This window comes from Bufo bufo, chromosome 5 (assembly GCF_905171765.1).
Source record: "Bufo bufo chromosome 5, aBufBuf1.1, whole genome shotgun sequence".
NCBI lineage: Eukaryota > Metazoa > Chordata > Amphibia > Anura > Bufonidae > Bufo > Bufo bufo.
Window position 1 is genome coordinate 506,073,454 of NC_053393.1, and position 72,089 is coordinate 506,145,542.

The 72,089-nt window shown below is 42.5% G+C and overlaps 1 protein-coding gene across 1 annotated transcript; it reads left to right on the plus strand.

Moving 5' to 3' along the window:
- Positions 1–3,350: 3,350 nt before the first annotated feature.
- On the plus strand, positions 3,351–37,704 carry LOC121002600 (patched domain-containing protein 3-like). The gene is made up of 6 exons (XM_040434045.1): positions 3,351–3,395; positions 7,210–7,965; positions 9,510–9,631; positions 17,706–17,851; positions 36,331–36,502; positions 36,946–37,704. The coding sequence occupies exons 1-6, from the start codon at positions 3,351–3,353 to the stop codon at positions 36,956–36,958; spliced, it is 1,254 nt and encodes a 417-aa protein (XP_040289979.1). The 3' UTR covers positions 36,959–37,704.
- The last annotated feature ends 34,385 nt before the right edge of the window (positions 37,705–72,089 follow it).

The following is a 72,089-nucleotide window of genomic DNA, read 5'->3' on the forward strand; positions in this document are numbered from 1 at the left end:
AACTTCTGGGTCTCCAAATTGTCCACGTGGCCAGAGCTAGCCTTTTATGCTTTGGAGGTGCTGGCCTGCCCGGCGGCCAGCGTTTTGTCTGAACGTGTATTCAGCACGGCAGGGGGCGTCATTACAGACAAACGCAGCCGCCTGTCTACAGCCAATGTGGACAAGCTGACGTTCATAAAAATGAACCAGGCATGGATCCCACAGGACCTGTCCATCCCTTGTGCAGATTAGATATTAACTGCCTCCCCTTAACAATATATTATTCTACTCCAGGGCACTTCCTCATTCAATACTATTTTTAATTTCATTTTACCATTATATTGCGGGGCAACCCAAAGTTGAATGAACCTCTCCTCTGTCTGGGTGCCGGGGCCTAAATGTGTGACAGTGGCCTGTTCCAGTGGTGGGTGACGTGAAGCCTGATTCTCTGCTATGACATGAATACAGATTCTGCGCTGACATAAGGCCAGATTCTCTGTTACGGGACCGCTCTCCTCTGCCTGGGTGCCTGGGCCTAAATGTGTGACAGTGGCCTGTTCCAGTGGTGGGTGACGTGAAGCCTGATTCTCTGCTATGACATGAATACAGATTCTGCGCTGACATAAGGCCAGATTCTCTGTTACGGGACCGCTCTCCTCTGCCTGGGTGCCTGGGCCTAAATGTGTGACAGTGGCCTGTTCCAGTGGTGGGTGACGTGATGCCTGATTCTCTGCTATGACATGAATACAGATTCTGCGCTGACATAAGGCCAGATTCTCTGTTACGGGACCACTCTCCTCTGTCTGGGTGCCGGGGCCTAAATGTGTGACAGTGGCCTGTTCCAGTGGTGGGTGACGTGAAGCCTGATTCTCTGCTATGACATGAATACAGATTCTGCGCTGACATAAGGCCAGATTCTCTGTTACGGGACCGCTCTCCTCTGTCTGGGTGCCGGGGCCTAAATGTGTGACAGTGGCCTGTTCCAGTGGTGGGTGACGTGAAGCCTGATTCTCTGCTATGACATTAATACAGATTCTGCGCTGACATAAGGCCAGATTCTCTGTTAAGGGACCGCTCTCCTCTGTCTGGGTGCCAGGGCCTAAATGTGTGACAGTGACCTGTTCCAGTGGTGGGTGACGTGAAGCCTGATTCTCTGCTCTGACATGAATACAGATTCTGCGCTGACATAAGCCCAGATTCTCTGTTACGGACCCTCTCTCCTCTGCCTGGGCCTAAATGTGTGACAGTGGCCTGTTCCAGTGGTGGGTGACGTGAAGCCTGATTCTCTGCTATGACATGAAGACAGATTCTGCGCTGACATAAGGCCAGATTCTCTGTTACGGGACCTCTCTCCTCTGCCTGGGCCTAAATGTGTGACAGTGGCCTGTTCCAGTGGTGGGTGACGTGAAGCCTGATTCTCTGCTATGACATGAAGACAGATTCTGCGCTGACATAAGGCCAGATTCTCTGTTACGGGACCTCTCTCCTCTGCCTGGGCCTAAATGTGTGACAGTGGCCTGTTCCAGTGGTGGGTGACGTGATGCCTGATTCTCTGCTATGACATGAAGACAGATTCTGCGCTGACATAAGGCCAGATTCTCTGTTACGGGACCTCTCTCCTCTGCCTGGGCCTAAATGTGTGACAGTGGCCTGTTCCAGTGGTGGGTGACGTGAAGCCTGATTCTCTGCTATGACATGAATACAGATTCTGCGCTGACATAAGGCCAGATTCTCTGTTACGGGACCGCTCTCCTCTGTCTGGGTGCCGGGGCCTAAATGTGTGACAGTGGCCTGTTCCAGTGGTGGGTGACGTGAAGCCTGATTCTCTGCTATGACATGAAGACAGATTCTGCGCTGACATAAGGCCAGATTCTCTGTTACGGGACCTCTCTCCTCTGCCTGGGCCTAAATGTGTGACAGTGGCCTGTTCCAGTGGTGGGTGACGTGATGCCTGATTCTCTGCTATGACATGAATACAGATTCTGCGCTGACATAAGGCCAGATTCTCTGTTACGGGACCTCTCTCCTCTGCCTGGGCCTAAATATGTGACAGTGGCCTGTTCCAGTGGTGGGTGACGTGATGCCTGATTCTCTGCTATGACATGAATACAGATTCTGCGCTGACATAAGGCCAGATTCTCTGTTACGGGACCGCTCTCCTCTGTCTGGGTGCCGGGGCCTAAATGTGTGACAGTGGCCTGTTCCAGTGGTGGGTGACATGAAGCCTGTTTCTCTGCTATGACATGAAGACAGATTCTGCGCTGACATAAGGCCAGATTCTCTGTTACGGGACCGCTCTCCTCTGTCTGGGTGCCGGGGCCTAAATGTGTGACAGTGGCCTGTTCCAGTGGTGGGTGACGTGAAGCCTGATTCTCTGCTATGACATGAAGACTGATTCTGCGCTGACATGAAGCCAGATTCTCTGCTATGGCATGAAGAGACTGATTCTCTGCTGACATGAAGCCAGATTCTTTGCTATGGCATGAAGAGACTGATTCTCTGCTGACGTGAAGCCAGATTCTCTGCTATGGGACCTCTGTCCAATTGATATTGGTTCATTTTTATTTTTTTAATTTTAATTTTAATTCATTTCCCTATCGACATTTGTTTGCAGGGGATTTACCTACATGTTGCTGCCTTTTGCAGCCCTCTAGCTCTTTCCTGGGCTGTTTTACAGCCTTTTTAATGCCGAAAAGTTCGGGTCCCCATTGACTTCAATGGGGTTCGGGTTCGGGACGAAGTTCGGTTCGGGTTCCGAACCCGAACATTTCCGGGAAGTTCAGTCGAACTTCTCGAACCCGAACATCCAGGTGTTCGCTCAACTCTAGTCAGGAGTAATTACCAGAGTTGCAGGGTCCAAATGCTCATAGTGTTGGATACCGCTTGAATGATAGAAGTTAGAGCGCTGTAACAAAAATCTCGAAAATGATGAATAGCGTCTGGGAGTCCTTACCATACGCGTAAAAACACTAAGTTGGAGCTCACCTCACCATACACCACCGAGGAGCACGGACACAGAACCGGAACCAAGGCTGAGAAGTAGCGAAAAAAGTAGATTGTCCAGCTTCACCTCGCAGTGCGTGTTTTATTAGGAAACGTGCTTAAAAACCAAACATCAGGCTCCTTTCATCAACATGTTTCGGATCAACATACACTGTGTACAGAATTTTTAGGCAAATGAGTATTTTGACCACATCATCCTCTTTATGCATGTTGTCTTACTCCAAGCTGTATAGGCTCGAAAGCCTACTACCAATTAAGCATAATTAGGTGATGTGCATCTCTGTAATGAGAAGGGGTGTGGTCTAATGACATCAACACCCTATATTAGGTGTGCATAATTATTAGGCAACTTCCTTTCCTTTGGCAAAATGGGTCAAAAGAAGGATTTGACAGGCTCTGAAAAATCAAAAACAGTGAGATATCTTGCAGAGGGATGCAGCACTCTTAAAATTGCAAAGCTTCTGAAGCGTGATCATTGAACAATCAAGCGTTTCATTCAAAATAGTCAACAGGGTCGCAAGAAGCGTGTGGAAAAACCAAGGCGCAAAATAACTGCCCATGAACTGAGAAAAGTCAAGCGTGCAGCTGCCAAGATGCCACTTGCCACCAGTTTGGCCATATTTCAGAGCTGCAACATCACTGGAGTGCCCAAAAGCACAAGGTGTGCAATACTCAGAGACATGGCCAAGGTAAGAAAGGCTGAAAGACGACCACCACTGAACAAGACACACAAGCTGAAACGTCAAGACTGGGCCAAGAAATATCTCAAGACTGATTTTTCTAAGGTTTTATGGACTGATGAAATGAGAGTGAGTCTTGATGGGCCAGATGGATGGGCCCGTGGCTGGATTGGTAAAGGGCAGAGAGCTCCAGTCCGACTCAGATGCCAGCAAGGTGGAGGTGGAGTACTGGTTTGGGCTGGTATCATCAAAGATGAGCTTGTGGGGCCTTTTCGGGTTGAGGATGGAGTCAAGCTCAACTCCCAGTCCTACTGCCAGTTTCTGGAAGACACCTTCTTCAAGCAGTGGTACAGGAAGAAGTCTGCATCCTTCAAGAAAAACATGATTTTCATGCAGGACAATGCTCCATCACACGCGTCCAAGTACTCCACAGCGTGGCTGGCAAGAAAGGGTATAAAAGAAGAAAATCTAATGACATGGCCTCCTTGTTCACCTGATCTGAACCCCATTAAGAACCTGTGGTCCATCATCAAATGTGAGATTTACAAGGAGGGAAAACAGTGCACCTCTCTGAACAGTGTCTGGGAGGCTGTGGTTGCTGCTGCACGCAATGTTGATGGTGAACAGATCAAAACACTGACAGAATCCATGGATGGCAGGCTTTTGAGTGTCCTTGCAAAGAAAGGTGGCTATATTGGTCACTGATTTGTTTTTGTTTTGTTTTTGAATGTCAGAAATGTATATTTGTGAATGTTGAGATGTTATATTGGTTTCACTGGTAAAAATAAATAATTGAAATGGGTATATATTTGTTTTTTGTTAAGTTGCCTAATAATTATGCACAGTAATAGTCACCTGCACACACAGATATCCCCCCAAAATAGCTAAAACTAAAAACAAACTAAAAACTACTTCCAAAAATATTCAGCTTTGATATTAATGAGTTTTTTGGGTTCATTGAGAACATGGTTGTTGTTCAATAATAAAATTAATCCTCAAAAATACAACTTGCCTAATAATTCTGCACTCCCTGTATATTACAGATCCTTCCTCATGATACAGAGAATAAGACTGACAAATCTTATATACAGAGTAAAAGCAGTGATTCAGCTGTGGATTATTGATTGGCAATTGGACTGCTTTCGCCCCACCCACAGCATATACCACTGAGACACAGGAACAGAACTGCATGAGAAGAAGAGAGAGAAAAAAATATATATATCTTTCATACACGTTTCAGATATCTCTGTCTCCTTCCTCAGTGGTGCTTGAGTGTCTCTGAGACTCCTTACATATTAGATACTGCCATATAGTTATTGGATTCAAATTTTAATCAATATATTTTTCTATACGTTATTTGTATTCTTCCAAACAGGTGTGCACAACTACTCTATATCCTAAAACCTATCTATATATTAAATATACAAGGACCTTATTATTGATACATATGACGTTCAATCTAATGAAGTCACCATATTCATGGTGGCTTCATTCTTATACCCATCACTAATTACTTCTTAATCTAAATAAAAACACCATTCTTGAATCTCAAAAAACACATTGCAATGTAAACAAGGTCCATAAAATTCAGCTGAAGGATAATAAAGTTGTAGGGACCTTCACAGGGAAGGGGGGGGGGGGGGGCTGTCAAGGTACTGGTAAACAGCCAGACACTTGATCCACCATGGTAAGCATCTGCACACACGTCCACCTACAAAAGCCAAACAATTCCATATCTGCATTCAGTCCTTTTGGAACAAGGGTTTCAAATTCAAAAAACAACTTACTCTCTGCCCTTGCCATCTTTGCAACATTATCTCCTCTTCTCCAATCTTTCTTAACAGAACATAATCCTGAATTGATTAAAGATTTGGGATTGCTTGCATGTACATTTATATATAGTGTTCTGACAACGTATGTTTAATAAATCCCATTTTAATATTTTATATACAGTTTATACAGTGGGGAAAATATACAAAGAATAGAGAGGTCTGTAATTGTTATCGTAGGTACACTTCAACTGTGAGAGACAAAAAAATCCCAAAAATCTGCAAAACAGAACTTAATATTTGGTACAGAAACCTTTGATTGCAATTACAGAGGTCAGATGTTTCCTGTAGTTCTTGACCTGGTTTGCACACACTGCAGCAGGGATTTTGGCCCACTCCTCCATACAGATCTTCTCCAGATCTTTCAGGTTTTGAGGCTGTAGCTGGGCTACATTGAGTTTCAGCTCCCTCCAAAGATTTTTGATTGGGTTCAGGTCTGGAGACTGGCAAGGCCACTCTAGGACCTTGAAATGCTTCTTACGGAGTTATTGCTTAGTTGCCCTGGCTGTGTGTTTCTGGTAATTATCATGCTGCAAGACCCAGCCACGACCCATCTTCAATGCTCTTACTGAGGGAAGGAGGTTGTTGGCCAAAATCTTGCGATACATGGCCCCATCCATCCTCCCTTCAATACGGTGCAGTCTTCCTGTCCCTTTTCCAGAAAAGCACCCCCAAAGTATGATGTTTCCACCAGCATGCTTCATGGTTGGGACGGTGTTCTTGGGGTTGTACCAGAGGACCTGTGCCTTCACCATTACATACAGGTGTCAGGTGTATTATACATTCAACATCCTAATTCTAACGACTGATATTCGAGTTAACTTCAATCCTGCCATTTTGCCCCTGGGATTCCATGGTCAATAGTAACTGCAGTATCAAAGGAGTTTAACAAGGGGAGGAGGCTCCCTCTGATAGTCTATTACAATGCAATACAAGTTGCCTAGGGGTAACCATGCTTTTATGCCTGCCATTGGTAGAAGCCTAAAGTGTACTACTGACAAAAATACTAAGTATTCCAAAGCATTATGTAACTGATCAGCTGACTGTAGATTCAAGTTCCCTAGAAAGACTAATAAAAAATATTAAATACACTTATCGACAACCCCTTTAAAGCCTGGCCTTCAGGATGCAGTCATTTTTTCATGATCCCCCTCAAAAAAGCCATAACTGCAAAAGCCATACCTTTATATTTTCCCATCAATGTAACTGTATGAGGACTTTCTTGCAGAACAAGTAATATTTTTTCAATTACATTATTTGCGAGTATTTTTTTAAGTGTGGCAAAAAAAAACTGCAAATCTGCCACTGTTATTTTGGGGTTTCTATTATGATTTTTAAAGGGCAGTAAAAATGACAGCGGTATTCCACCAATTATTACGATTGCAGTGATATCAAATATGAATAGTTTGGTTGTTTATGTTTTAATACTTTTGCACAAAGAAAGCCTATTTTATTGAAAAAGTGTGATTAATATAGACAAATATAAGACATTGAAATACTTTTTCATAGCACTTTTAACTAGCACTTAACAACATTGTTTGTAGAGTGAATAACTATTATCACAACAATTACAAAGGTTGCATACGATTCTCTGGAAAGCCATCAGGATGTCATCAAACTTCCCAAAGCTAAATAGTTTTACTGCTACATCACTAATCTACTGTACCAAAGTCTACATTTATATTATGACTGTAACTGCGCTGTTACTTTACTTTCAGATATTAAAAATGCCTCAATGTCGGACAGACTGTATTCAGAGACCTCTGTCTCTTGGCTTTGGTGGTCTTGGTAAGCTGGTGGGAAGGTACCCCTGGTGGTTCCTAGCAATTCCTTTAGTTTTATCTGCTGGGTTGGGGGCTGGTTTTTACTTTTTACCTCAGAGACAAGCGAATGACATAGAGGATCAGTTCACACCAACTGGAGGGACGGCTAAAAGTGAAAGAGAATTTGTAAAGTTGCATTTTCCCACCAATGACTCAGGGCAGTTTTCCGCACAGCAACTGTACACAGAAGGTACGTTTGTGTCTCTCTTAGCCGTCAGCAAGTCTGATAATGTCATAAATGTTAACACGTTCAGAGAGCTCATGCAGCTGGATGAGATGGTGCAGAACTTCACAATCCAACTATCTGAACCTGGTGCAGTTCTTAGTTTTCAGCAGTTGTGTGCACAGGACCAGGATATGCAATGTATCCCAGCTAATCCGCTCCTATCTTTAGTAAAAGATAATGTCAGTTTAATAGAAACAATACGTATAACGTACCCCATGCTGCAAGGAAGAATTTTTCTAGGCCAGTACATAGGTGGGGTGATATTGGATTCAGACAAAGTCTTGCAGAAAGCCAAAGCATTAAAGTTAATGTACTACCTAAGAGAAGACGGCAAGGAGGACCAGGATGATAGCCTGCAATGGATCAATCACTTCATCAAATCCATCTCAGAAAATGTAGACAAACTACAACTGAAGAATATACAGGTAAAGAAGCCATATGAGATAACCTTAAGATTTTATCATGTGAATATTATTACTGTTATGCATTTATAAAAATAACCATTTATTTTTCATGACATAAAATTTTATTACTGCTGCCTTTGATATAGTAGTAGTAGTCGTCGTAGTAGTATTTGTCAAGAAAAGCTGAGATATCACTATTAATTTTAAGAACCACTCCAGTTACAAATGAAAAATCAGCCATGACATGGTATTTATACTTGTTCCCTACTGTTAACTTGTTTGAGATTTTGGCTTCCAATTTTCTTAAACCACTAGAAAACTATTGATGAAAAAATGGAAAATGTGAAACATTTTGTATGTCTTACATTTAATGAAATTCTGATCATAGCAGTTTTGGTATTACAGATGAAAGTTACATTCACTAACTGTGGCTATCACCATTTATTGATATGCATTAATTTTGATGAACAAATTCTTTTTGATCATTTTGTGTATGTAGACTAGGGAATTATAGTTTTTTTCTTCTAGAACAGCAGGTAAATCTTAGATATTTATTCTATCAATGATTTTATCTTATCTGTCTATGCAACCTTCTACATCTAGCCACGATAATATTGTGGTAAACTGTTCAAAGCAAAAAATATTTTCATTGATTTATCATTTTCTTTTTGTTGTGTGTTTTGCAATTTTAAAGGCTTAGATTAAATCATCCAAATGCGGAATATCTAAAAAGAAAACTACATACCCTGTCTCTTATTAGATGTAAAAGTCATGTAGTTCTATTATTATTTTTTTTGTATGAATGGTCTCTAGTAGAAATGAAAGAATTTTCAGAAAGTCCGATTCGGCTGATTTGCCGAATTTTACAAATCTGCTTTGTGACGAATTACTTTGTCACGAAGCACTTTTTTTCGTAACTAGCGGGTGTAATGACAGGGAGCTGCAATAGCGCTGCCCCCCCCCATCATTGTACCACTCAGATGCCGCAGTCATGCATGATCGCAGCATCTGAGTGTAAAAACAGTGCAAAATAAAAAAAATGAAATCAAACTTACCTCTTACATTTGCTCGCGACGGGCTAGCCACAATCTTGCTTTGAAGACCTGACCTAAAATCTCGCGTGGCACAGAATTTCGGCCGAGATCTTCAATCAAGTCGGTGGCTGGCAGCCCGTCGTGAGCAAATGGAGGAGGTAAGTATGAATTTTTTAGTTTTTTACACTATTTCATGTTAAATCGATTTGCTAACACGAAGCACGAGGAAATTCGGGCTTGAGGCAAATTTAATTTATTCTGAAATTCGGATCGAATTCCACTTTGTGGGATTTGATTTGCTCATCTCTAGTCTATAGTAATCCAAAGATTTTTTAAATTAGATTTTCAGGTTGAGTAACTTTTACTGTAACTTTGTAAATTATATGCTGAAGAAAATTACATGCCAAATGTAGTGAATACTATTACTAAATAAAATTTAATGGGAAAGAAGTGAAGAAATACAGCAGCAGAACTTTTATATCGACTGTACGTTAGTATAATGTACAATAAAGTGTCTTTACTTTTTAATAGGTATCTTACTTCTCATCAGTATCAAGGCAGCAAGAATTTGAAGGCATAACATCATCTGTGATTCCACTGTTTTCTATAACGTACTTTATTACCATCTTCTTTTCAATTGTGTCATGCATCAGGTAAGATGATTGTTCATTTGTTCATCATTTAGTAAAAGATGGGCTAAAAATAAAACAAGGAATACACAGCTCACCCATCCCCAGTCACTGCCATTCTGATGCTGCCCAGGTCTCAGCAACATTGGAGACTGGTGGGGTTAGTATTTTTATCCATAGGACAATTAATTTAAAATGGCTAACAATTTTAGTTAATTTACAACATAATGGCATTTAGTACAGGCACAGATAGTTAAAAATGCATAAAAAAAGCAGAAAGCATTAAAGGGTCATTGAGCCTTCGAAAAAAGTCTTGATCAGTGAGGGTCTGCGTGCTGAGACCCACACCAATTCCTAGAACAAGGACAGAGAAGCACTTGCATAATGCACTCTCTCTCCTCTCACTGCAGTGTATATGTGGTGCTGTATGTATGAATTTCTCACATCTTACAATTTTTTGCAAACTATATTTTTTGCATAAAAGTATGCATTTTAGTTGTAAATTTGAATTTGTGTTTCATTTTGCTAATCACTGTTTGCTGCAAAATTGCATGAAGGTGGTTGTGTATTAATTATTAGCTTATATTGTAGATGTTTTTGTGGTCTTTGAAAATGTAGATGTTGATAACATTGAAGCTTTTTGCCATGTACAGTATACATTTTTAACACACATGTGGATAATGACCATTTATTACATGGCTTCTGTTCCAGTATTTTTAAGAGCTCACACTCTTGTTGATGTATATATTTATGGTATGCATGAGCTTTGCACACTTTAGTATTTGTAACCACTTCCAGACCGGGCCATTTCCCCCCTTTCTGACCGGTCCTAATTTTGCAAATTTGACATATGTCACTTTATGTGGTAATAACTTTGGAATGCTTTTACTTATCCGAGCTGTTCAGAGATTATTTCCTCGTGACACATTGTACATCATGTTAATGGTAAATTTGAGTCAATATATTTCGCCTTTATTTATAAAAAAAATTGAAACTACACCGCTTAAACTATTCAAAAATAAAAATGTTGTTAACCCTTTAAGTATTCCACAGGAATTAAAGCAAAATAGAGGTTAAATTTCAAAATGTCACTTTTTTTTTGCAGATTTTCCATGTTTATCATTCTTTTCCTGTAACACATCACGGGTTAACAACAAAACAAACCTCAATATTTATTGTGGATTCTGCAGTTTACAGAAACACCCCATATGTGATCATATACCGCTCTATGGGAACACGGCAGGGCTCAGAAGGCAAGGAGCGCCATATGGTTTTTGGAGGGCAGATTTTGCTGCAATGGTCTTAGGGCACTATGTTGCATTTGAAGAGACCCTGAGGTACCCCATAGTGAAACCCCCCAAAAAGTGACCACATTTTGTAAACTACACCACCCAAGGAATTTTTAAAAGGTGTAGTGAGCACTTTGACTCAACAGGCATTTCATAGTATTTATAACCTTTGGCTGTGAAAATGAAAAATTACATTTTTTTTACAAGAAAATGATGATTTAGGCCCAAACTTTCTATTTTATTATTAGAAATTCAAACAATACAAGTCCCCAATTAACCTTTACCCCCCTAGTTCCCCCCAACCAACACTCTCCCTAGAGATGCATCTCCCATCTTCGCCAACGACAAGACGAGAAGGGGGATAATGAGGGAATAGAGGCAGGAAAGCATTAGAATGTCCTTTCTCCCCAAATTCTAATGCATTTTTCCTCAGTGTTTCTTTGTTTATATAAAATATTTTCGTATCTCTTAATCTTATTAACAAGGTTTAGCCATGTAAAAATACTTGGAGTATTTCGAGAGAACCAAGCCCGTGAAATCAAAAGTCTCGCCAAGAACATTATTTTGATCAAAAGGATCATTTTATATTTATGACATTCTACCTTGGAGAGGTCACTCAGTACTCAGCATTCCACCGAGAATGGAATCCCAACTTTCAATTTCTGGGTAATAAAATCATAAATTGCCCCCCAATAATGTTTCAACTCTATACAAGACCAAAACATATGCAAGTGATCCGCCCCAGGTGAGTCACACAGTGGACAGTTAGTGGTATTCCTTAAACCACATTTATTAAGCCATACAGGTGTAATATACCGTATTTTTTGCTTTATAAGACGCACCTGATGATAAGACGCACCTAGGTTTTTGAGGAGGAAAATAAGAAAAAAATATTTTGAACCAAAAGGTGTGCTTTTGGTAGGTTTTGAACTACTGGTGGTCTGTGGATGACGCACTGTTATGGGGATCTGTGGATGACGCACTGTTATGGGGATCTGTGGATGACGCACTGTTATGGGGATCTGTGGATGACGCACTGTTATGGGGATCTGTGGACGACGCACTGTTATGGGGATCTGTGGATGATGCACTGTTATGGGGATCTGTGGATGATGCACTGTTATGGGGATCTGTGGATGACACACTGTTATGGGGATCTGTGGATGACGCACTGTTATTGGGATCTGTGGATGACGCACTGTTATGGGGATCTGTGGATGACACACTGTTATGGGGATCTGTGGATGACACACTGTTATGGGGGGATCTGTGGATGACACTGATGGGGGGATCTGTGAATGACACTGATGGGGGATCTGTGGATGACACTTATGGGGCTCTGTGGATGACACTGAGGGGGGATCTGTGGATGACACTTATGGGGGATCTGTGCATTACACTTATGGGGGATCTGTGCATTACACTGATGGGGAATCTGTGCATTACACTGATGGGGGATCTGTGGATGACACTTATGGGGCTCTGTGGATGACACTTATGTCATCCACAGACCCCTATAAGTGTCATCTATAGATCCCCCATCAGATGGATCAGTGTGGAGGGAGGAGGCGGAGACACTCATGGCGGGGCCCGGTGCAGTGACTCTACTCTAATACACCGGGCCCCGCAACTGTTAAACATTTAATCTGATCTCTATATCTTATTGTATACACGCTGTACGGTACTTACTGTAGTACCGGAAGTATAGCATTAAGACGGCGCAGACTGGCATCTCCCTCGGTAATGCGCCGCTTGCCCCGCCTGCAGCAGCTCCCTCCTGATGCGTCGCCTGCCGCAGCTCCCTCCTCATGCGCCGCAGGCCCCAGCTCGCTCGGTCATGCGCCGCCTGCCTGCTTATCTCACTTTATGAATGAACAGGCAGGTGGCGCATGACAGAGGGAGCTAGGGCAGGTCTCGCCAAGAACATTATTTTGATCAAAAGGATCATTTTATATTTATGACATTCTACCTTGGAGAGGTCACTCAGTACTCAGCATTCCACCGAGAATGGAATCCCAACTTCCAATTTCTGGGTAATAAAATCATAAATTGCCCCCCAATATTGTTTCAACTCTATACAAGACCAAAACATATGCAAGTGATCCGCCCCAGGTGAGTCACACCGTGGACAGTTAGTGGTATTCCTTAAACCACATTTATTAAGCCATACAGGTGTAATATACCGTATTTTTCGCTTTATAAGACGCACCTGATGATAAGACGCACCTAGGTTTTTGAGGAGGAAAATAAGAAAAAAATATTTTTAACCAAAAGGTGTGCTTTTGGTAGGTTTTGAACTACTGGTGGTCTGTGGATGACTCACTGTTATGGGGATCTGTGGATGATGCACTGTTATGGGGATCTGTGGATGACGCACTGTTATGGGGATCTGTGGATGACGCACTGTTATGGGGATCTGTGGATGACGCACTGTTATGGGGATCTGTGGATGACACACTGTTATGGGGATCTGTGGATGACACACTGTTATGGGGGGATCTGTGGATGACACTGATGGGGGGATCTGTGAATGACACTGATGGGGGATCTGTGGATGACACTTATGGGGCTCTGTGGATGACACTGAGGGGGGATCTGTGGATGACACTTATGGGGGATCTGTGCATTACACTTATGGGGGATCTGTGCATTACACTGATGGGGAATCTGTGCATTACACTGATGGGGGATCTGTGGATGACACTTATGGGGCTCTGTGGATGACACTTATGTCATCCACAGACCCCTATAAGTGTCATCTACAGATCCCCCATCAGATGGATCAGTGTGGAGGGAGGAGGCGGAGACACTCATGGCGGGGCCCGGTGCAGTGACTCTACTCTAATACACCGGGCCCCGCAACTGTTAAACATTTAATCTGATCTCTATATCTTATTGTATACGCGCTGTACGGTACTTACTGTAGTACCGGAAGTATAGCATTAAGACGGCGCAGACCGGCATCTCCCTCGGTAATGCGCCGCTTGCCCCGCCTGCAGCAGCTCCCTCCTGATGCGTCGCCTGCCGCAGCTCCCTCCTCATGCGCTGCCTGCCCCAGCTTGCTCGGTCATGCGCCGCCTGCCTGCCTGCTTATCTCACTTTATGAATGAACAGGCAGGTGGCGCATGACAGAGGGAGCTAGGGCAGGCGGCGCATGAGGAGGGAGCTGCGGCAGGCGCTGCGCCGTCTTAATGCTATACTTCTGTAAGTACTGTACAGCGCGTATACAATAATATATAGAGATCAGATTGAATGTTTAACAGTTGCGGGGCCCGGTGTATTAGAGTAGAGTCACTGCACCAGGCCCGCCATGAGTGTCCCCGCCTCCTCCCTTAACTCTGATACTTTGCTGGCCGCGCTGTGCAGCATAGCGGTCAGCGAAGTATTCACTTTATAAGACGCACGGCCATTTTTCCCCCACTTTTGGGGGGGAAAATGTGCGTCTTATAAAGCAAAAAATATGGTAGATTCTGTGCAAAATATTAAATTTAACCAAAACGTGATTAAAGTTATAGGGCACTAAACTTAAATTCGCCAATATATTATCCCAGTCTTCGAGACAAATCCTTGGACAGTCAATTTGCCAAGCCTGTTGTCCCGGAGAACATGTATTATTAAATCGTGTTTTAAGTAAAAGTTTATAAAGTTGAGAAATCTTAACCTTCTGACCCACATTCCCTATCTAGTGATTCAAAGGTGTAAAAGTATCCATCCCAAAAAGCACTTTTTTCTCTATACTCGCAATTGCCGATCATAACTGAAAATACCTAAACCAGGATAAATTTAATGTTTTCTCTTTGTGCTAACTCCAAAAACGGAAGTATATCCCCATTCTCAACCACCTGTGCAACATAAATGATATAATTTTTTTGCCAGTACTGATCACCAGCCAATTCATTAAGAGCTTGAAAATAATAATTATACCAAAGAGGGGTACAACAAAGAGAGCCCTTTATTCCCAACCAATCTCTAAGAGAACTCCAAGCGTTAGGGCTCATGCACACAAACGTTTTTTCTATCCGCTTCCGTTCTGTTTTTTTGCGGACCGTATGCGGAACCATTTAATTCAATGGGTCCGCAAAAACAACGGAAGGTAATACGTGTGCATTCCGTTTCCGTATTTCCGTTCCGCTAAAAAGAAGTGCATGTCCTATTATTGTCCACAAATCACGGTCCGAGGCCCCATTCAAGTCAACGGGTCCACAAAAAATACAGAACACACACGGAACACATATTTCATCCGTATTTTGCAGATCCATACTGTAGATATACTATGCCCAGCCTATATTGCTCATGTGTTAGGGGATTAATAAGTTACTGCTTCCATTTCCGATCCACAAAAAACGGATCGCATACGGAAACCATCCGTGAAAAACGGACCGCAAAACAACGATCGTGTGCATGAGCCCTAGGTAAATAGCTTCCCGGCGGCTCTATAGTCCTTTTGGGAATTAATTAGTTGACCGGATTCTAATAAAGTTAACATATTATCATACTGAGATTTCCTCACCAAGGTATGACAAAGTGGGCTAGTCTTCAAAAATAATGACCACATTTTGTAAACTACACTACCCAAGGAATTTTTAAGGGGTGTAGTGAGCACTTTGACTCAACAGAGGTTTTATAGAAACCCTTGGCTGTGAAAATGAAAAATTCCATTTTTTTTTACAAGAAAATGGTTATTTAGGCCAAAACTTTCTTTTTCACAAAAGAGAACAGGAGCATATCCCCCACAATTTGCTCCCCACTTTCTCCTGAATACAGTAACACCCCAATTGTGGTTGTAAACTGTTATTTGGGAATACGCCAGGGCTCAGAAGGAAAGGAGTGGCAACTGGGTTTTCTAACATGGAATTTTCTGTTGTGGTTTTTAAGAGCAATAGTTTTTTTGGTTTTTTGTTAACTGAGCGGCTTATTCTGTACAAGACAAGCTGTAGTTTTTATTGGCACCATTTTAGGGTACATTTAGCTTTCTGGTAGGTTTGTATCTCATTTTTTGGGAGGTGAACTCACAAATAAAGCTGTTTGGTGTCATTTTTCTATTTTTTCTTTTTACACCGTTCACCTGAAAGGGTAGAAGGGTAGATCATGTAATATTTTTGTAGATCCGGTCTTTAGAGATGCAACGATACTAAATATGTCTATTTTTTTTTTATGTTTCACACTATAAGAACATTTTTTTTAAATAATCATGTTTTTGTGTTGCCATTTTCTTAGAGACATAACTTTTTAAAAATTTTCTGGCTATGATCTTGAGTGAGGGCTTGTTTTTTGCGGGGATGAGGTGATGTTTTTATTGCTACCATTTTGGGCTACATACGACTTTTGGTTTGATTGATATTATGTTTTTTCGGAGGTGAGGTAACAAAAAAAGCAGTTTTTACATAATTTGTATTTGTTTTTTTACACTGTCCACTTGATGGGGTAGATCATGTGATATTTTTGTAGAGCCAGTTGTTACAGATGCAGTAATACCAAATATGTCTATTTAAAAAAAAAAAAACGTTTTACACAATAAGAGCATTTTTAGAAAAATAAAATCATGTTTTTGTGTTACAATTTTCTTAGAGCCATTTATTTTTATTTTTCTGGCTATGGTTTTGTGTGGGGGCTTGTTTTTGCGGGATGAGGTGATGTTTTTATTGCTGCCATTTTGTGGCACATACGACTTTTTGATCAATTAACATTATGTTTTTTGGGAGGTGAGGTAACTAAAAAAGCTGTTTTGGCTAATATCTGTAAAGAATAAACCAAGGCAACTGGATGTACTGTAGATTTCTTGAAAACGTTTCACTCATTCTTCCAATGAGCTTTCTCAATTCTGAGTGACTGTACAAAAATTCTGGGAATAAATACGTAACTGAATCCACATCTGGTAATTATACCCAGCAGTGGGTCAAAGGTGTTGATTCCATTATCCTAATTGGAGTCAGTAGGTGATAAAGACTTCCCAGAAAAAGGTGTCAAGACAGCATTGTATTTGGCAGACAATAGATGTCTAACCCCCCCCCACCTCTATTCAAGCTTGGCTTCTCCATTTTTCAATGCTGGGTATAATTACCAGATGTGGATTCAGTTACATATTTATTCCCAGAATTTTTGTACAGTCACTCAGAATTGAGAAAGCTCGTTGGAAGAACGAGTGAAACATTTTCAAGAAATCTACAGTATACTTTACAGATATATACCATGACCTGGATAAATGAGAACCTTCACAGACATGTTTTGGCTAATGTTTATATATATATTTTATTTTTACGGAGTTCAGTGATATTTTTATAGAGCCGGTCGTTACGGATGCTACAATACCAAATACGTCTATTTAATTTATTTTTTTCTATTTTGAACAATTTTTAAATGACTTAATTAGGGAGAAATTTTTTTTTACATGTTAAACTTTTTTTGAATAAAAACGTTTTTTTTATTTTAAATTTTTTATTTTACACTTTCATTGCTCTTATTAACCTCAAGGCACAATATGTTAGGCCTGAAGAAGGGCAACATATTTAGGTGACAGACTAAGGCTAGTCCACACACAGTTTGTTTTTAATAGCTGCAGTTTTTGTACCAGTTTTTTTTAGCCAAAGACAGAAATTGATCTAGTAGGAAGGAGAAGTATAAGTTCTTCCTTCATTTTTTTTATAATTTTTTTTTATTTATTCATTTATTTATTTTCATTCCTTCTTCATTTTGAATCCACTTTGACTCAAAAACTGCATCAAGATCTATCACAAAAACTTAATCTTAAAAAAAAAATGAATGTGAAACAATCTTTGGGTGTTTATTTGTCCTATTTCCTTTTTTTACAGACTTGATTGTGTGAGGAACAAATCCTGGGTGGCTGTCTTTGGAGTCCTTTCTTCTGGATTAGCTGTTCTCTCCAGTTTTGGCCTTTTATTAATTTGTGGAGTGCCTTTTATTGTCACTGTTGCAAATGCTCCATTTCTTATTTTAGGTAAGTTACTGTATGATAGAGAGATAGATAGATAGATAGATAGATAGATAGATAGATAGATAGATAGATAGATAGAAAGCAGAAATCTGGCAGCACTAAATCAAAGCTTAAACAAAAAAAGGGTGCACGCCACGGGGGACTAGACTATTACCCAGTATACAAAAAAGCAAAAAGACAGCACTGCAAAGTCAGTAAAAATGAAAAAAATAATACTTTTATTCACCCATGTGGATACACAACATTTTGACTCAACCCTAGAACCTTTCTCAAATAGATAGATAGATAGATACGAATTTGGAGGTGCAAGCCAAGGACTAGACATATAATCCAAAAATTATAAAAAGACAGTACTCTCGCAGAAAAATGAATAATAAATTATATTTATTTACCCATGTGGTCGCAACATTTCAACTCATCAATTGAGCCTTTCTCAAGCAAGTGTATCAATCACAAAGTAGGGTATATAAAGGCAAATTTAAAATTTTGCATGATTACATTAAATAATAAAATAAAGCAAACAATTAATACATGATTACACATTGTAAAGTGCTATGTGCAGTGTAAAAATACATAATATATACCATTATCACATTTGAAATATACACCCTTATTCATATAAAGTGTCCATAATTCAGTAATGTGCAATTGCATTCAATTAATGTGAGAGTCTCTCAATAATAATCCAGATGTAAAAAACAATTGGCCATGTGAAATAGATATAGTCCAGAATTACAGGAGATGACCATACTTACCACATAATAAAGCATGTATGGAGGAGCGCCATGTACACCGTTCTAATTAGCTAACTGCACTAGCCTGTGAGTCAGAGAGGAATAACATTGCCAGCATGTCAGACATCCACATTGAATCCATGGGATATGCAGTGGCCATATTGAATATGGGAAAAGGGAGCACTCACAAACCTAATGCAACATTGGATGTGAGGCTCACTCCTCCATTTTGGAAAAGGAAAAAAACAAAACCATAGAACATCCATATTCACATGTAAACTACATGTGGCTCAGATCAGAATCTTTATTGATGGGCATAGGTCGAGGTTCTCCTGACTCAATTAAACATTCAATAAAGAATAACCCCGCAGGTGTGACGCAAGATTTGCACATCCATAGGATGCGCAAGCCTCACCACTAGAGAGGAGACCTATACATCACCCACAGTCATGGGCGATGCATGTCTCGGTCCCATCATGTCACGCTGGACAGGATACAAAATACCACAGAAAACCACAACAACAAGTGTCTAGGCCAGAAGCTAGGGATAAAGGTCACCTCCTTACAAATCCCAACCAGCTCTCCCTAGACTAATGTGCCCACGTTCAGACCCTGAAGGTGGGAATAAACGTGCCCCCGTGCCTAAGGCTGAAGATACCCTAAAATCCCTAAGATAGTGACAGGGGAAAAGAGACAGCCTGCTTCCTCAGGACCTGGAGGAGGCAGGCGTCTCCCTAACAGCCTAGACAGAACACACAAAAGAAAACCAAAACCAACTTATCTTGTCACAGAGCAGAAATGGCAAATCCTTCCTTCCTCTATAACCCTCACAGGACACTGGGAAGAGGAAGGATTTAAAGTCATACAAATGACCCCACCCAGAGCACCTGAAGGGAGGCAGATACAGCTCAACTCCAAAACATAAAACTACACACGTGCTGCTAACCTGGCAGACCTCCGCACATAGCCTGAGCAGGGCATGACACATCAGAAACCTATCACGGGAAAAAGAAATTGAAAAAAGATAAAAAGTGACCATAAAGTAAAACTAATAATGGCCAAAGATTACATAGAGTGACAGACAAGTCAGTTGTGCAATAAATCATATATACTTAGGTAAGTAAATGCAGTTCATGGGTGAGTCCATCATCACCTTCATTCTCCAGGCCATAATCTAGAAGAAAAAAAAAAAATGTAAATAGATTTTATTAAATTAATATAATAAAATCTTATTTTTGATTGCTTGTCTCCATAGAAACTAATTGTTCCTGCTGCACAGGACTAATGATTTTTGGTGCAGACAGATCGACAAAATGATTGGAAATGAGCATCCCTAATAATCTGTGTAAAAGAACCCTAAAACTTCCTCTAGAAAACGTAACAAATCATCTGCATAGAAAGAAATTCTAAACTCCATCATCCCTTGCGTGAATCACTTTTTTTTATTTATTTTTACTTATCCTAACATGATGCACATCCAGTTCAATCACAAAAATACACTAATAATGGGGAGACAGGGCAGCCTTGCATTGTCCTCTGCCCCAGAGTAAAAAAAAAAATTGAGAAACCAGTCCACTGATAATAATTTCCCCCCAAGATCTAGCACATATAAAATCAATCCACTTAGCAAAACTGGGACCGATCAATAGCAGAACCAGGACCCGGGTGAATAATTTTGGATCTGTGTTGCTCAAGGATATAGGAGAACAATAAGAATTTAGATCCTCACCACCCTTATCCTGTTTCAAAAATGAAATGATAAAACCCTCCTCACAAGATAGAGCTAGCGCCCCCTTAGTAAAAACTCCCAACTTTCCCATGTGGGCAAAGCAATGTATTCTGTCTCCAATAGGTCTGCTTCTATCCCTTCCTGCAATCTTTGCTGAATTGCCTACAGTTTTATAGTAGTGTATTTCCCTAAACAAAACACCCCTTAAAAAGCCTTACAGGCAACTGAAACCGGAACTGGGTCAGCCAGTTATTTAACTCAAAAATTGACTTGATCGCCCACATATTCTTTTAATGAGTGGAGATTAGTGTCAACTAATTTATTCTTATGGAGGTTGACCACTGAACTTCATCCCAATGAAAAGCAACTGATACCAAACAGTGGTGAAATATTCTGCGTGTCTCTTAAATAAAAAAAAATTCAATTTATTTAAAAAATAAATAAATTGTAAAATAAGCATGGTGTTCTGTCCTCCTTATGTGTGAAGGTACATAGCTTGACAGACAGCTAAACCTTTCCAATGAATTGACAATGGAGTAACGTCCAACTTCATCTTTATTGCAAATATATATATCGGGTAAAACTAAGGAACAGAAAAATAATGCACTTACTAATGTAGTCTGACATATGACAATACACATAATACAATATGCATACAGATGCAAACCATGTGAAACATACCAGAGGTGCTACCGTAAGCTTAGATATAAAGGATGGATCAGGTCACTACCAGACCGTGTGGATACCTCTGTAATGTGTGGCTGTGAATGACTGCTATGTGCAGTGCTGAAGGCATGACACTCCCCGTCTGGTATCTAAAGGATACCACAATTAAGTCACCTCTGGAGAGAGCAACAAAATCAGTTCAGTAACAGGTCTGAGGAAGAGTTTATGCTCATGTTGCCTGCAGACTTTAACTTCCACCTTTCTGACTTTCCCATCTTCACTTGGGAACACCTTAGTTATCAGTCCCAAAGGCCAGTCATTTCTTCTTGACTGAGAGTCTTTGACAAGAACAACATTACCAACCTTCATGTTGGGTTTGCTGGTTTGCCATTTATTCCGGACATATAGTGTAGAGATGTATTGTTTATTCCAGAAGGAATCTGCTAAGGTCTGCACTCCTCTCCACTGACACTTGTACAGGTCTTTAGTACTAAATTCACCAGGAGGAGCTGATGCTGTACTGACCTTTTGGGTGAGAAGAGTGCAAGGGGTGAGCAAGAAAGGATCCTCTGGATCGTTGGATATTGAAGTCAAAGGTCTGGCATTTATGATCGCCACTACTTCATCTATGAAAGTTGAGAGGGTCTCATGGGTGAGCCTTAAAGTTCCCAGCTGTAGAAAGACAGAATCAAGGATCCGGCATGCTACATATGCCAATCATACGTTCCCAAGAGCCTCCAATGTGAGAGGAATGTGGGGGGTTGAATGTCCATTTACAGCCTTGGTCAGCAAGATATCTCTCTACATTGTCACTGTCAATGTTTGAAGGAATATGCAGTTCTTTGCAGGCTCCAACGAAGTTGGTACCCCTATCAGAATGGATAAGTTTAACTGGGCCTCTAATGGGAATGAAATATCTGAGAGCATTTATAAAGCTGGATGTATCTAAAGACTTCTATATGCACAGCCCTGATACTCATGCACGGAAATATGACTGCCCAGCGTTTACTGTTTGCATGGCCTCCTCTAGTGTGTCGTGTGGTGATACACCAGGGGCCTTTAACTGGGCCTCTAATGGGAATGAAATATCTGAGAGCATTTATAAAGCTGGATGTATCTAAAGACTTCTATATGCACATCCCTGATACTCATGCACGGAAATATGACTGCCCAGCGTTTACTGTTTGCATGGCCTCCTCTAGTGTGTCGTGTGGTGATACACCAGGGGCCAAACATATTAAGACCAACATTAGTAAAGGGGGGTTCTGTACTGAGTCTGTCAGCAGGGAGGTTAGTCATCTTCTGTGACTGAAACATAACACGTAGTTTTTTGCAAGTGACACATTTAAAAATAAGACTCACAAGCCTATTTGCTCCCATTATCTAGCTGTACGTAAAGCTCCTTCAGTGAACAAACGTCCCTGATGTTTAGTCCTCTCATGGTAGTGTTGCACAAGTAGTGATGTAATATGATTGTTTGGGAATATTATGAGATTACATTCCTTACTCTCGAGTTTCGCATTCGAAATACGTCCCCCAACTCTCAACAGTCCATTAGCATCTATAAAGGGGTCAAGTCTCTTGAGGGAACTGTCTTTAGGATCACTCTTTTAATTTTGGAGGAGTTCAAATTCTTGATCATAAAACTCTTGTTGGATACAACGTATGATAACATCTCCGGCCTCTGTGAGCTCGTCCACTGTATGGGCCTTACGACAGTAATGCCAACCTTTGCAGTGTTGTGACCCTGTAGGTATGGCTCCAAAGGATCTGGCTATGTGGATCAAGCCAGTTATAGCTCTTTTCAGTGATTTCCACGTAGAAAACTTGTTCAATCGTTTGGATCCAAGCTCTCTGTTAGAAACTTTTGTGGTGAGTACAGAAACATGAGGACGAATCTCTGCATCAACATTTGGCTCTAGTAGTTCAAATGTGTCTTTCTCAAGAGTGTCAAGTACAAGTTTGTAGAGGAATGGTGGCCCTGTGAGCCATGTAGTATCTTTAAGGTGGGCTGCTGGAACGGCTCTTGTAGCATGGTCTGCTGGGTTGAGGTCAGTTGGTACATAGTGCCACTGAGTAGGCCGTGTCGACCTCCTGATTCTTTGAACTCTGTTATGAACATAGACATAAAATCTCCTAGTCTCATTGTAAATGTAGCCCAACTCATGTAGCCCAACACTACAGGGTGGGCCATTTATATGGATACACCTTAATAAAATGGGAATGGTTGGTGATATTAACTTCCTGTTTGTGGCACATTAGTATATGTAAGGGGGGAAACTTTTCAAGATGGGTGGTGACCATAGCGGCCATTTTTAAGTCAGACTTTTTGAATCCAACTTTTGTTTGTGACACATCAAACTTATTGGGAATTTCACAAGAAAAACAATGGCTTGGTTTTAATGTAACTTTATTCTTTCATGAGTTATTTACAAGTTTCTGACCACTTATAAAATGTGTTCAATGTGCTGCCCATTGTGTTGGATTGTCAATGCAACCCTCTTCTCCCACTCTTCACACACTGATAGCAACACCGCAGGAGAAATGCTAGCACAGGCTTCCAGTATCCGTAGTTTCAGGTGCTGCACATCTCGTATCTTCACAGCATATGCTGTGATATGAGATGCACAGCTGCCTGGACTGAACCTCTGCAGGAGAGAAGTAGGCATATGCCCTATATATACGTAAGTTAGATAATGCCGTTAGAGATTCTCTCTATGATATCCATAGTGCCTCTTTCTCTGAGGGAAGTGGTGAATCCCAATCACATGAATCTGTGGTTAACTCTCTGAGCAGGGTCTTATCTTGGATAGTCAGATGGGCTTCTAATCCTAGTGGATCATACAGACTGTTAATGGTGGATAAGACTCCACGTTGTGTGAAGGGTTTTTTGTTCTTGGTTGACCTGAAAGGTAAAGGTGTCAGACTTGAGGTCCCAGCTAAGCCCTAGCTGCGCTGCATAGGTATTGGGTCTGTCGCCAAGTCTAGATCTTTCAAATTACTGGCATGATCTTGAGTAGAAAAGGCCTCCATAACAGCTTTGTTGTTTGAAGCTGTCTTATGCAGTCTGAGGTTTGAACAGGAAAGAATACTTTGAGTCCATTTGAGTAGACTGATTGCAGCCTTTGGTGAGTGAAGGGACTTTAAGCCATCATCTACATAGAAGTCTCTTTCAACAAACTTCTTAACGTCCTCCCCATAGTCTTTTTCACCTTCTTGGGCAGAAAGTCTGAGTCTATAAATAACATCTGCAGGAGATGGGCTGTTGCCGAAAACATGCACCTTCATGCAATATTCTATCATGTCTTGGGTAGGGTCCTTGTCCTTGAACCAAAAGAATCTCAAGAAGTTTCTATGCTCTTCTTTAACTAGGAAACAATAGAACATTTGTTGTATGTCGGCAACTATAGCAATGGATTTTTTACGGAATCTGATGAGGACACGAGAAGTGCGTTGTTGAGGTCTGGTCCTGTCAAAAGAACATAATTGAGAGAGACTCCCTCATATTGTGAACTGGAGTCAAATACTATTCGGATTTGTCCTGGCTTCTTAGGGTGGTAAACACCAAAGATTGGTAGGTACCAGCTTTCTTCCTTTTCCTTTAGGGGTGGAGCTACTTCTGCATGACTGTTCTCCAATATTGTGTTCATGAATAAGAAAAATGTTCCATCATCTCTGGTCTTTTCTGAAAGTTGCGTTTGAGTGAACAGAAGCGTTTAAAGGCCTTATCCCTGTTGTTGGGAAGATGGCGTCTCTGTGTTTTGAAGGTGTTACACCTGTGTTACAAAGGTAGTGGTGCAACCCAGGTGTTCGTTTTATCCTTGAGGAATTCTTGGTCCATTATCTTTAGGAAGGCCTCATCTTCAATAGAGGGAGCTATTTTCTGGTCTTCCTTGGTTCTCTGGAACACCGTGCACCCTACGTGGTCTTGGTCTCCACCACAAGAATGATTCTCGATTTCTATAAAGTCAGGATATAGCACACTTGCCGGCTTCTCTCTTACAAGGAATTTGTTAGGACAAGGCTGAAAGAGGGATGGACATTCGTTCTCTAAGGTATTCGTGTAAAGAGAATTCACCATGGTTGGCTTGTGAACATTTCGTAGGCAGACATCACCTATAATAACCCACCCCAGGTCAAGCTTTTGAGCATATAAAGAACTGTGAGGACCGTTTATTTGTTTTCTCACCTTGTGGACTATTATGATATCTCTTCCGAGTAGAAGTACTATTTGGGCCTCTTGGTCGAGTGCAGGTATGAGATGCGCTATGGATTTCAGATGTCCATAATGTAATGCTGCTTCAGGTGTAGGAATTTCTTCTCTGCTGTTTGTCATCCGATTGCATTCGATTAAGGTAGGTAGAGGCAGGGATGCTTCACCATTTATGGATTTGATTTGGAAGCCAGTAGCTCTTCTGCCTTTTTCTTCACTCACACCTGTGCAAGTCTTAAATGAATACAAAGAGCAGTGTCCTTTAATATTGAAGATATCAAAGAAAGCCGAATTAGCAAGAGATCTATTACTTTGATCATCAAGGATGGCATACAACCTTACCACTTTCTCTTTATGACCAATGGGATAAACTGTAACAAGACAAATTTTGGAGCAGGATTTGTTACTAAGACCTTCTCCACAGACTTGAGTGCACTGGGGTGTCACTTCAGGAGGTACGGTGTCTCTCTCCTCCCCGCCATGCTCTACAGCCTGGTCTGAGGTTGTGAGGGTCCATGGAGCTGGCCCAGGGTGTAAAGCTGTATGGTGCTCTTCACTGTTACATTCCAAGCATTTGATGTTCGCTGTACAGTCTTTTGCAAGATGAGAGGTTGATGCATAACACCTCTAACAAATGTGGTTTTCCTTGAGGAAGGTTTTGTAGTCCCTGAGAAGTTTTTCTCTAAATCCTCTGCATTTCAGCAATGAGTGTGGTTTCTTATGCAGAGGACATTCTCTGCATGGGTCCTTTGTTGAGATCTTCTCAGTCTCTGCAGTATTGTAGGTCTTGTTTGAGGAGTCTTTAAAAGATACACTGGTTTTGTAACAGGTGAACTTTTCATGTTACGAAGTGAGACAGGTTTACCTGATTTGGGGTAAGTGTTGTCAAACATCGAGAAGTCAAAGCTGGGATCATTCCTAATCTTTGCTTGCTGGTTCACAAGGTCCACAAAGAATGAGAATGGAGGAAATGGGAAATTGTGCTGTTGCTTGTACCTGGAGCCTTGAGCAATCCACTTCTCTTGCAGGTTGTAAGGTAGTTTTTGTACTATGGGGTTTACACCACGTGCAATATCTAAGAATGCCAGACCTTGTAAGTCTCCTTCAGCTTTGGCAACTTAAAGCTCTGTCAGTAGATAACTCAGCTCTCTCAGCTTCTGGAAACCTTTGTTTTGAATCTTGGGGAAATCCTCAATTTGAAGAGTGCGTTCTCTATCACTTCTGGTGAGTCGTAACACTCCTCAAGTCTTTCCCAGATCATGCTTAGCCCTGTGTTTGGGTAGTTAATATTAATGGCTCTAATCCGCTTTGCAGGCTCAGCAGTCTCATTTCCTAGCCATTTGACAAGAAGATCAACTTCTTCACATGCAGACAGATCCAGGTCTCTGATTGTATTTCTGAATGATGATCGCCATGACCTATAGCTTTCAGGTCTGTCATGAAACTTGGAGAGTCCCTTGGATTGTTGCTGTAATAACCGCCATCTACATGTTCTTTCTTAAAGGATTTGACTATACTGCGATCATTTACAGGTTTGAATGCAGGTTGCATTGGGGGCTGATGCTCTATGAAAATGTTGTCTCGTTCAATGCAGGGTTTCTGGTTAGCTGAGGTCACTTGTTGTGTGGCGGGAGTCTGGGGCTCTTTAGCAGGGGTTGACGCTGCTCTTGGACCCAAATTTAGGTTGTCTTCCGACTTCCGACATAATCTGAAGTACGTTGCGAGTTATTGTGATAATCAGGTTCAGGCCCAATTATGTTGCTGAGTTTAGTGCTTGTGGAGTTTTCTGCTTCCTCCAAAGCCTCTGCTTCTGCTACAGCAGCTGCAGCTTTCTTTTCCACAGTTAGCTTTTCCAGAGCTGCTTCCATGCGTGCTTTCTCGATTTTTAATTGTCTTTCTTGTTCGGCAAATGTCGCATGGATTTTGGCGGCTTTGGCTTTTGCACGGGCAATGGCAACTGTGGAGCTGCTCACTGATCTTTTTGAGCTTCTGGAGCTAGCTGGGATGCGAGACCTTGTCTCGAACAGTTCGGATTCGCTTGTCGACATAATGACACTGTGGACAGATTTGCACACTTGCAACTGTCATGGGTGGCGATGCTGCACCATAGAACTTTGCAGGGTTCAGTATCATGCGTTACAGCCTATTAGAGGTTGCTGACTTACTGCGGCCAGCATTTAACCCCTTAAGGACTCAGCCCTATTTCACCTTAAGGACTTGGCCATTTTCTGCAAATCTGACCAGTGTCACTTTAAGTGCTCATAACTTTAAAACGCTTTTACTTACCCAGGCCGTTCTGAGATTGTTTTTTCGTCACATATTGTACTTCATGACACTGCTAAAATTGGGTCAAAAATGTAAAAAATTTTTGCATATAAAAATACAATTTTTACCAAAAATTTTGAAAAATTTGCAAATTTCAAAGTTTCAGTTTCTATACTTCTTTAATACATAGTAATGCCCCCCTACTTCATGTTTGTAGCATTTTGGGGATGATATTTTATTTTTTGGGGATGTTACAAGGCTTAGAAGTTTAGAAGCAAATTTTTAAACTTTTCAGAAAACTTCAAAATCCCACTTTTTATGGACCAGTTCAGGTTTGAAGTCATATTGTGAGGCTTAGATAATAGAAACCTCCCAAAAACCCCATTCTAGAAACTACACCCCTCAAGGTATTCAAAACAGTTTTTCAAAACTTTATTAACCCTTTAGGTCTTCCACAAGAGTTAATGGCAGATTAAGAAACAATTTCAAAATTTCTATTTTTTGGAAAATTTTCCAATATAATCAATTTTTTCCAGGAGTAAAACAAGGGTTAACTGCCAAACAAAACTTAAAATGGGTTGCCCTGATTCTGTAGTTTGCAGAAACACCCCATATGTGGTTGTAAACTACTGTTTGGCCTAACGGGAGCACATAGAAGGAGGGGAACACCATATGGGTTTTGGAAGGCAGATTTTGCAGGACTGGTTTTGTTTATACCATGTCCCATTTCAAGCCCCGTGTTGCACCCCTAGAAAATAAATTTCAAAAAAGTGACTCCATCTAAGAAAGTACACCCCTCAAGGTATTCAAAACTGGGTTTACAAACTTTGTTAACTCTTTAGGTGTTCCACAAGAGTTAATGGCAGATGGAGAAACAATTTCGAAATTTCTATTTTTTGGAAAATTTTCCAATATAATCAATTTTTCCAGGAGTAAAACAAGGGTTAACTGCCAAACAAAACTCAAAATGGGTTGCCCTGATTCTGTAGTTTGCAGAAACACCCCATATGTGGTCGTAAACTACTGTTTGGCCGAAAGGGAGCACATAGAAGGAGGGGAACACCATATGGGTTTTGGAAAGCAGATTTTGCAGGACTGGTTTTGTTTATACCATGTCCCATTTGAAGCCCCCTGTTGCACCCCTTGAATAGAAATTTCAAAAAAGTGACTCCATCTAAGAAAGTACACCCCTCAAGGTATTCAAAACTGGGTTTACAAACTTTGTTAACCCTTTAGGTGTTCCACAAGAGTTAATGGCAGATGGAGAAACTATTTTGAAATTTCTATTTTTTAAAAATTTTTCCAATATAATCAATTTTTTCCAGGAGTAAAACAAGGGTTAACTGTCAAACAAAACTCAAAATGGGTTGCCCTGATTCTGTAGTTTGCAGAAACACCCCATATGTGGTCGTAAACTACTATTTGGCTAAACGGCAGGACATAGAAGAAGAGGAACGTCATATGGTTTTTGGAAGGCAGATTTTGCTGGACTGGTTTATTTACACCATGTACCCATTCAAGCCCCCTGATGCACCCCTAGAGTAGAAACTCCATAAAAGTGACCCCATCTAGGAAACTACGGGATAAGGTGGTTGCTGTTTTGGGACTATTTTAGGGGTAAATATGATTTTTGGTTGCTCTATTTTACTCTTTTTTGAGGCAATGTAACAAAAAAATAAAATTCTAAAATTGTTTCTACATTCGCTATTTAGTTTTGTGGAACACCTAAAGGGTTAACATAGTTTGTAAAGTAACTTTTGAATACCTTGAGGGGTGTAGTTTCTTAGATGGGGTCACTTTTTTGGAGTTTCTAGTCTAGGCTACATCAGGGGGGGCTTCTAATGGGACATGGTGTAAAAAAAAAACTGCCTTCCAGAAACCGTATGGAGTTCCCTTCGTTCTATGCCCTGCCGTGCGGCTATATAGCCATTTACGACCACATATGGGGTGTTTCTGCAAACGACAGAATCAGGGCAATAAATTGAGTTTTGTTTGGCTGTTAACCCTTGCTTTATTACCGGCAAAAAGGATTCAAATGGAAATTTTGCCCAAAAATGGGTGTTTTGGCAGCGTTTTTATTTTATATTTTTAACACTGTGCATCTAAGGCGTTTGGTCAAAAGTTATTTTTATAGCGACGACTTTTACGCACGCGACGATGCCCAATATGTATAGCTCTCAGACTTTGGAGACACTATGCAGGCATCCTAAAACTGCGACCCTCCAGATGTTGTAAAACTACAATTCCCACCATGCCCTGCTGATGGCTGTAGGTTGTCTGGGCATGCTGGGAGTTATAGTTTTACAACATCTGGAGGGCCGCAGTTTGAGGATGCCTGCACTAAAACTAATATTTTTTTTGGGGAAAAAAATTGTTTTCATGTCTCCAAAGTCTGAGAGCCATAGTTTTTTATGTTCTCTAGTGGACTGTTGGGGATTATAAAAATGTAGTACTCCATGGTAGTGTGATACTCCCTGAAGCAATTGATAACGCAGAGGCCCGGATGATCGGGGCACATGTGGTTGTGTCCTTCCGTATCCCCCTCCTGCGACACACTCTGCACTTTTTTTGGGTTCGTCCCTTCTTTCCAGTATGGGGGACCACACCTGGAAAGTGTTGGCCAGGGACGATCCGGGCGCCTCCAGTTCCCGAGGTACTCCGGCCTGCTCTTTCCCAGTCCGAAAAGATCAGGGCCTTGAGGACTGCCTCATAGAACTGGAGGAATGTCCCTGTGCTGCCAGCGCTTCGGGATAGTACAAAAGAGTTGTACATGGCAACCTGTACCAAGTAAACCGCAACTTTTTTGTACCATGCCCGGGTTTTGCGCATGGCGTTATATGGCTTGAGGACTTGATCAGAGAGATCAACTCCTCCCATATACCGATTGTAGTCGACGATACAATCGGGCTTGAGGACCGTTGCCGTGGTACCTCGCACAGAGACTGGGGTGGTGCTGTTATCGTGGATTGTGGACAGCATAAGGACATCCCTCTTGTCCTTATACCTGACCAGCAACAGGTTTCCACTGGTAAGTGCACGGGTCTCACCCCTGGGGATAGGTACCTGGAGGGGGTAGGCAGGGAGGCCGCGTTGATTTTTCTGCACGGTCCCACAAGCGAACGTGGATCTGGCGGCAAGGGACCTGAACAAGGGAATGCTGGTATAAAAGTTATGCACGTACAAGTGGTAACCGTTATCCAGCAGTGGGTACATAAGGTCCCACACGAGTTTCCCGCTAACACCCAGAGTGGGGGGACATTCTGGGGGTTGAATACGGGAATCTCGACCCTCGTACACACAAAATTTGTAAGTGTACCCTGAGGTACATACCTCGCCCGCTTTGTGGGAATATATTGGCGGAAACTGAGTCTCCCCTTGAACGCAACGAGAGACTCATCAACCGCGACCTCCCTTCCAGGTACGTAGGCCTCCATGAATTTGGCCCCAAAGTGATCAATGACCGGCCGTATCTTATACAGCCAGTCATAGGCAGGATCACCTCGGGGTGGACATGCTGCATTATCTGAATAATGCAGACATTTCCGGATGGCCTCAAACCGGGGACGTGTCATGACCATACTGTACAGTGGGGTCTGGTATAGGACGTCCCCAGTCCAGTATTGCCTGACACTGGGTTTTTGGACTAGACCCATATGCAGCACGAGGCCCCAAATTGTCCTCATCTCGGCTGCACTGACCGGCGTCCAGCCACCGGGTCTAGCCAAAAATGAGCCTGGGTTTTGAGCGACGAACTGTTGGGCGTACAGATTCGTCTGCTCCACCATCAGATTCACCAGTGGGCTACTGAAAAAAAACTAAAATAGTCAATTTCAGTGGGGGGCTGGTAGGGGGGGGGGCAAGTGGCAGGGGAGGGCTGGGGTCTGATAGATGGATCAAAGAAAGTTTGGAATAAAAGTGCTTTTTTTTTTTTTTCCTAACTAACTTTTCCCTTCTTTCCCTGCCTAACGGTGCCTCTCCCTCACTGACCCTAACCTACCTGGGTGGCGATGGGTGCAGGAGGGTGCTGGATGGCGATTAGGGGGACACAGGAGCTGGTGCTGGACGATGCTGCCGGGTGCTCGTGCAGAACAGGAAGAGGAGGGGAGAGAGGAGCGCAGGAAGTTTGAATCTCGCGCCTCTCTCCCCTGCACCAATCAGCACCCTGGACAGCAGTGTTCAGCACCAGGGCCAGCACCGCCTCTCCAAATCTTCGGACTGTGATTGGTGGTGTGTAATCACGCCACCGATCGCAGTCTTTTTCCGGTTCATCGGGTCACAGGACACCCGAATGGACCGGAAACGCAGAAAACCGCAGGTCTGAATTGACCTGCAGTTTTCTGCGATCGCCAATACGGGGGGGTCAAATGACCCCCCCTGCGTTGTTACGGGATGCCGGCTGAATGATTTCAGCCGGCATCCCGTTGCGATTAACCCCCGCGGCGCCGGAATCCCGATTTAAAGTTAGGACGTACCGGTACGCCCTGCGACCTTAAGGGGTTAAGGAATCACAGTTTCTTGTATCCAGCTTGTAAGTAGCCGTTGTTTTACTGCAGCCAGGATTTAAGGAATCGCAATTTCTCGTACCCAGCTTGTAAGAGCCGCTATTTTACTGCAGCCAGGATGTAAGGAATCGCAGATCCTCGTACCCAGCTTGTAAGAGCCGCTATTTTACTGCAGCCAGGATGTAAGGAATCGCAGATCCTCGTATCCAGCTTCTAAGAGATTCGCTGTTTTATTGTTCTGTCCTCCTTATGTGTGAGCTTACATATACAGGTGCAGGATATAAATAGAGATAAGCGAATTTCTTAAAAGTATGATTCGGATGATTCGCCGAATTTCACAAAAAAATTCACTTCATGACTAATTACTTTGTCACAAAGCGCTTTTTTTTTTAAAGTAGCGAGTGCAATGACAAGGAGTGGCGACAGCTCCCCCCCGTCATTGTACCCCTCAGATGCCGCGTTCATACATGATCAACGGCATCTAAGTGTAAGATTAACAATAAAAAAATAATTCATCAAACTTACCGCCTCCATTTGCTCGCGACGGACCGGCTGCTGCCATCTTGCTTGAAGATCTCGGCCGAAATCCCGTGCGGCGCGAGATTGCGTCATCACGCCGGCTAGATTTCGGCCCAGATCTTTAAGCAAATGTAGGAGGTAAGTTTAAATTTTTTAGGTTTTTTATACTATTTCAGGTTAAATCGATTCGCTGACACAAAGCACGAGGAAATTCGGCTTCTAGGTGAATCAAATTTATCCTGAAATTCGGATCAAATTCGTGGGATTCGATTTGCTCATCTCTAGATATAAATCACAGCTAAAAATCTAACATATTGATTCTTTTCCACAATATACAGTAGATCAGGGATCTTGAACTCGGCCAGATATATGGGCCCCACGTAGAAATAAATTCCAGTTGACAAGTGTTCATTTTAAATACAATGCAAAATTATTTTTAATAGAATATAGCACCACATACCTCTTACATCCAGTGACATCTCTTTTGTAGATGCTCTCTTTTCTCATCTTCTTCATTCGGACCAGACCTCTTTCGCAACCTCTTTCAGCCTTGTCTGGTCTCTGCAGAGTTTCACACAAAAACGTCTTAGGTTCCTCGCTTTTCCATTATCCTCCTCCTGGTGCCACAACATTGTCATCCTGCTGCCCCCAATCCTCTGTCAATTGTGCTCCCCTATGCCCACAAACACAATACTGCAAATATAACAGTTCCATACAGATAGTTCACCCCCATAGTAATAGTGCGCCCAAACTGCCCTTAATAGTAATAGTGCCCCCAAAGTACCCCAATGGTGATAGTGCTACCCAAGAGTGACCCCATTAGTAGCAATACCGTCCATATTGTGCCCAATAATAATGCCCCCACAATATCCACAGCAGTAACAAGGCCCCTCTATAACACACCCCTTTGGAGCCACCATTAGTAATAAGGCCTATCTATAAGGTACCGCTATAGAGCCCACAGTAATAATAAAGTCCTCTGTAGTGCCCCCAGTAGGTATAATGCCCCTGATATTGGCCGTAATATTTATTATGCCTCCTGTAGTAGCTCCATTATTTATAATGCCCTCACTCTTCATACACAAGCGGGGTAAAGTCATTTCAAAATACATTGACATGGAAGAGCGCTATATCAGAGGTCTCAAACACACGGGCCTCATGCGGCCCTCTGAGTCAATTACCAGTGAAACGCCTCAAGGCAGTGAGTGGCTGTTTACCAAGGGATTTTGTCCCTGCTGTTCAGCCTCATAGGCCTCAGGCCACTAGGCATCCTGATGCCGGAATGTCTTTCCATGTCATTGCACCGCCTAAAACCTGCCACAGGAGGTTGCGATGATGTCATTGCACAGGGGTTTGCGTGCTTGAGACCCCTGATATAGATAAACAATGCGCTCTTCTATGTCAATATATTTTGATATTAATTCTCCCGTCTAGTGTACAATATGAGGAGTGAGTAGAGTGAAAACATCGTCCCACTCAGTGCATGCTTATTCAAGTGGTGGCATTGGCTCCAGAGCTTCCCCAGGCTGTGTGTACAGTGGACAGAGGGTGCAACCCTTCTTCCCCTCATGGCACACCCTGGGCTTTTTGGGCCTCCTGCCAGGTGGTGACCTTAGTGATCAAGGGTGCCCTTGATGTTAGGTGGATGGGTATCAGAGTGCAAGGCGGATGGTTGGCGGATGTTGGAGTCAATGACCAGGCCCACTTGGTTAAAACAGATAACAGTCCCTTTACTGAGGATGATGGGTGTCACAGTGCAATCACAAATCAGTAGTTTTCCAAAAGGCTCTATATAGCAGATAAGTTCTTGCTCTATATTTCTGCAGTTCCCAGCTGTGGGGTATAGTCCCAAAATGAAGGGATAGTCTGTCTCAGAAGTGTCGCAAGCACCAGAAGCATTTAACCCTCAGTTTAAAAGCAAAGTAAAAGTAGGCAGAGTCAGCTGCTAAACAGTTCCCTTGATATTCCACCACCGGTTCAAAATATGCAAGTATATTACAACGATCAGAGTCATTATGTAGTAGCAGTAGATGGGTAGAAGTTATTAGACAGAACACACCAAATAGATTATATAGTTCTCTTGTCAATAGGGGAAATGGGGAATAAAGTAGAAACGTTGGCAGTCAACCATGATTTGAATCATATAAAGGAGGGACGGAACAAACAACATGAAAGAGAAGCCACTGTTGGGCCTGCAACAGATTATATCGTTTACACGGTAGTAGAAGAGTATTTAACGTGTCCAACTACTGCAACAAAAAACTTCATTCCTGTAGTTTTGAGAATATTAGGAATATAATGCAGGACAAAAGGCAGGGATACAAAAGCGAGTATTGCACATTTAGCAGCCTCCAGGACACTTGGTTCTGCCAGTAGTATGGGTCACCCCCAGGCAGAGAAGAGGGCTTAGGGCAAACAATGCACAAATGGAAGGTTTAGCAGTCAGCGTCCACAATTCCACAACTCCCTGAGAAGAAGCCAGAAAAAGTACCAGTCCAGCTGCACAGTTTCAAAATCAGTGCTTTGCACATCATCATCAACAAAACTCTGTCTGCAGCAATACACATATTGCTTAAGACAGAGCGGACCCTACAGGCAGAGAGAGGCCATACACCAGACGAAGGCCGGAGGCTGGGAACAGGAATAGGGCAACATACATGGAGCTGAGCACAGCATGGAGAGGTCAGAGCATAGAGCTAGGAGGGCGAAGCTGTAGTGTCATGTTTACTGTCACGCTCAAACGATCCCTCTGACTAAGGAAGTATGATGTCATTATTCAAATGTGGCTTGGCTGTCACTGCAAAATAGCTGGCAAATGGTGTCAACTGCTTTCTGTAACCAACTAATAAAATTTTAAACTGGAATATGAAATTCCAAAACTCAGAGTGGTATATCAGGCCGATAGGGATAAATAGCTGAAATGCTTTATAAAACAATGCAAAATTTGTAAAGATGTTTGCATGGTAGACGGAGTGAAATGGTCATGGAGTTTTTAACACCATGTGTGCCTAGTAGGTCTCCGAGCGAGTTGCTTGGGGTAAATGCTGCTTAAATTTTTAGCCATTTTTGACGGTTAGATTGTACCCACCAATCCTTTTGTCAGTCAATTAGGCTAGCTCAATAGTACCTAACTATGTCTGATACATCCAGGCCTCCTCTTCTCAATGAAACAAATAGAGAAAACGTATTCATTCTTGGGCATGCATTTCCCAAATTAAGGTTAACATGTCTGATTGCAATTTTTGCACAGTTTTGATGGGTATAGTCAATGGTAGGCAATAAAATGTATGTACGATTTCTGGTAAGGTTTAGTCACAATTTTGATCATAGCAATTCATTATATAATCATCTTCCAAACTGGAGGAAATAAAAAGCAGAAGCCAAAAATTTAAAGCTGATCCAATACATGGGTGACCAAATGATAGAACAGACTTCCATCACTCATAAATGATCATTCACCAAACCATAGCCTCTCACTTCCTCTGGACTGTGTCACGTAGAGTTGGAACTCCACAGCATACAATTACAAAATCCAGCACTGCAGCAGGTCATAAAATCTGGATTCTTGATTTGGGGCTATACTAGCCCATTCTTAAAACATGAGAAAAGGCTAGTGTAGCCAGAAACGCATAATCGGTTTTCTTTTTTTGATTTGCAATCTTCTACCAATAAATAAACCATTTTTATGAACTGTTGCAGTGCTGGATTTTGTAATTGTATACTCGGAAAGGATTGTGCTGTTACTGTAGGTAACATTATTAACAATCAGACTTATTGTCCTAATGAACAATGACATGATACAGGTAATGTATTACAGTGCTCTTTATAACTAAAGATTTTACAAATATTTCCAGGTGTCGGGGTGGACGACATGTTCATTATGATTTCCAGCTGGCAACAAACTAAAGTAAAGGATAAAGTTGAAGAAAGGATGGCAGAGACGTACGCTGAAGCCGCTGTCTCCATAACAATCACAACACTCACAGATGTTCTAGCTTTCTACATTGGAATTCTGACCTCTTTCCGGTCAGTGCAGTCATTCTGTATATACACTGGGACGGCCATCTTGTTCTGTTTTCTGTATAACATCACATTTTTGGGGGCTTTCTTAGCTCTTAATGGTAGAAGAGAGGAGAATAACAGGCACTGGCTCATTTGTAAAAAAGTGTCAGAAAAGAGTGATGAGCAAAGTTCGTCTGCATATAACATGTGTTGTGTTGGAGGAGGGTACAGCCAAATCACTGGCAAAGAGATTGACCACCCCATGACTATTTTTTTTCATAAGTATTATGGCCCATTCCTCACAAACATCTGGACCAAGGTCCTTGTTGGATTTCTATATGCGGGATATCTGGCCAGCAGTATTTATGGGTGTTTTCAGGTTCAGGAAGGGATTGATCTAAGGAATTTAGCTACTGATAGTTCTTATGTTCGTTCCTTCTATGACAACGAGGATTTATATTTTTCAGAATATGGTCCTAGAGTTATGGTTGTGGTGACTGAGGAGGTTTCATACTGGGATTCCGATGTCCAGAGTAAAATTGACAGGTGCCTGGAGTCATTTATAAATAACTCCTACGTTAGTGAGTCTTTCTCGGAGTCCTGGTTGAATGCATACAGAGGGATGGCTAACCAGATGAACTTGAACATTAGTGACAAGAGCAACTTTATCGATCATTTGTCAATATTGTTTAGGGGATTTCCAGATTTTAAACAAGACGTGGACATACAGTCAGGAGCTATAAGAGCTTCTCGTTTCTTCATACAGACGGTAAATGTTACTTCAGCAGTGGATGAGAGAGACATGTTAAACCAAGTCAGGGACACAGCAAAGAGCTGTGAGATCCCGCTTCTTGTATATCATCCAGCATTTATATATTTTGACCAATATGCTGTAATCATAGAGAACACCATACAGAATGTTGCTGTTGCTGCAGGTGCCATGCTTGTGATCTCGCTCCTCCTAATTCCAAACCCTCTGTGCTCCTTGTGGGTGACATTCACCATAGCTTCTATCATAGTGGGTGTTACTGGTTTCATGGCTTATTGGGATGTTAACTTAGATTCCATCTCCATGATCAACCTTGTCATCTGCATTGGATTCTCTGTAGACTTTTCTGCTCACATTACATATGCTTATGTCTCCAATCACAAAGCCAAAGGAAATGAAAGGGTAATTGATGCTTTACATTCTCTGGGTTATCCTATAGTACAGGGGGCTGTATCCACCATCTTGGGGGTTATAGTCCTCGCTGCAGCTGACAGTTATATCTTCCGAACATTTTTTAAAATTATGTTTCTTGTTATTGCATTTGGGATGTTACATGGACTGGTTTTCCTTCCTGTTTTTTTAACTTTTTTTGGCAATTGTGGTAGAAAAGAGGACAATACTAGGAAGATTAAATCTCAAATGGATATATTTCCTGCTGTGGGAGGCTACTCAAACAAGAATCAAGATTTTGGTGGTGAATCATGGGAAATGGACTTAAATAAGCAGAAAACAACATCCAGTTATTATAATAATAGTTTCTGCTCAGATCCAGACTGTCTATAATTGTTTATCCAAAGTTCTTGTAATAATTTGAATCATATATTGTTCATAATATATTAAAACCTATATCATGAAAGTCCTGAAAACTGTGTTGTATGATGTTATAAAGTTGATAATTACTTAGTAATTACTTCAAAATTGGATTTATGGATGCAATCTTTTCTGCTCCTATTTGGTCCAATAACAAGAAAATATCAATATAAGACATCGCTACTAAACTACCAAACCCTACTTGTTGCTACCACTGCAATTATAGTCACAGCTAATGATATGCCAACACTTTTACACACACATACTCACTGGCATCAAACAGCTTTTAACACAGTTACCTTTCGAGGTTATGAGTACGTTGGAGTGACATAGAGAAATGTATTACATTTTAAGATTTAAAGGGGAGTTTGAACATGTTAAACTACAGATAGTAATAGAATCCTCCTGATAAAGCATTAGCGAAACGTACGTCGAGGAGTACGCCAGATAGAGACAGCCCACACGCACGCCACTGAATATCGGGTAAGTGAGCAATTCAGATCGGTCCGATATATTCATTTTGATTATGTATGATAAACTTAACTGTTTGGATGGGTAGGATCAGAATATATGGATGCAATTTACACCCGATATGCACCTATGCCTAATTCGCCTCACAGTGGAGATAGTTGTGATATAATGGCTAGATACAGCTTTGAATAATATATGCTGATCTAGACCCTGCACCTACAACACCCTCAATGTGATTGCAGAAATTGAAACGACTTATATCTGCTAGCGGTGGATGCATTGTGGACTGACTCTTGAGGCACGCAGTATGGTCTCTACATTTATGTTTGTATGTTGTTTTATGTCATAATAAAATTTTACTTTATTGGGTAATATGTTGTACCGATTCTCTCTTTGTTGATACACATATTAAGGAGGTACACCCTTGTTAACACAAGGCTGTTTTGATCCAGTTGAAGAATACAGATAGTAATAGGTAGGGGCTGGGCAGAACAATGCAATAATTCCTTTTATGGAGTAGTGTGAATATGAACTTTTGTTCTGCTTTGTTCTGGAACGGCAAGTGCAATGAAAGTTGAAATAGAAGGACTGCACTCTGTAGTCAAATAAAATAAATTTGATGCTATGTTCAAAGGACGTTGTCCTGATCTATGTACCAATAGAATCTATAGCATGCTTGGGAATAAGATGCAATTTAGGTTTATTTAGGCTTATTAGGAAATTCAAAAAAATTCAAGTAAGATCCACAAGTGGCAGAATTTAGTGGTGATATCTGGTGGAAGTGACTAAGGCATGACGTTTTGGTCCGGTAATGGAAAATAGAAAAAAGTGAGCACTAATAACTGGAAAACAATAGTAGGCTCAAAGCAATACACTGCGTGCAGAATTATTAGGCAAATGAGTATTTTGACCACATCATCCTCTTTATGCATGTTGTCTTACTCCAAGCTGTATAGGCTCGAAAGCCTACTACCAATTAAGCATATTAGGTGATGTGCATCTCTGTAATGAGAAGGGGTGTGGTCTAATGACATCAACATCCTATATTAGGTGTGCATAATTATTAGGCAACTTCCTTTCCTTTGGCAAAATGGGTCAAAAGAAGGACTTGACAGGCTCAGAAAAGTCAAAAATAGTGAGATATCTTGCAGAGGGATGCAGCACTCTTAAAATTGCAAAGCTTCTGAAGCGTGATCATCGAACAATCAAGTGTTTCATTCAAAATAGTCAACAGGGTCGCAAGAAGCGTGTGGAAAAACCAAGGCGCAAAATAACTGCCCATGAACTGAGAAAAGCCAAGCGTGCAGCTGCCAAGATGCCACTTGCCACCAGTTTGGCCATATTTCAGAGCTGCAACATCACTGGAGTGCCCAAAAGCACAAGGTGTGCAATACTCAGAGACATGGCCAAGGTAAGAAAGGCTGAAAGACGACCATCACTGAACAAGACACACAAGCTGAAACGTCAAGACTGGGCCAAGAAATATCTCAAGACTAATTTTTCTAAGTTTTTATGGACTGATGAAATGAGAGTGAGTCTTGATGGGCCAGATGGATGGGCCCGTGGCTGGATTGGTAAAGGGCAGAGAGCTCCAGTCCGACTCAAACGCCAGCAAGGTGGAGGTGGAGTACTGGTTTGGGCTGGTATCATCAAAGATGAGCTTGTGGGGCCTTTTTGGGTTGAGGATGGAGTCAAGCTCAACTCCCAGTCCTACTGCCAGTTTCTGGAAGACACCTTCTTCAAGCAGTGGTACAGGAAGAAGTCTGCATCCTTCAAGAAAAACATGATTTTCATGCAGGACAATGCTCCATCACACGCGTCCAAGTACTCCACAGCGTGGCTGGCAAGAAAGGGTATAAAAGAAGAAAATCTAATGACATGGCCTCCTTGTTCACCTGATCTTAACCCCATTGAGAACCTGTGGTCCATCATCAAATGTGAGATTTACAAGGAGGGAAAACAGTGCACCTCTCTGAACAGTGTCTGGGAGGCTGTGGTTGCTTCTGCACGCAATGTTGATGGTGAACAGATCAAAACACTGACAGAATCCATGGATGGCAGGCTTTTGAGTGTCCTTGCAATGAAAGGTGGCTATATTGGTCACTGATTTGTTTTTGTTTTGTTTTTGAATGTCAGAAATGTATATTTGTGAATGTTGAGATGTTATATTGGTTTCACTGGTAAAAATAAATAATTGAAATGGGTATATATTTGTTTTTTGTTAAGTTGCCTAATAATTATGCACAGTAATAGTCACCTGCACACACAGATATCCCCCTAAAATAGCTAAAACTAAAAACAAACTAAAAACTACTTCCAAAAATATTCAGCTTTGATATTAATGAGTTTTTTGGGTTCATTGAGAACATGGTTGTTGTTCAATAATAAAATAAATCCTCAAACATACAACTTGCCTAATAATTCTGCACTCCCTGTACAGTATGTATATGTATTCTACTATACAGGGAGTGCAGAATTATTAGGCAAGTTGTATTTTTGAGGATTAATTTTATTATTGAACAACAACCATGTTCTCAATGAACCCAAAAAACTCATTAATATCAAAGCTGAATATTTTTGGAAGTAGTTTTTAGTTTCTTTTTAGTTTTAGCTATTTTAGGGGGATATCTGTGTGTGCAGGTGACAATTACTGTGCATAATTATTAGGCAACTTAACAAAAAACAAATATATACCCATTTCAATTATTTATTTTTACCAGTGAAACCAATATAACATCTCAACATTCACAAATATACATTTCTGACATTCAAAAACAAAACAAAAACAAATCAGTGACCAATATAGCCACCTTTCTTTGCAAGGACACTCAAAAGCCTGCCATCCATGGATTCTGTCAGTGTTTTGATCTGTTCACCATCAACATTGCGTGCAGCAGCAACCACAGCCTCCCAGACACTGTTCAGAGAGGTGTACTGTTTTCCCTCCTTGTAAATCTCACATTTGATGATGGACCACAGGTTCTCAATGGGGTTCAGATCAGGTGAACAAGGAGGCCATGTCATTAGATTTTCTTCTTTTATACCCTTTCTTGCCAGCCACGCTGTGGAGTACTTGGACGCGTGTGATGGAGCATTGTCCTGCATGAAAATCATGTTTTTCTTGAAGGATGCAGACTTCTTCCTGTACCACTGCTTGAAGAAGGTGTCTTCCAGAAACTGGCGGTAGGACTGGGAGTTGAGCTTGACTCCATCCTCAACCCGAAAAGGCCCCAAAAGCTCATCTTTGATGATACCAGCCCAAACCAGTACTCCACCTCCACCTTGCTGGCGTCTGAGTCGGACTGGAGCTCTCTGCCCTTTACCAATCCAGCCACGGGCCCATCCATCTGGCCCATCAAGACTCACTCTCATTTCATCAGTCCATAAAACCTTAGAAAAATCAGTCTTGAGATATTTCTTGGCCCAGTCTTGACGTTTCAGCTTGTGTGTCTTGTTCAGTGGTGGTCGTCTTTCAGCCTTTCTTACCTTGGCCATGTCTCTGAGTATTGCACACCTTGTGCTTTTGGGCACTCCAGTGATGTTGCAGCTCTGAAATATGGCCAAACTGGTGGCAAGTGGCATCTTGGCAGCTGCACGCTTGACTTTTCTCAGTTCATGGGCAGTTATTTTGCGCCTTGGTTTTTCCACACGCTTCTTGCGACCCTGTTGACTATTTTGAATGAAACGCTTGATTGTTCGATGATCACGCTTCAGAAGCTTTGCAATTTTAAGAGTGCTGCATCCCTCTGCAAGATATCTCACTATTTTTGACTTTTCTGAGCCTGTCAAGTCCTTCTTTTGAACCATTTTGTTAAATGAAAGGCCTAATAATTATGCACACCTAATATAGAGTGTTGATGTCATTAGACCACACCCCTTCTCATTACAGAGATGCACATCACCTAATATGCTTAACTGGTAGTAGGTAGGGATGAGCGAACCCGGACCCGAACCCGAACATTTTCGTAAAAGTCCGTGTTCGGGTTCGGTGTTCGGCGCTTTCTTGGCGCTTTTTGAAAGGCTGCAAAGCAGCCAATCAACAAGCGTCATACTACTTGCCCCAAGAGGCCATCACAGCCTTGCCTACTATTGGCATTGCTGTGATTGGCCAGTGCAGCATGTGACCCAGCCTCTATATAAGCTTGGGTCAAGTTGCGCTGCACGTCACTCTGCTGATTCAAGCATAGGGAGAGGTTGCAGCTGTGACGTTAGGGCGAGATTAGGCAGTGATTAACTCCTCCAAAAGACTTCATTCTGTGATCGATCTGCAGCTGTGGATCATTGAAGTGCTAGTATTGACTTGCTTACTTTTTTGAGGTTGCCCAGAGCGTTTTTAGATCACTTTTTTTCTGGGGTGATCGGCGGCCATTTTGTGACTTGTGGTGCGCCAGCACAAGCTATCACCAAGTGTATTTAACCATCAATAGTGTGGTTATTTTGTGCTATATCCTACATCAGCTGCAGGCTGAGCCTGTGTCACCGAAGTGCATTTAACCATCAACAGTCTGGTTATTTTTTGGCCATATACTACATCAGCTGCAGGCTGAGCCTGTGTCACCGAAGTGCATTTAACCATCAACAGTCTGATTATTTTTTGGCCATATACTACATCTGGTGCAGGCTGAGCCTGTGTCACCCAAGTGCATTTAACCATCAACAGTGTGGTTATTTTTTGGCCATATACTACATCAGGGGCAAGTTGAGCCTGTCACCCAGCGCCTAAAAAATAGACCTGACATTTCTATTCAAGCAAATCTGTACTGTTTTAGCTGGTCAAGTTATTTGTAGTGACCGTAAAAGCACACTTTTTTTTCTGGGTTGAAAAACTATTCCCAAATTTGCCATTCTCCAAATAACTAGTTTCTGGTATTTGAGGCCTACTTGAAATCTATCCCAAAAAGGATATCTTACATTGAAGGTACTGATAGTGTCATTCAGAAAAACCTAAGACACACGCTACCGTGCAGATAGAAGTCTGATTCTGAGATTAAACCTTAACCTGTCACACAGTGCAAAAAAAAACAGGTCTCACATTTCTATTCAAGCAAATCTGTACTGTTTTAGCTGGTCAAGTTATTTGTAGCGACCGTAAAAGCACACTTTTTTTTCTGGGTTGAAAAACTATTCCCAAATTTGCCATTCTCAAAATAACTAGTTTCTGGTATTTGAGGCCTACTTGAAATCTATCCCAAAAAGGATATCTTACATTGAAGGTACTGATAGTGTCATTCAGAAAAACCTAAGACACACGCTACCGTGCAGATAGAAGTCTGATTCTGAGATTAAACCTTAACCTGTCACACAGTGCAAAAAAAAACAGGTCTCAAATTTCTATTTAAGCAAATCTGTACTGTTTTAGCTGGTCAAGTTATTTGTAGTGACCGTAAAAGCACACTTTTTTTTCTGGGTTGAAAAACTATTCCCAAATTTGCCATTCTCAAAATAACTAGTTTCTGGTATTTGAGGCCTACTTGAAATCTATCCCAAAAAGGATATCTTACATTGAAGGTACTGATAGTGTCATTCAGAAAAACCTAAGACACACGCTACCGTGCAGATAGAAGTCTGATTCTGAGATTAAACCTTAACCTGTCACACAGTGCAAAAAAAAACAGGTCTCACATTTCTATTCAAGCAAATCTGTACTGTTTTAGCTGGTCAAGTTATTTGTAGCGACCGTAAAAGCACACTTTTTTTTCTGGGTTGAAAAACTATTCCCAAATTTGCCATTCTCCAAATAACTAGTTTCTGGTATTTGAGGCCTACTTGAAATCTATCCCAAAAATGATATCTTACATTGAAGGTACTGATAGTGTCATTCAGAAAAACCTAAGACACACGCTACCGTGCAGATAGAAGTCTGATTCTGAGATTAAACCTTAACCTGTCACACAGTGCAAAAAATAACAGGTCTCACATTTCTATTCAAGCAAATCTGTACTGTTTTAGCTGGTCAAGTTATTTGTAGTGACCGTAAAAGCACACTTTTTTTTCTGGGTTGAAAAACTATTCCCAAATTTGCCATTCTCAAAATAACTAGTTTCTGGTATTTGAGGCCTACTTGAAATCTATCCCAAAAAGGATATCTTACATTGAAGGTACTGATAGTGTCATTCAGAATAACCTAAGACACACGCTACCGTGCAGATAGAAGTCTGATTCTGAGATTAAACCTTAACCTGTCACACAGTGCAAAAAAAAACAGGTCTCACATTTCTATTCAATGGTCTGCCGGGTGTTCACTCCAAGGTCATGGAAGTCACGCCTGCGGCCACCCTGTTCTCCGAGGGAAATGTCCTGAAATCCATCTGAAAGCTGCAGAACATCAGTCGGAGGTCTCTCCACTACTGGCGGGCCTCTCTGGCGCCCTCTTCCCACAAGCAAAGGCTCGGCTGGTGGCTGCTGGGGTCTTTCAATGCGTCTAGGTTCTTGAGCCTCTTGCTCCTGTCCAGGCTGTTCTTGGCTGGGCTGCCCCCTGGCACGTGCTCTTCCGCGGGCTCTGGCTCGTCCACTCATCTTCTATTCCTGAAAGGATATAAACCGCTAATAAGGTCAATCTGCCGCCTAGCAGCTCCGCTGTGGCACAATCACCTCAGAACTCGCACACTGGTGACTTTAGGTATCTTCACTGGTCACTTTGAGCAGAATGATGATATCCGAGTCACGGCACCAAATGTAACCCTCTTTTCCTTGCACCATCTGCGACACCTCCAGCTTTCACACTCACTCGGTCACCAGCTCCTCCAGGCATAAACTCTAAGTGGACTCTAAGGGACGACACTCAGGTCTTCTGTGGTTTAAAGCTTTATTGAGGTGGAGTGCACTTGGCTGGAGCCTGTAATACAACAGGGAAACACTGCCTCTATGTGGTATACAGCCAGGTCACCAGCCCACCTATATCATAACAGGCAGTCATTATATTACATTCCCACATACATGTTACAGGATATAACAAAGCATACAGAAAAATGAACAAGAGAAAATCATTTACAAAGATATTGCAGCAGGGTGACCTGGAATGCAGCATGTCTTGCAGCCATTTTAGGAAGAACACATGGCTCTCTAACTGTACATCATCTACTCAGCCTAGCATGTGCTGCAGGGTTTAAAGGCTGCTAAAAAAACATACAGTCACCTCTTTACATTCTACAGAACTATTATGGGTATATATTATAACTTTTTACAATAGATAAATGAACTTTAGCTTTAGAGAACTTAGACAGAGATCCTACCTCCTTCACAGTAAATGTCTGCACTGAGGAGACCAAACCAAGTAGCAGAATACACAGGGGGCTTTCTGGAAGAGTCCACTGTAAAGACTCTGTCTGTTAAAACTTTCCTCAGTTATCTAATAGCACATTTGAAGAGGTTTATTTAGCATGTCCTGACTCTCTGCTAACAGCTTATGAATATATGGAACTATATTTAACAAGTAATCATTGCTGCAGCTCCTGTATATTGGTATGACCCTATTGCAAACCTGCAGACTGGATATTTGGTGAAACTTCATGTGGTTCATATCGACTGTACTACACCACTGACTTGGTGCCTGGGCCTAAATATGTGACAGTGGCCTGTTCCAGAGGTGGGTGACGTGATGCCTGATTCTCTGCTATGACATAAAGACAGATTCTGTGCTGACATAAGGCCAGATTCTCTGTTACGGGACCTCTCTTCTCTGCCTGGGTGCCTGGGCCTAAATGTGTGACAGTGGCCTGTTCCAGTGGTGGGTGACGTGATGCCTGATTCTCTGCTATGACATGAAGACAGATTCTGTGCTGACATAAGGCCAGATTCTCTGTTACGGGACCTCTCTCCTCTGTCTGGGTGCCGGGGCCTAAATGTGTGACAGTGGCCTGATCCAGTGGTGGGTGACGTGATGCCTGATTCTCTGCTATGACATGAAGACTTATTCTGTGCTGACATGAAGCCAGATTCTCTTTTACGCGACCTCTCTCCTCTGCCTGGGTGCCTGGGCCTAAATATGTAACAGTGGCCTGTTCCAGTGGTGGGTGACGTGATGCCTGATTCTCTGCTATGACATGAAGACAGATTCTGTGCTGACATAAGGCCAGATTCTCTGTTACAGGACCTCTCTCCTCTGTCTGGGTGCCGGGGCCTAAATGTGTGACAGTGGCCTGTTCCAGTGGTGGGTGACGTGATGCCTGATTCTCTGCTATGACATGAAGACAGATTCTGTGCTGACATAAGGCCAGATTCTCTGTTACGGGACCTCTCTCCTCTGTCTGGGTGCCGGGGCCTAAATGTGTGACAGTGGCCTGTTCCAGTGGTGGGTGACGTGATGCCTGATTCTCTGCTATGACATGAAGACTTATTCTGTGCTGACATGAAGCCAGATTCTCTTTTACGCGACCTCTCTCCTCTGCCTGGGTGCCTGGGCCTAAATGTGTGACAGTGGCCTGTTCCAGTGGTGGGTGACATGATGCCTGATTCTCTGCTATGACATGAAGACTGATTCTGTGCTGACATAAAGCCAGATTCTCTGTTACAGGACCTCTCTCCTCTGTCTGGGTGCCGGGGCCTAAATGTGTGACAGTGGCCTGTTCCAGTGGTGGGTGACGTGATGCCTGATTCTCTGCTATGACATGAAGACTTATTCTGTGCTGACATGAAGCCAGATTCTCTGTTACGCGACCTCTCTCCTCTGCCTGGGCCTAAATATGTGACAGTGGCCTGTTCCAGTGGTGGGTGACGTGATGCCTGATTTTCTGCTATGACATGAAGACAGATTCTGCGCTGACATAAGGCCAGATTCTCTGTTACGGGACCGCTCTCCTCTGTCTGGGTGCCGGGGCCTGAATGTGTGACAGTGGCCTGTTCCAGTGGTGGGTGACGTGAAGCCTGATTCTCTGCTATGACATGAAGACTTATTCTGTGCTGACATGAAGCCAGATTCTCTTTTACGCGACCTCTCTCCTCTGCCTGGGTGCCTGGGCCTAAATATGTGACAGTGGCCTGTTCCAGTGGTGGGTGACGTGATGCCTGATTCTCTGCTATGACATGAAGACAGATTCTGTGCTGACATAAGGCCAGATTCTCTGTTACGGGACCTCTCTCCTCTGCCTGGGCCTAAATGTGTGACAGTGGCCTGTTCCAGTGGTGGGTGACGTGAAGCCTGATTCTCTGCTATGACATGAAGACTGATTCTGCGCTGACATAAGGCCAGATTCTCTGTTACGGGACCTCTCTCCTCTGCCTGGGTGCCTGGGCCTAAATGTGTGACAGTGGCCTGTTCCAGTGGTGGGTGACGTGATGCCTGATTCTCTGCTATGACATGAAGACAGATTCTGTGCTGACATAAGGCCAGATTCTCTGTTACGGGACCTCTCTCCTCTGTCTGGGTGCCGGGGCCTAAATGTGTGACAGTGGCCTGTTCCAGTGGTGGGTGACGTGATGCCTGATTCTCTGCTATGACATGAAGACTTATTCTGTGCTTACATGAAGCCAGATTCTCTGTTACGCGACCTCTCTCCTCTGCCTGGGTGCCTGGGCCTAAATGTGTGACAGTGGCCTGTTCCAGTGGACGGTGACGTGATGCCTGATTCTCTGCTATGACATGAAGACAGATTCTGTGCTGACATAAGGCCAGATTCTCTGTTACAGGACCTCTCTCCTCTGTCTGGGTGCCGGGGCCTAAATGTGTGACAGTGGCCTGTTCCAGTGGTGGGTGACGTGATGCCTGATTCTCTGCTATGACATGAAGACAGATTCTGCGCTGACATAAGGCCAGATTCTCTGTTACGGGACCGCTCTCCTCTGTCTGGGTGCCGGGGCCTAAATGTGTGACAGTGGCCTGTTCCAGTGGTGGGTGACGTGAAGCCTGATTCTCTGCTATGACATGAAGACAGATTCTGCGCTGACAAAAGGCCAGATTCTCTGTTACGGGACCGCTCTCCTCTGTCTGGGTGCCGGGGCCTAAATGTGTGACAGTGGCCTGTTCCAGTGGTGGGTGACGTGAAGCCTGATTCTCTGCTATGACATGAAGACTGATTCTGTGCTGACATGAAGCCAGATTCTCTGCTATGGCATGAAGAGACTGACTCTGTGCTGACATGAAGCCAGATTCTTTGCTATGGCATGAAGAGACTGATTCTCTGCTGACGTGAAGCCAGATTCTCAGCTATGGGACCTCTGTCCAACTGATATTGGGTCATTTTTATTTTTTGATATTTTTTTTAAATTCATTTCCCTATCCACATTTGTTTGCAGGGGATTTACCTACATGTTGCTGCCTTTTGCAGCCCTCTAGCTCTTTCCTGGGCTGTTTTACAGCCTTTTTAGTGCCCAAAAGTTCGGGTCCCCATTGACTTCAATGGGGTTCGGGACGAAGTTCGGGTCGGGTTTGGATCCCGAACCCAAACATTTCCGGGAAGTTCGACCGAACTTCTCGAACCCGAACATCCAGGTGTTCGGTCAACTCTAGTAGTAGGCTTTCGAGCCTATACAGCTTGGAGTAAGACAACATGCATAAAGAGGATGATGTGGTCAAAATACTTATTTGCCTAATAATTCTGCACTCCCTGTATGTTGTTACAAGTTCAAGGTTGCAGACTTGCAGTGAATGCCAGATAAATTTACAGTTTGTATTATATGCTTGGGAAGCAGGTTACCAAAAAGTGTCTGCCATATAGAGAAAGATAGAACGTGTAATGCAAGCACCCTTGCGGCAGTGTTTCACTGTGAAGTGATTTCTACATTCTTCTTCAGAACCTCAGCCTTCTGCTATGGGTGAAGGCTGTAGCACCAAACTAGGAAAACACTAGAGTTGTCCCTCATAGCAGAGTAGAGGGGTTTAAAGCAGCTTAATGCAGAGAGCAGAGTGAACTTCACATTGAAGGGCGTCATCCATTGCAGATGCAGGAAAATAACCCAGCAGAATATTCACACTACTAATAATAATAAAGGCAACACAAACACACCACAAAAAGTATGTTTGTAATGCTGTTCATATATTCTACCTAGTGCTGACACCAGTGTAGCATTGTCAAAACTGCTGACAGGTTTCCTTTAAAATACATTCATTGACAAATATAAACCCAGATAGAAATGTCAGATTGCTGCAAAACTCCACATGCAGTTATGTCTCAGGCAGATATGTAAATGATTACAGGTGTGGTCTGATTAGACAGTGAGTCTTTCCACAAGAGAGCATAAAAGTGCTTATCCTGCTGCTGTATAAAAAGGCTCTCAGAGGCTACTTTTTAATAGTGTACTTCTTGATTGGAGAGTGCTAACAGCTAGACACGCCTCTACGATGCATCCAAAGGCATTTTGACAAACTTTGAGAAGGGTCACATCCCTGGACCGAAAGGAGCAGGATGGTCGTTTCACTGAAATGCTAGCCATCTAGGCTGTTCTAGCCAACTGTTAGGAGATGCTGGGAGCAATGATTATGTGGGGGCATGCACAGGGTTCAGCAACCTTCAGTACTCGAGCTGCTGTGAAACTACAATTCCAAGCATGCAAACTTATTCGGCTGTTCTCAAAACTCCCACAGAAGTGAAAGGAGGATTCTGGGAGTTTTCGTTTCAGAACAGCTGAAGTGCTGGAGGTTGCTGATCCCGGATCTAAACCATTTCACTGTAGCTCTGGCTGTTTGTTTAGGGTCGTTGTCCTGGAAGTTGAATCTCTGCCCCAATCTCAAGTCTTTTGCAGCCTCTACCAGGTTTTCCTCCAGAACTGCCCTGTATTTAGTTCCATCCATCTTCCCACCAACTATGACCAGCTTCCTGCTCAACTGCTGAAGAAAAGCATTCCCACAGCATGATGCTGACATCACCATGTTTCACCGTGGAGATGGTGTGTTCAGGGTGATGTGTAATGTTAGTTTTTTGCTACACATAGAGGGACATTAATCAAGGTCTATACACCATAATTGTGGTGTAAAAAAGTCGTACATTGTGGTGCATGGCATGTGTGCACCATAATTTGCGACTTTTTGAGCTGAAAAGTGCAGAGAAAAAGGGGGCATAGCTTATTGGAAGGGGGTGTGGCTTCGTGCTGCCACCACATTTACTGTAACATCTGCCTCTTAAAAAATCAGGCGCATCTCACGCCAGTGCAGGGAGATCAAGACTGGCAGAAGGATGTATCTCCCCGATATCTTTTATATTTAGGCCAAAAAGTTAAACTTTGGTCTTATCCGACCAGAGCACCTTTGTCCACATGTTTTCTGTGTCCTCTACATGGCCTTTGGCGAAGTTAAAATGGGACTTCTTATGGCTGGCTTTCAAATATTGCTTTCTTCTTGCCACTCTTCCATAAAGGCCAGATTTGTGGAGTATACGACTAAGTTGCACTGTGGACAGATTCTCCCACCTGGGATGTGGATCTCTGCAACTTCTCCAGAGTGACCTTCGGCCTCTTGGCTGCTTCTCTAATTAGTGCTCTCCTTGCCTGGGCTGTCAGTTAAGGTGGACAGCCATGTCTTGGTAGGTTTGCAGTTGTGCCATGATGCTGTTTGATCACTAATGTTCTCTAACAAATCTATGAAAGCTTCACAGAAGAGATGTAGTTATACTGAGAATAAGTTACACACAAGTGGACTCTATTTACGAATTAGGTGACTTCTGAAGATAATTGGTCACACTGGATTTTATTTAGGGGTATCAAAATACATGGGGCTGAATACAAATGCACTTTAAACTTTTCAGATTTTTATTTATTCAATTTTTAGAAATGTTCTTTTCACTTCACACATACTTGTTACTTTGTGTTGGTCTATCACATAAAATCCCAATAAAATACATTTAAGTTTGTTGGTGTCAAATGAAAACGTGAAAAAGTTCAAGGGTTATAAATACTTTTTCAAGGCACTGTATATTGTACTAGAATTTGTCTGATAATTTTTTTTCAAAAAAAGTATTGAAATTTGTTGTGACTTCCAAAAAATCTGTATGCCTGCATAACAAATCATAGCCAAATCTTCACCATCTTCAAGGTCTCTGCAAGCTCCTCAGGTAGAGAATATGATGTGTTCATTTAGGTACTATGGCTTTCCAACACATGAATTGGCATCACAGGTTTACGAGGGAAAATCCATTTATCAAAGTTGTGTATCTGACCTAATGTATTAGAATATGTCTGATTGTGATTATTTTTTCGAAAAACTTTTAAAATAGTCTTTTCTGTCCTCTAAAAATTTATGAAAATTGTCTTTCAGTTCCAAATCCTCATCAAAAGTGTGTGTACTCTTCCAAAAAAATAAATTTTCTCCAGTGTGCTTGGATATACCAAACCATCACCACCGGCAAGCTCTACTTCGTCCAGCTAAAACTCCTGAATGTAAGAATGCCAGGGATTGATGGACTCTCTAGGAGGAATACCAGATACGGGGAGAAAAATTTCTTCCGTTTTTGCTGGAAGATTGTATAATAATTGTAACAACCAAAAAGCAGACTGGCACTACTGAGACTGCTCTGCATATGCTGCTGTCAGTGCTTGGATCTCTAATCCCACATACTCCTTAGTGGTGCTCTGTGTCTTTAAAGAATCCATATACTGTACAATGTGTAGTAGAGCATAACACGGCACTCACCCGGCAGTAAAAATCTTCTTGCTTTATTGCTTTCTGCGGGTTACATAAACATTGACATGAACATCTAGATGTTCATGTCCATGTTTATATAACCCACAGAAAGCAATAAAGCAAGAAGATTTTTACTCCCGGTTGAGTGCCGTGTTATGCTCTGCTACATATTGTGTATAATAATTGTGTTGTTGAAGGTGAATAAATGTCCACTGAAATTGAGCTCCTACCCACCAGTATCCTTGCTGAATTCAGATAAGAAAATTTGGGGGAAGGGGGGGGGGGGAGCCTGACCGCTAATGGAGGAAGATGTGAAGGAGCACAGCTCCTCCACACAGTTCCTACAAGCAGCCTGAAAACCACCTTATCCAGGCTCAACATGGTTAAGTACGGCAAGTACAGAAGGTCCTACCAACCGGGTGCACAACAGCATCATAAAAACCCATCAGACCTCCACAGATTCCTGCAACAGACCTCGAGCTCCCAGCCCAAGCCTGCAAATATGGGGCCTTAGAAGTCGGCGGCAGCCGAGAGCGCGGATGACTCATACCAGCACAGCGTTACAGCAAGCGAACAAGGGGACTCTGACTTAGCTGCTACCTCCAAAGCTTTCTTGAAGGTGACCATCACCCAGGCCCTACGCCCGGTTTTAACCGAGCTTTCGGAGATCAAAACGGAAATTAAGCACATTGGGGCACTGGTGGAGGGCCTAGAAGCCACATGCTCCGCCATCATGGCACACTTCACGGCCCTCAAGTCGCGATCCACGTAGCATCTTGCTCCCATCAATAAGGTGCTACCCATATTAAGGGATTACCTGAATCCTGGTCGCCTGACTCTCTACAGAAAGTAAGTAGTAGAATTGAGAACCGCACTCAATTCATTAGTCTCTGGTGCCAATCAAGGGCTGGGAACAGCCAATGTACATATAGCGAAAATTGAGGCACACAGATTTAAAGTGTTGCAATCAAACTTTTTTATTCTTAAGTTTTGCAGTAGTTTCATCCAATAGCCCAATATTTATCCTTGGTACAAACAGTGTATTTTGACCAGACGTTTCGGTCATTTCAGACCTTAATCATTGGTCACATTTTTTATCTGTTCTGGTGAGGAAATTCGGTCATCCAAGCCCTGATGACCGAATCTCCCCACCAGAACAGATAAAAAATGTGACCACTGATGAAGGTCTGAAATGACCGAAACGTCTGGTCAAAATACAAGGATTGTACCAAGGATAAATATTGGGCTATTGGATGAAACTACTGCAAAACTTAAAAATAAAAAAAGTTTGATTGCAACACTTTAAATCTGTGTGCCTCAATTTTCGCTATCTCTACAGAAAGTGGCACTTCAAGTCTTCGTGGAGCTCATTGGAGAACCTGCTGCACAGGGGGTTACCATCGAGAGGATCGATCCACAGGTCTCTTAGGCCCAAGCCATCCCCGTCAGATGCCCCGAGATGTGATATGTGGCCTGCTCTCCTTTGTGGAAACAGCCAGGATCATCGGCGAGAGAAAAGGCCCCTGTGTTATATGCCGGATCAGAGCTTGCCCTCTACCAAGATGTAGCTCCATCTATTCTTGCTAAAAGGAGAATCCTCCGACCGCTTTTGGAGCAACTAAACATTAAAAATGGAGCATACTCTTGGCTATACCCATTTGGTCTTTCTATCACATATAATGGTCGGCGCCTAAGAGTTCACACCCCAGATGACCTCGCTACCGCGTGGCAAGCCCTGGATATAGCCCCGATCAACATACCTTCCTGGATGCCGGTAGACACTGATATCTACTTTCCCTCGCTGCCTCATCCTGAGCCATGGTAATCAGTATCCAAGGGTAAGCGCCAGCGATTAAGACCCCACGCACCTAAGGTCCTCTTTGACCCGGCCTGAATGGGAAGATGACTGTATCCTTAACTGTTTCTACAAGGTTTGAGCCTAGTCGAGGCCTGGGAGTCAGTGTCACTCCCCCTCACTGCGAGCCCTCACTCCAAAGGTTGGTGCTTGGATTGTTATTACCACATCATACTATATCAGGGATCAGAAACCTTTGGCACTCTAGCTGTTGTGAAACTACAACTCCAAGCATGCTCCTTTCACTTCTGTGGGAGTTCAAAGAACAGCCAAGCAAGTGTGCATGATGGAAGATTTATTTTCACAACACCTGGAGTGCCGAAGGTTGCTGATCCCTGCACTATATGGTTCTGGGACAGATGGTTGGGAACGGTTCCCCCATCACACCAGAAGTATAGAGTCTTTCTATGCATTATGCCAAATTCTATAGTCCATAAGTCACCTTTTATGTTTATATAGATATGGCACACCAACCTGTTCTAGGATGTTCTGTTTTATGTTGATATGTAGACCTTTTTCTTACAGGTACTGCTTGTATATTGTTGGTCAGGACAGGTTTTGTCTTTGCTCATACGTCCACCCAAAATCAACCCCCAGCCTTGTCATTACTTATTTGATGCCCAACCCTAATCCCCTCTCTTTTTACTTCCTCCCCATTATTTTCTCCATTCTTCTTTTTTCCTTCCACCCCCCCCCCCCCCCAAAACGTCTAGTTTTTGACTAGAGATTTACTCTGCATCTACTTTCTGCCACTCTCCTCCACCTCCCCACATAGCTGGACTGCACAATTACCACCTTTAATGTGAAAGGTCTTAACTCTCCAACAAGAGGAGCCATATCCTCCTCCTGCTTTACAAACTAAAGACTAACATTCTCTTTCTGCAAGAGACCCACTTTAGAAAAAATTGCATCCCCAAACTTCCAAAATCCCCTATCTCACAATGGTTTCACAGTAGTCATGCTTCCTCAGCCTCCAAGGGAGTGTCGATAGCTATCCGTAACTCTATCCCATTTGAGTTAAAACAACAATACACTGATTTGGAAGGAAGGGTACTAATGATCAAAGGAGAGATTGGATCACAAATGTACACCCTAGCTAACTTTTATACCCCCAACTCTGGCCAAGTTCCATGGTTGTTAAAAAATCTTGACACCCTGCATCTATTTTCAGAGGGCACTACAATCCTAGGAGCCGACTTAAATACAGTTGTGTTCAAAATTATTCAACCCCCAATGCTGTAAAGGGTTTTAGGGAATTTAGTGTACATTTGTAATTGTGTTCAGAATGAAATCTTACAAGGACTTTTTAAAGAACCAAATGCAACTAAAATGACATCAATTGTTTTTGTAATACAATATTAAATGTTTTTTTTGTGATTTCTTCATTGACACAATTATTCAACCCCTTAAAGACTACCACTCTTAAGAACAGAGGTTCATTCAAGTGTTTTCGATCAGGTATTGAAAACACCTGTGGATGTCAAGGAGCAGCAATCAAGCATAATAAGCACCAATTAGGCAGATTTAAAAGGACTGTGATACTCAGCTCCTTCTAGACATTTACTGGTGTGTTTACAAACATGGTGAAGTCAAGAGAATGGTCCAGGGAGACAAGAGAAGAGGTGATTTCTCTTCACAGGAAGGGCAATGGCTATAAGAAGATTGCAAAGATGTTAAACATACCAAGAGACACCATAGGAAGCATCATTCGCAAATTCAAGGCAAAGGGCACTGTTGAAACGCTACCTGGTCGTGCCAGAAAGAAGATGCTGACTTCGACTGCTGTGCGCTACCTGAAGCGCAAAGTGGAGAAAAGTCCCTGTGTGACTGCTAAGGAACTGAAAAAAGATTTGTCAGATGTGGGTACTGAAGTTTCAGCTCAGACAATAAGGCGCACACTGCGTAATGAAGGCCTCCATGCCAGAACTCTCAGGCGCACCCCCTTGCTGTCTCCAAAGAATAAGAAGAGTCGACTGCAGTATGCCAAAAGTCAGGTGGACAAACTACAAAAGTTTTGGGATAGTGTTCTGTGGACTGATGAAACAAAATTAGAACTGTTTGGGCCCATGGATCAACGCTATGTTTGGAGGAGGAAGAACAAGGCCTATGAAGAAAAGAACACCTTGCCTACTGTGAAGCATGGCGGGGGGTCAATCATGCTTTGGGGCTGTTTTGCTTCTACAGGTACAGGGAAGCTTCAGCGTGTGCAAGGTACCATGAATTCTCTTCAGTACCAGGAGATATTGGATGAAAATGTGATGCAGTCTGTCACAAACCTGAGGCTTGGGAGACGTTGGACCTTTCAACAGGACAATGATCCCAAGCATAACTCCAAGTCCACTAGAGCATGGTTGCAGATTAAAGGCTGGAACATTTTGAAGTGGCCATCGCAGTCACCAGACTTAAATCCGATTGAGAACCTCTGGTGGGACTTAAAGAAAGCAGTTGCAGCGCACAAGCCTAAGAATGTGACTGAACTGGAGGCTTTTGCCCATGAAGAATGGGCGAAGATACCCGTAGATCGCTGCAAGACACTTGTGTCAAGCTATGCTTCACGTTTAAAAGCTGTTATAACTGGAAAAGGATGTTGTACTAAGTACTAAGATTGAATGTCACTGGGGGTTGAATAAAACTGATAATGATGTGAGCACAGAAAAGACATTTGTGGTTATTTCATTATAAATGTTATGTTATATTTGTCTGACTTACAAGTGCCTCTTTGATTTAATTGTAAATAAGATGACTGAAATGATCAAAATCAATGTCAAACTGGCCAAAACACTCAATTTCAGTGGGGGTTGAATAATTTTGAACACAACTGTATCACTCTGAACCCCACAATAGACTCTTCGACGAACAAGTCCCATGTATCAGTTAGATCGATTGATAGGCTACGAGACAAGCTACACAATCTACACTTGATAGACATCTGGAGATCTTGCAACCCATCCACGAGAGATTATGCTTTCCATTCCACCCCTCACAATTCTTTCTAACGCCTAGACTACATTTTTGTGTCGACTCAACGCCTGCTCTATTCCTCATCTCTTCAGCAGAAATACGCTCAATCACTATCTCTGATCATGCTCCATTCTCTGTGATAGGACATCTATCCCAGCTCCCTCGAGGAGAATGGATCTTGCGACTTAATGAATCTCTACTTCACTAAGATGCTCACCAGACTTCTGTCAGACAACACCTTCAATCCTTCTTTGAAACTAACTCCTCCCCACAAGTTACACCTTCCCTACTTTGGGAAACACATAAAGCTAATATCCAAGGAGTCTTTGTTGCCTTAGCAACAAGTTAAGAGGGAGAGACAGCAGAAAATAGAATCGCTACTAGAACAAATAGCCACAGCCGAAAAACTTAAAGGGCTTCTGTCAGCCCACTAAACCGTTTTTTTTTTTTGTTTAATAATAATCCCTACACTGCGATCTCTGCATACATAAGTAAAATAATAATTTTCGTTCAGTAGAATTTGATAAAATGCTATTTTTATAATATGTAAATTACCTTGCTACCAGCAAGTAGGGCGGCTACTTTCTGGTAGCAGCCGCATCCTCCGACCCTAATGACGCCCCCTCCGCATTGTGATTGACAGGGCCAGGGAACGGAACCGTTCTCTGCTGGCCCTGCCTGTTTTCATTCAATATCTGGCGCTTGCGCCGCGGTCGTACCTATCTTCAATCTGCGCAGGCGCACTGAGAGGCGGCCACTCACTCGGCCGCTCCATCCTCAATGCGCCTGCGCCGATGACGTCACATCTACACCCGGCGCAGGCGCATTGAGGAGCGAGCGGCCGAGTGAGTGGCCGCCTCTCAGTGCGCCTGCGCAGATTGAAGATAGGTACGGCCGCGGCGCAGGCCCCAGATATTGAATGAAAACAGGCAGGGCCAGCAGAGAACGATTCCGTTCCCTGGCCCTGTCAATCACAATGCGGAGGGGGCGTCATTAGGATCGGAGGATGCGGCTGCTACCAGCAAGTAACATAAAAATGGGTGGTGTAGCAGCACTCAGGGTATACCAGCCTTGATGTGGTGGTGCACGTGGTGTTGAACGTCAGTCCGTAGCGTCCCTCCAAGTATCCAAAGAAATAGAAAAACCGCAGCACTCTCTTTTATCTTTAAATCACTTTATTCCATCAAATTCATGCGACGTTTCGACCTGTGTGGTCTTTCTCAAGCAACTGACAATACAGCTTTACCAGGTTTAAATACCCTCCTACCAGGAGGAGCTAGCACGCATGTCAAAAATTGTGTAAACATAATAAATCAACCTAAATCATGGAGCTTGCACATATGTGGAAAGAAGGTTTAAACATCATGGGCCTTCCTTCCAGAATAGGGCTAAGCATCATGTTACAGTTTATACACATATATGCATAGCAGTAATAAATATTACTTACTTAAGATTGGCCCTTGTGGACAGCTGGTGGGTGTAAACAAAGGTGCTGTGTACAGCATGTTGATCGCATGCCTGTATCACTCGTTAGTGCGCAGGCGTGTAGATGCTGGACGCGCGCCAAAAGACTTAGTCTCGCAGCGTCTCTCTGTTCACAATGCGCGTGCGCATCGGAACAGGGTTCGCGCGTGCGCAGAAGAAATGTGGATGTGCGCAGGCGTGATCCCACGCAGGCGCACCGGAGGTCGTCGTCCAGTTACCCATAGCGCAGGCGTCAGTAGCGGAGCTCGCGCATGCTCAGTCAGTGTGCTGTCAGCCGGCTGGTAACAGTACCTAGATAGTGTACTCCCCTAGGCAATGTCGGCTGCATCGCATCAATAATATCTATGTGGGGCATAAGGGCACTAGGTGTGGGGGTCTGGAAGGCAATATTGGATAGTAATTACAGCTTTGGTTTATGAAATTAGGTGTCAGCAAAAATGTATAGCAAGTATACTTATAACATACAGTCCTCTAAAGTATCATGACCTTTTGGGGGAGAAACCTCCAATATAGACAGTAATGCAATGGTGTCTCAATATGGGAGAGGGTGGGCAAGGGATATAAAGCTAGGACACTGGCAAAGTCACACCGTGGGAGTATTAAAATGGACTCATCAAATAAATCTATTTATTCGGATGAAGATGTCACAAGGATTCTGGAGGGAGCAGAAGGAGATGGGTCATTCCTGAACAAACCTACTAAAGACTTGATCAAAAAGAAATGGGAGAATGAGATGAAGCAGTACATCAACCATGAACTACATATATTCACAATGAGGGAATACTATAAAGCGGAAAGAATACCACGCAGTCTCAGGTCCCATCTGAGACCCATTTTACTACCCAGAAACAGTGAATTCTGTGCAGAGTTTGCACAGATTTCAAACAGATACTCAATGGACCTGATGTTACTAAACATGGAGTACCTGCAAAAAGAACTGATCGAGCGCAAAAAAACTATAGAAGACCTTGAGCAACAATTAAAGAAACTCATGACGAGCCAGGAATACAGCGAAGCGAAGGAAATAATGGAAAAAGACCTGCAGGGATACAGATTGGACATAGAGAAGTCTAAAAGACAGAAGTGGTTCCGTGATCAGGAAGATTATCTAAAAGGCGACATCTAGGGGGCCTATCAGAATGAAAGACCACAGAGGAGAAGACAACAACAGAAACGAGGCAAAGGACCCAGACAACGGAACAGGGATGTCCGCAACACGGAATCAGAGACATCAGGAGAAACTAGTGGAAAAGGGAATTTTTTAGGAATGAGGAGGATACAAGAAAGAAAAGACCATCCAGGAGAGGGGGAAGGAAACACCACAGGAAACGAAAAAGACAGCACAAGGATTACACGTTCCAGGAAACCACCTGTGGACCCGAGAACACATCCGAGCCACCAGGAGAAATAGAAGCACCAGACATGGAGATGGAAAAGAAAGAATTAGTGGTAAATATTTCATCCAGTGTTCTAACCCCCATTGAACTCTCTATTTTAGAAAAGGGCCTTTCCTTCTGTCCAACCACGGACACCAACTGGTTTGATTGTGAGATCAATCTACAAAAAATTTTTAGGCGCATCAAATTACGGGTATTTTTTGATAATAGGGACCTTATGGATTCTGAGACAGTAGACCCAACCATAACTCCTAATGTAATTAGATTAAAAGACATGGGCCTTTACCTACGCAGCGAGTTCCAACCACCAGTATCTAATCAAGCAATTGATACATACATAGACTTGGTAAAGAAAGGTATAGAAAATATTAAACATCAGACTACACCAAGGGAGGCCAGGAATAATATGTCACAGGAGGATCATAAAATCCTACGCGGTCTCTGCACAAGAAAGAATATAACAATCATAAAAGCGGATGAAGGTGGAGCAACTGTAATTATGGATACGATGAAGTACAAGGCGGAAATTTTTCGCCAACTAGGTGACACTGAGGTTTACCGCATAGTGGATTCCGACCCTAAATTCGCCATAATAAGAAGATTCAAACTACTGGTTGATGATGCCTACGCCACTAACCTGATTGATGAAAAATTGCATGAATATCTACTGACTGAACAACCAGTGACGCCCATACAGTATACCCTGCCCAAAATCCACAAAAATCCTCTGGATCCCCCAGGCCGACCAATAGTGTCCGGGATAGGGTCTGTTTTTTCCTCACCAGCAACCTTCCTTGATAAATACCTAAGGGAATACGCCACATCCGCAACATCATATGTTCGGGACACAACGGACTTTCTACAAAAACTAGAACAGCTGGATTACAACAATGGAGATCACCTCGTTTCTTTCGATGTGGTGAGCTTGTACACAAGCATTGACCATACGAAAGGGCTAGAAGCCATCGAATGGGCCCTGACCAGAGGCAAAATTGATAACGAATAGTCACATTTTATATTGGCACTATTGGAAATAGTCCTAACATGCAATTATTTTTTATTCGAGGACACCTACTACATCCAGAAGCGCGGGACCGCTATGGGGTCCAATGTGGCCCCGACATATGCTAATATTTATATGAGCAGATTTGAGGAAGAGATTATATACCCATCCAGCCACTACGCACAGGTGGTAGGCTGGATGAGGTATATAGATGATATTTTCTTCCTCTGGAAAGGTGCGCTGGAAGAATTGATGGACTTTTTAAGATACATCAATTTTATTCATGAAGAACTACAATTCACTCTGGTATCCTCACAGACAGAGCTACAGTTCCTGGATACGACGATCTACAGTACTGGGAACCAGTTAAAAACTGATCTGTTTGTCAAACCCACAGACAGGAATAACATGCTTCTATTTCAGAGCGATCATCCAAACTTCATGAAGGAATCCTTACCATATAGCCAGTTGCTAAGGGTGAAACGTATTGTCACTGATGACATCACTTCAGAACATCGTCTTGATGAAATGTGCCATAAATTTTATGAAAGGGGATATCCAAGAAGCCTGGTCAACAGACACAAAGAAAGGGTACAAAAATACAAAAGGAAAGAGCTTCTGGGACCTAAACGGACATCCAGCAAGGAAAAGAGGATACCATTCATCTCTACACATTCCACCCAAAGTAGACGAATTGTTCAAGTCCTCAAATCCAATTGGCACATACTTAAAGAGACATTCCCCAATATACCTGAATTCCAATCAGCACCATTATTATCCTATAGAAGATCTAGGAATTTAGGTGACAGACTAATAAGGGCAGACACTAAAGGCTATGAAGGGCCTGTGATAAAAAAAGAAAGGCTGCTATCCATGCTTGGGCTGCTGTAATTGCAACAGTATGCTTAAGGGGGACAGTTTCACACATCCCAGAACTGGCAAAAGATTCCCAATCAGAGGGTTTTATACCTGTAAGTCTGATTATGTTATATATACTCTGCAGTGTCCGTGTGGGCTCCTCTATGTGGGCGAAACAACACAGGAAATGAGGAATAGACTAAATCAACATCGCTATTCGATACGTAAATTACTTGCTGTGAAGAAGAAGGAAGAAGCGCAAAAAATCGAACCACCGGTACCAGAGCACTTTCTGCAACTCAGACACAACGTCTCACAACTACGCTTCCGCATCATTGATGGCATACCCCCACAGAGAAGGGGAGGAGACAGGGAAAAGAAACTAAAAAGACTCGAACCGAATCGTCTAAATAGGGATTTCAGGATTGGCTCCCTCTTCTAATCTAGAAGGAATATTGTGACCTTCATACCGAATATTTCACAATGTCATTTAAGTATTGTACCTAACCATTGGTTATGATTCTAGATACTAATCTATGTGTTTTTTTAACAGATTGGACCCCAAGTGGACGTCTGGTGGGCTAAGACACAGTGAGAGAGATCCCCCTATTAACAATCCGCTGGATTCTGGTAGATATACCTTGGAACCATATTATTACCCTATAAGCGACACTGAGTGTGGGGTTGCCCTTGGATCCGACTGAGGTTTGAAGTGCTTTCCCTCCTTTAACACAGCTCTTTTCTGTTTTTCAGGTGACAGCAAACTTACATCCACTGAAATATTATCTTAGACCTAAATAGTAAGTAGTGTGTATTTTTACACCACATATTTAGCAGTGTGTGTTTCCACTACGCTAGAGGGTTCTAGGGCTTGTCTGAATGACAACCCCTGGAGGTAATGGGTAACCTAGGGATAGGACACCAGTACCTCTACTTTGGATGGATGTACATGGTAATTAGTCACCCTACTGACTGAGGTGCTGACTTTTACCATACGCAATGGCGGGCACGGCTGTGTTAAGGGGCGTCATCCCGTTCACCCGGTTGGACCCCCTCACAATGTGACCCTAAGCGTTGAATGTGTAAGGACTATTTGGCGGTTACATATCACGGTGTGACTTTGCCAGTGTCCTAGCTTTATATCCCTTGCCCACCCTCTCCCATATTATGACACCATTGCATTACTGTCTATATTGGAGGTTTCTCCCCCAAAAGGTCATGATACTTTAGAGGACTGTATGTTATAAGTATACTTGCTATACATTTTTGCTGACACCTAATTTCATAAACCAAAGCTGTAATTACTATCCAATATTGCCTTCCAGACCCCCACACCTAGTGCCCTTATGCCCCACATAGATATTATTGATGCGATGCAGCCGACATTGCCTAGGGGAGTACACTATCTAGGTACTGTTACCAGCCGGCTGACAGCACACTGAGTGAGCATGCGCGAGCTCCGCTACTGACGCCTGCGCTATGGGTAACTGGACGACGACCTCCGGTGCGCCTGCGTGGGATCACGCCTGCGCACATCCACATTTCTTCTGCGCACGCGCGAACCCTGTTCCGATGCGCACGCGCATTGTGAACAGAGAGACGCTGCGAGACTAAGTCTTTTGGCGCGCGTCCAGCCTCTACACGCCTGCGCACTAACGAATGATACAGGCATGCGATCAACATGCTGTACACAGCACCTTTGTTTACACCCACCAGCTGTCCACAAGGGCCAATCTTAAGTAAGTAATATTTATTACTGCTATGCATATATGTGTATAAACTGTAACATGATGCTTAGCCCTATTCTGGAAGGAAGGCCCATGATGTTTAAACCTTCTTTCCATATATGTGCCACCTCCATGATTTAGGTTGATTTATTATGTTTACACAATTTTTGACGTGCGTGTTAGCTCCTCCTGGTAGGAGGGTATTTAATCCTGGTAAAGCTGTATTGTCAGTTGCTTGAGAAAGACCACACAGGTCGAAACGTTGCATGAATTTGATGGAATAAAGTGATTTAAAGATACAAGAGAGTGCTGCGGTTTTTCTATTTCTTTTGCTACCAGCAAGTAGCCGCCCTACTTAATTTACATATTATAAAAATAGCGTTTTATCAAATTCTACTGAACGAAAATTATTATTTTACTTATGTATGCAGAGATCGCAGTGTAGGGATTATTATTAAACAAAAAAAAAAAAACGGTTTAGTGGGCTGACAGAAGCCCTTTAACAAAACATCCTTCACCCAGGATCGGTAAAATGCCCTGGTAGAGCTAAGGCTGCAGCTCAAACACATACTAGATCTCTGTCAGACCAAACAACATATATACTTTAAACACAAACTACAGTATATGCTCATGGGGATAAAGGGGGTAAACTCATGTCCTCCCTAATCAAAAAGAAAAGAAATTGGACTCATATCCATAAAATCAAAGGACCCCAAGGAACACTATACACCGAGACTTCTGATATTGTCAAAGTTTTCCACTCCTATTACTCTGGGCTATACAACTTGCAAACCACCCCTGATCCCCACTCTAAAAGAACAGGTGAAGTCCTTCTTAGATTCTCTCCACCTGCCAACTATCTCTCCATCTGAAGCTTTTAACCTCTTAACCCGAGTCACAGCAGAGGAACTGCGATCTATAATACATAGTTCCCCCATGGAAAAATCCCAGGCCCCGATGGCCTCCCCCTTCTCTACTTTAGAAAGTTTGAGGATGTGCTACTGCCCCACCTACTTACACTCTGCAATCATCTGCTTCAAGGTAGAACCCCTTTTCAACAAACTTAAGAAGCACATATCACCTTAATCCACAAAAATGGGAAAGACCCCCCAAATGTGTGGGAGTTATTGCCCCATCTCCCTGCTGAACCTTGATCTGAAAGTGTGGGCCAAGTTGCTAGCTGTCCGTATTAGCTCTCTCCTCCCACATCTCATTGGAAAAGAACAGGCAGGTTTTGTGAAGGGTAGAGAGGGCAGAGACAATTCATGTAAACTGCTTCGCACAACACAAATAGCACACAGGCGTCAGCTACCTCTCGCGCTACTGGGAATTGATACTTAAAAAACCATTTGATCGGGTCAATTGGTCCTTTATGAAGGCCACCTTATGTAAGTTTAATTTCCCCTGCATTGATCTCTGCCATCTTTACACTTTACGCACAACCAACTGCCCCCTTTCGCATTGCCAATGGGACGAGACAGGGTTGCCCCCTCTCCCCCTCTCTTTTTATTCTAGTAGTAGAAACCCTTCTCCAAAATGTACGACCAGAACCTATCGTAGGTTTTAAGGCAGGCCCCATACAGATTAATTGTTTCGCCTTTGCAGATGATTTATTATTTCTCCTTTCTAACCCAATCTCTGATCTCCCACTACTCACAAAAACATTGGATGACTTCGGCCTCTTCTCCAATTTCAAAGTAAATGTAACAAAATCAGAAGTTCTCAATGTTACGATCCTAGCCAGAGAGATCTCCAGTGCCAAACAACACTCCTCGTACCCATGGGTCTCCATATCTCTAAAGTACCTAGGCATCCAACTCCCAAGCCATCTTACTGACTTGTACAAGCTTAATTTTCTACCACTCTTAACAGAGCTTAAACAACTCCTACAAGACTATTTCCCTTATATGTCGTGGATGGGTCGCAAGAACCTACTCAAGACATATATTATACCTAAAATACTGTACACACTACACACTATTTAGGTCAATCAGATCCCTGTTCACTAAATTCCTGTGGAAAGGACGTAAACCCAGATTGCCATATTCGTTACTAATGAAGAGGCATGAGCATGGAGGAATGGGGGTACTGGACATTGCATCATATTACAAAGCTATACACCTCAACAGATGGTTAGAGTTGCCTAAACCTAGCAAACAACTGGACCTCGACGCCTTGGCCCAGCAGTCTCTGGGTTCTTCGTTGCCCAAAGCCTTGTGGCTATCTGTTGCAGTTACCATTAGACGCCCAGATTATGAACCGCTACTCAGAGGCACCTGTGCTGTGTGGCTCTCTCTGAAAGACATTCTAGCCCCCTTCCCATCACCGCCTCCTCCCATCTAGGCTAGTAGCCCTTACCAAGATTAACTCCCCCTACTCTGGTTTTTTGGGAAAGTTCGACACTATCTCTGATTTGTTCCCTCCAGGTAAGGTGCCCACACAAAAGGCCCTACAAGATTTATTACAACCAATCCAACTGGCCCCACTACATTTAACACATTTTCAGAAGGTAGTGATGAGATTCTTACAGGCTTTGAGGTCGCTTTGTCAGCTGTCTTACCATTGCCTAGGAAGGTGGAACGGATTTATTCTCTGCTCCTAACCCCCAAATCTCCATCTAAACCTGCTTTTCTCTTCATGGGAGAGAGAGTTGAACATATCACTTACTGATGCAGAAGTCCAGACAATTCTCCCTTCTTCTCATGGTTTGTCCTCTTGTGTGAGACTGCAGGAGAACCACTACAAACTTCTCACACGGTGGTATAAAACCCCGGAATCTCTATACCAGTAATCTCTCTCAATCTAACAAGTGCTGGAGATGTGGGATTCATGTCGGCTCTCTCTCATATCTGGTGGGAATGTCCCCTCATTACCTCATACTGGAAACATGTTGAGAAGGCCATTCAGAAGATTTGTTCTCCCTCTTTCAACCTTAGATTTGACTGTGTAGTTTTGGCCAGACCTAGCTCTGTCTACAACCATCTACACTGTAAAAAGAATCTCATTACCCATTTATTAGCAGCTGCCAAGGTCTTAATTCCTTTGCACTGGCTCAGTCAATTGCCCCCCTCACTCCAAGAATGGGAAGCGAAGGTGAACCAACTAAGTCAACTCACTAGCCTTGCCAATAGGACAAGATAAAGCTATCTCAAAATATGGTCTCCATGGTGACAATTTCAGTCACATTGAGCACATGCTACCCCACTACCTAGATCTATATAAAGACCCTCAAAAAGGCTGGAAGATTACCTGTCTGTCCATCTCAATACCCCCCTCACCCCACCCAAACCACTTTCTTTCTCCTGTTTTTCAACCGGTTGTATCTCAGCTAGATTGTGATATGCTTTATTATTCAATATGTATGTACATCTCCTATAACTGTATAGAATGTGCACTTTGCCTAGTCCATGTGGAGATTCTGTTTATCATCTTATGTTAATTCTAATCTTAAAATAAAGAACTATAAAAAAAGATAATAAGATTTTAGTTCATGTATTGGTCAGTTTCGGGTCCAAAACTGGCCAAATAACTAAAGTGTGAACTCAGTCTTACAGGTCAATGTTAGCATCAGGTATAAAGGACTTAACCGTGCAGTGGCCCAAGATTCTACCATAGCGTGAAAGAGCGCACTCCTTTTACACCGTCTGCTGATTCCACGTAGATTGCTACAGAACCAGTTCTGTTACATGGTGATACAAGTAGAGGGACCATGACAGAATGGAGAGGGTGTCAGCAGTAAGTTTATGTTGACGTCACTGTTTATTTTTTCTATCTTCTGATCCGTTACAAGAACAACCCCAAAAAAAGGATTCTGTCTTTTGAGCATCCGCCTTCACACGGTCAACATTTGGTCAGCAACTGCTAATGCCAAAAAAAAGGAGTGGATCCAAAACAAAGATGACACATGATTGGAATATTTGTATCAAAGAAGAAGACCGGCACTTCGCAGATGTAGATCACAATGTAGATTTATTCAGTCACATATTCAAGTGGCAAAGTGACGCGTTTCAGCACAAGTGTGCTTTCATCAGACTGCAATGAAACATCTTACACTCCAGCTATTTATACATAAATGAAACACTAAGGAACTGACATCATCAGAGGAGCTCCGCCTCCCTCATTAAATAAAAATTTGCATGTCAAATAATCGCAATGAGAAATTCGCAATGAAAAATTCGCAAAAAAAATTCACGAAAAAAAATCCACAAAAACATATCCACTCTGTACTGGTGAAGATTTTCAGTCAAATAGTCAATTTTGGCAGTGATTAATCACGCTGAAGAAAAAAAGAAATATATTTATCGGATTGCATAAGGCCGAATGCCTTATAGGAAGCAGGACACATTGTACTCACGATTGAGGCCCCTGGGCTCCATTGTCTGAAGACGATGGATCCAGTAAGCCTCTCTTTTCAATAACAATTTATTTCTATCACCCCCTCGACGGGGTAATGATACACCTTCAATGATCTGATACCTCAACTGCGAGATATTATGTTTTTTATCATGAAAATGAAGGGGTATTGGAAGTAATAAATTCTCATTGCGATTATTTGACATGCAAATTTTTATTTAATGAGGGAGGCGGAGCTCCTCTGATGATGTCAGTTCCTTAGTGTTTCATTTATGTATAAATAGCTGGAGTGTAAGATGTTTCATTGCAGTCTGATGAAAGCACACTTGTGCTGAAACGCGTCACTATGCCACTTGAATATGTGACTGAATAAATCTACATTGTGATCTACATCTGCGAAGTGCCAGTCTTCTTCTTTGAAACGTTTGTCTGGACGCCATTCCACGGACACGTGCACCGCGAATTCAAGAAGGTAGTGCCGCCCTGTTTTTACTGGAATATTTGTATGTCTTCTGTGTTTTGTACCCACTCCTGCTCATGAGCAAATCCTGATGCAAAATACGGATTGGGATAGAGGCCTCATGCGCAATTTGCATGAGTTTTGGCTATTTGCCTCTGAAATCGGTTTTATTCAGATGGGACAAGAAGTCCTGCATGCAGGCCTTTAACCACCTCAGCCCCTATAGCTTAAACACCCTTAAAGACCAGGCCACTTTTTACACTTCTGACCTACACTACTTTCACCATTTATTGCTCGGTCATGCAACTTACCACCCAAATGAATTTTACCTCCTTTTCTTCTCACTAATAGAGCTTTCATTTAGTGGTATTTCATTGCTGCTGACATTTTTACTTTTTTTGTTATTAATCGAAATTTAAACATTTTTTTGCAAAAAAATGACATTTTTCACTTTCAGTTGTAAAATTTTGCAAAAAAAAACGACATACATATATAAATTTTTCTCTAAATTTATTGTTATACATGTCTTTGATAAAAAAAAAATGTTTGGGTAAAAAAAAAATGGTTTGGGTAAAAGTTATAGCGTTTACAAACTATGGTACAAAAATGTGAATTTCCGCTTTTTGAAGCAGCTCTGACTTTCTGAGCACCTGTCATGTTTCCTGAGGTTCTACAATGCCCAGACAGTACAAACACCCCACAAATGACCCCATTTCGGAAAGTAGACACCCTAACGTATTCGCTGATGGGCATAGTGAGTTCATGGAACTTTTTATTTTTTGTCACAAGTTAGTGGAAAATGCTGATTTTATTTTTTATTTTATTTTTTCTTACAAAGTCTCATATTCCACTAACTTGTGACAAAAAATAAAAACTTCTATGAACTCACTATGCCCATCAGCGAATACCTTGGGGTGTCTTCTTTCCAAAATGGGGTCACTTGTGGGGTAGTTATACTTCCCTGGCATTCTAGGGGCCCAAATGTGTGGTAAGTAGTTTGAAATCAAAATGTGTAAAAAATGACCGGTGAAATCCGAAAGGTGCTCTTTGGAATGTGGGCCCCTTTGCCCACCTAGGCTGCAAAAAAGTGCCACACATGTGGTATCTCGTACTCAGGAGAAGTTGGGGAATGTGTTTTGGGGTGTCATTTTACATATACCCATGCTGGGTGAGATAAATATCTTGGTCAAATGCCAACTTTGTATAAAAAAATGGGAAAAGTTGTCTTTTGCCAAGATATTTCTCTCACCCAGCATGGGTATATGTAAAATGACACCCCAAAACACATTCCCCAACTTCTCCTGAGTACGGAGATACCACATGTGTGACACTTTTTTGCAGCCTAGGTGGGCAAAGGGGCCCACATTCCAAAGAGCACCTTTCGGATTTCACCGGCCATTTTTGACAGATTTTGATTTCAAACCACTTCTCACGCATTCGGCCCCTAAAATGCCAGGGCAGTATAACTACCCCACAAGTGACCCCATTTTGGAAAGAAGACACCCCAAGGTATTTCGTGATGGGCATAGTGAGTTCATGGAAGTTTTTATTTTTTGTCACAAGTTAGTGGAATATGAGACTTTGTAAGAAAAAAAAAAAAATCATCATTTTCCGCTAACTTGTGACAAAAAATTCTAGGAACTCGCCATGCCCCTCACGGAATACCTTGGGGTGTCTTCTTTCCAAAATGGGGTCACTTGTGGGGTAGTTATACTGCCCTGGCATTTTCCAGGGGCCCTAATGTGTGGTAAGTAGGTAAATGACCTGTGAAATCCTAAAGGTGCTCTTTGGAATGTGGGCCCCTTTGCCCACCTAGGCTGCAAAAAAGTGTCACACATGTGGTATCGCCGTATTCAGGAGAAGTTGGGCAATGTGTTTTGGGGTGTCTTTTTACATATACTCATGCTGGGTGAGAGAAATATCTCGGCAAAAGACAACTTTTCCCATTTTTTTATACAAAGTTGGCATTTGACCAAGATATTTATCTCACCCAGCATGGGTATATGTAAAATGACACCGCAAAACACATTGCCCAACTTCTCCTGAGTACGGCGATACCACATGTGTGACACTTTTTTGCAGCCTAGATGCGCAAAGAGGCCCACATTCCTTTTATGAGGGCATTTTTAGACATTTGGATCCCAGACTTCTTCTCACGCTTTAGGGCCCCTAGAATGCCAGGGCAGTATAAATACCCCACATGTGACCCCATTTTGGAAAGAAGACACCCCAAGGTATTCAATGAGGGGCATGGCGAGTTCATAGAATTTTTTTTTTTTTTGGCACAAGTTAGCGGAAATTGATATATATTTTTTCTCCCTTTCCGCTAACTTGGGACAAAAATTTCAATCTTTCATGGACTCAATATGCCCCTCACGGAATACCTGGGGGTGTCTTCTTTCCGAAATGGGGTCACATGTGGGGTATTTATACTGCCCTGGCATTCTAGGGGCCCTAAAGCGTGAGAAGAAGTCTGGAATATAAATGTCTAAAGATGTTTACGCATTTGGATTCTGTGAGGGGTATGGTGAGTTCATGTGAGATTTTATTTTTTGACACAAGTTAGTGGAATATGAGACTTTGTAAGAAAAAAATATATAATTTCCGCTAACTTGGGCCAAAAAAAATGTCTGAATGGAGCCTTACAGGGGGGTGATCAATGACAGGGAGGTGATCAATGACAGGGGGGTGATCAGGGAGTCTATATGGGGTGATCACCCCCCTGTCATTGATCACCCCCCTATAAGGCTCCATTCAGATGTCCGTATGTGTTTTGCGGATCCGATCCATGTATCCGTGGATCCGTAAAAATCATACGGACATCTGAATGCAGCCTTACAGGGGGGTGATCAATGACAGGGGGGTGATCAATGACAGGGGGGTGATCAGGGAGTCTATATGGGGTGATCACCCCCCCTGTAAGGCTCCATTCAGACGCCTGTATGTGTTTTGCGGATCCGATCCATCTATCAGTGGATCCGTAAAAATAATGCGGACGTCTGAATGGAGCTTTACAGGGGGGTGATCAATGACAGGGGGGTAATCAATGACAGGGGGGTGATCAGGGAGTCTATATGGGGTGATCACCACAGTCATTGATCACGCCCCTGTAAGGCTCCATTCAGACGTCCGTATGCGTTTTGCGGATCCGATCCATCTATCAGTGGATCCGTAAAAATCATGCGGACGTCTGAATGGAGCTTTACAGGGGGGTGATCAATGACAGGGGGGTAATCAATGACAGGGGGGGTGATCAGGGAGTCTATATGGGGTGATCAGGGGCTAATAAGGGGTTAATAAGTGACAGGGGGGGTGTAGTGTAGTGTGGTGCTTGGTGCTACATATTGCTGAGCTACCTGTGTCCTCTGGTGGTCGATCCAAACAAAAGGGACCACCAGAGGACCAGGTAGCAGGTATATTAGACGCTGTTATCAAAACAGCGTCTAATATACCTGTTAGGGGTTAAAAAAATCACATCTCCAGCCTGCCAGCGAACTATCGTTGCTGGCAGGCTGGAGATCCACTCGCTTACCTTCCGATCCTGTGAACGCGCGCGCCTGGGTGCGCGCGTTCACAGGAAATCTCGCGTCTCGCGAGAGGACGCGCGTCCAGGCGGAATGAATCAACCACCTCCAGGAGACGTCGCTGCGTTCGGCGGTCCGGAGGTGGTTAATGGCCTCTATCACATCAGTATTTGATCAGTATTGGTGTTCTGTCCTCCTTATGTGTGAAGGTACATAGCTTGACAGACAGCTAAACCTTATCCCAGCAATGAATTGACAATGGAGTAACATCCAACCTTATCTTTATTGCAAGGATGTAAATGCGCGGTAAAACTGGGGAACAGAAAAAACAATTTGCTTACTAATGGGGTCTGACATATAGCAATGCACATACTAAACACAGATCCATA

Bases quoted from the DNA above. Each gene is read 5' to 3' on its own strand.
- LOC121002600 (XM_040434045.1), top strand. From the start codon at position 3,351: ATGGGTCAAAAGAAGGATTTGACAGGCTCTGAAAAATCAAAAACA. The intron at 3,396-7,209 runs GTGAGATATCTT...CTTTACTTTCAG, and splicing joins GCTCTGAAAAATCAAAAACA to ATATTAAAAATGCCTCAATG. The intron at 7,966-9,509 runs GTAAAGAAGCCA...ACTTTTTAATAG, and splicing joins TACAACTGAAGAATATACAG to GTATCTTACTTCTCATCAGT.